This window comes from Talpa occidentalis, unplaced genomic scaffold (assembly GCF_014898055.3).
Source record: "Talpa occidentalis isolate TD23 unplaced genomic scaffold, MPIMG_talOcc4v2.1 talOcc4.14, whole genome shotgun sequence".
NCBI classification, from domain to species: domain Eukaryota; kingdom Metazoa; phylum Chordata; class Mammalia; order Eulipotyphla; family Talpidae; genus Talpa; species Talpa occidentalis.
This window is the reverse complement of record NW_023601433.1, coordinates 2,186,099-2,253,109: the sequence shown is the minus strand read 5'-3', so window position 1 is coordinate 2,253,109 and position 67,011 is coordinate 2,186,099. Positions and strand designations below refer to the sequence as shown.

At 69.5% G+C, this 67,011-nt stretch overlaps 2 protein-coding genes across 4 annotated transcripts; both read right to left on the bottom strand.

Annotated features, from left to right (window-relative positions):
• Positions 1–10,154: 10,154 nt before the first annotated feature.
• Positions 10,155–21,001, bottom strand: ABHD17C (abhydrolase domain containing 17C, depalmitoylase). Its single transcript, XM_037511432.1, has 3 exons — positions 20,403–21,001; positions 12,215–12,394; positions 10,155–10,947 (listed from the first exon to the last, which is right to left on the bottom strand). The coding sequence occupies exons 1-3, from the start codon at positions 20,999–21,001 to the stop codon at positions 10,728–10,730; spliced, it is 999 nt and encodes a 332-aa protein (XP_037367329.1). The 3' UTR covers positions 10,155–10,727.
• Positions 21,002–28,235: 7,234 nt separating this feature from the next.
• ARNT2 (aryl hydrocarbon receptor nuclear translocator 2) lies at positions 28,236–52,868 on the bottom strand. 3 transcript variants are annotated; one of them, XM_037509988.2, is made up of 18 exons: positions 52,756–52,868; positions 51,145–51,192; positions 49,668–49,881; positions 47,947–48,160; positions 39,021–39,123; positions 38,601–38,666; positions 38,324–38,409; positions 37,166–37,242; positions 36,959–37,093; positions 36,607–36,681; positions 34,682–34,833; positions 34,275–34,347; positions 33,737–33,860; positions 33,198–33,297; positions 32,287–32,425; positions 31,694–31,859; positions 31,205–31,341; positions 28,236–30,901 (listed from the first exon to the last, which is right to left on the bottom strand). In XM_037509988.2, the coding sequence occupies exons 1-18, from the start codon at positions 52,866–52,868 to the stop codon at positions 30,803–30,805; spliced, it is 2,121 nt and encodes a 706-aa protein (XP_037365885.1). In that variant the 3' UTR covers positions 28,236–30,802. The 3 variants fall into 3 exon arrangements, with proteins under 3 accessions (XP_037365885.1, XP_037365886.1, XP_037365887.1); XM_037509989.2 differs by having other exon boundaries at positions 33,737–33,863; positions 52,756–52,865; XM_037509990.2 differs by having other exon boundaries at positions 31,694–31,844; positions 33,737–33,863; positions 52,756–52,865.
• Positions 52,869–67,011: the final 14,143 nt, after the last annotated feature.

The window sequence follows — 67,011 nt, the reverse complement described above, 5'->3', positions numbered from 1 at the left end:
GTGCTGGCCTGGGCGGGCTCCTGGGGAGGACACCACTGAGGGTGGCCCTCCCCCAGCCCGGAGGGCGAGAGCCCTGCAGAGGAGGAGGCCGGGGCCGAGCTGGACCCGGGGCCAGACATACCGACCGGCTACCCAGCCGTCCCTCCCGCCCCTCGGGTCCCCCCCGACCCCAGGCAGCGCCCCTGGGGGAGGACAGACGGGGCTCAGGAGGCCCCTGTACTCGCTAGCAGCTCAGCCCACCCCACAGCCCCGCGGCGCCCGCAGAACCAGCGTCCATGGTGCAGGTGCTCGGTGAGCCAGGGCCTGCCTCTGCCCAGCCCTGGCCGCGGCACAGCGGGTTCCCACGGGTCAGGGCGCTCCGGCCTACACGGCCATGGGGCAGACACAGAGACCCCGGTGCCGGGAGACGCCACCCCAAGGCGCGGAGGTCGCCGCCCCCAACACCCCTGCCCCTACACTGCCCGCCGCAGGGGGCGGGGTCACCCCTGCCCAGTAGGTGGGGGGCTTCTCCCAGCACCACGCTGAAAGCACCTCCTCCACCACCCTGGGTGGAAACGCTTTGCTCTGCTGAGGACGGGACTGCGCTCAGCCCCCGGGGGTGTGTCAGAGGCCAGCAGGGCCAGGCTGGGCGGGAAACTTCCCTCTCCTAGGCCTGGCTGGGGCACGTGTGCCCCCACTCCAGCCCCACGCAAGAAATGTTGCCCCAATGTGAAGATCCTGGAGACAAGCTATTTCGTTTCCCTACCAGCTGTTAACAGGACCTGGACAACCTTGGGGCGTGGCCGAGCTGAGCGTGGAGCCAGCGCCTAGGGCCACAGCCCAGCACGCCTGCGTCGGCCTCGCCCAGCGCCCTCTCACCACAGCACAAGTTGTAGACACAAAAACAGCAACACCCAGAAGTCAGCAGCCACATAAGCCCCGAGTGACGCAGACCATTGCCAGGTCTGCCCTTGGGGCCCAGCGTCCTCCAGCCACAGCCACCCTGGGGGTTGTGCGGCCACCACCCACCGTCCAATCCCAAGGGACAGGCCAGGACCCCCTGTCCTGGCAGTCACCGCAAAGGCACGGCCAGGCTCTGTCCTCAAGCCCCTCAGAGAGGCCCACACTTCACGAGCAGAATGACCCCTGCTGACTGGAACTCTGGCCCAGGGAAGGCCGTGGCCCACCTGTGGGGGCGTGGGGGGGGCTGAGATTGGGGTGGCAGTGCCAGGGGCTGGGGCACACCCTCACTCCCACAGGAAGCCCTGGGGCGTCTGCACATCCCGGCTGGAGCAGCACAGGCCTGGCCCAGCACTCCAGGTCAGGCCTGGCTGATTCACACAGGCCACAGCAGCCACCCAGGCAGAGCCAAGCTTCCACAGCTGGGAGGAAGCCTGCTTCCGGCCGGGGTGCCCGGGGGGGGCCACCCTGTCTCCTGCAGCAGGGAGGGGGACACCCAGCCAGGAGGGAGCCAGGCTGAGCCTTAGGGGTGCGCCCTGCCCAGGCGGACATGTGTGTCAGGCTCACAGGACAAAGCAAATGCACCTCCGCACACCGACACCCCAACAGCCCCAACTTCCCAATAGCCAGGGCTGCGGGGCTGAGAGCAGGACCTCGGGGAGGCAGGGGCAGTGGGGGCAGCGTGGGCCCTGCAGGTCAGCAAGTTTTTGGAGCCAGCTCTCGGAAAGGAGGCTCAGGGCCAGCGGAGCAGATGGCCGTACAGTGAAAGGGACTCACATGGGCAGTGTCCCTGCCCACCCCCCTTGCCTCCTGCCTCCCTAACAGGACCGGGGTAAGAACAGGCGCCAAAGTCTCCCAGGTTGCCACGGGCCGCACACTGGGCGCATGAGGGCGGCCTGGACATCCAGGGCGTGGGCTGAGGCCCCAGAGCTGGGCCCCCCGGGAGGGTTCCCACGGCCCACGCATCTCCCCTGAGCTCGGCCAAGCACGTGCTGCCAGCCCCCAGAATGCGGGCCTCAGAGGCTCGCTGGCTGCACCCCTCCTGCCTCCTTCCCCGCCAGGAGCCACTTGCCACGGGCTGCCTGCCCAGCGCCCCGGACACCAGAGCCCAGCCACCCGCAGCCGCCCTCCCCACCCAGCGCCTCGCCAGTCGGGTCCCTACCTTGCACGGGTGGCAAGGGAGCTGGGGCTGCAGGCCTGCCAGGGCCGGGGCAGAGGAGCCACGGCAGGCTCCGGCACCTGCGGTCGCCCTTAATCACACTCTCGTCAGCTGCAGGCCGCTGAGGTTGCCTTTGACCTACGAGGGGAAGCAACAGGGGGTCTGTGAAGGCTCCATGGGGCACTGGCAGAAACACATGCTTAGATCACGCCTGCCCAGGACCGGCGGGGCAAGCTCCATCTCCGACTTCAGGGCCTGGGCCCAGGCTGCGGGCTCTCCAGGCTGGGACCAGGCGGGGACAGGCGCGCGGGAGCAGGGTGCGACCAGGCCTCAGGCTGAGCCAGGTTCCCCTCAGAGGAGGCGCTGCTGCAGGTGCCCGCCCCGCAGAGTCCCAGCCCCTGCGCCCCCCAGGCGCCCCCCGTCCCCTCCCACAGCAGCAACAGGGCCGAGAGGCCGCTGCCCACACACTCTGGAGAGCCTCACCGGCAAGGCCAGGAGCCCTGGGAAGCCGCCTCCTTGGGGAGAAGGTCGGGCTGGACGGCTGGTCCTGGCGGCGGCTGTGACGGTTTGGAGACGGCTGCGATCTTTCTTCCAGTGGTGCAGGCGGGAGGGCAGGCGGCTGATTTGTTTGACAGAAAAACTCGTTTCTTTTTGAATGAGACACACTTCAGCACATCCGTCGGTCCATCCACGGCCCGGGGAAGGTGGGCAGCACGGGCACCGTGGAGCCGCAAGCCTTCGGAGAGCCCAGCACGTGCCAGGGCGCCCGCTGCTGTCTCCAGAGCCGCCTCTGCGGCGCCAGCCTCGCGTCCAGCCGCGAAACTCTCAGGAGCAGCTGCCCCGCGGCCGCCCCGTCACAGGAGACAGCCCACGCGTGGCGACTGCACAGAAAATAAAAACAGACGCTGGTTTTACCGTCCTTGCACCTACGCCAGTGACAGCCAGCGCAGGCCTGGACTTCCTACCCGTGGAAAACAAAGGCGAGGCACGCTTGTGCGGGGATGGGAGACGCGGCTCCTGGGACGGGTGAACCCCGCAGGGCCTCTGCCCCCTTCCCAGGCGGCCAGCTTGAAAACTCATCAGAGCAGCCTTGCCTGTGGGGGCTCATGCACCCTGGAGAGAACCGCTGGGGCCGGAAACCGCACGGCCGCCTTGGCGAGCGGTTCCAAACATGTTCTCTAGAAACCGCTCTTCCTCCCCGGGCTGTGACCGGGACTGTGGGGCCCGTGTCCCCTCCAGCACCACATGCATGAAATGACTTTTTACACGGCCATGCCCGGCACAGAAAGCTGTTTGAGCGGGGCCCCTGGCTAGGTCCGGGGTTATCTGTCTGTCCTGGCGAGATTCCAGGGGCGCTGCCCTTCCACGGCCCCCCAGGCCTGGCGCTGCCGAGCAGCCCCCACACCACAGGCGACGCCTGCTGACACAGCGGCCTCGGCGGACCCTGGACTCGCTCACAGACCGCAGCTCCCTCCTCCCGCGAAGGGCTCAGGCGCCGGGCCAGGGCGCGAGGGCGCGCGGGAGCGCGGGGCCTCTGCCGAGCGCCCCGGGACAGCGCGGCTCGCGGACGCGCGGGCTCCGGCGGAGGAAGCGCCTGGGAGCTGTCCATGGTGGCGCCGCGCCGGGGCACGCAGAGCCCGGCCCCCCGCACGCGGGCGCGCCCCGATGGCTCTCCAGACCGCGGGAGCGCAGAGCCGCGCTGCAGGCGCACCGTCTCCGGCCGGCGTGGGCTGCAGCCAGCGCGGGCTCACACATCAGAAGGGCGGCTGGAGGGGGAGTTCTCACCTGGGGGCAGCGCTGGCCGCGCGGAGCAGGACTCAGGACCTCAAGCCCGCCACGGGGGCGCGGGACCCCACACGATGCTCGCCCCGGGCGGGGTCCCGAGCGCCGGGCGTCTCTTCCGCTGAGCAGCTCCGGCCCCGCGCTCCTTCTCCAGCAAGTCGGAGGCTTGGCCTGGCCCGGGCCGCGGGGTGCCCGGCCCTGCCTTTCCTTGCAGCCTAACGGACCCTCTTGGAGCCGACGTCCCTTGACAGGCATCCTATTTGGAATCTGCCTAAATGCCCGCGGGGCCCCTCGGGTCATCTAACAAGCTGTCGCCTCCAACCGGTGCCAGGCCAGCCCGCTGCGCGGGGACCGAGTGTCCGACGGGACGGGAGCGGGAGGCAGCGGGAGGGAGGCGCGCTGAGCGGCGGCGGGTGCAGACCTGTTGCCAGGCACAGCCCACTGGCGCCCCGCGCGCCCGGGTAGGCTGCGCCTGCCCCAGCAGCCCCCGGCAGCGCGGCGGGCGCGGGCACAAGCGTGCGCTGCTCGGGGCGGGGGTGCAGGACGCAGGGCGCTCCCTCCCCTGCCCACACCCTCCGGGGGCACCAGCCCTCGGGCACCTGCTCCTCGCAAAGGCGCTCAGAAAAATCCCTGAGAGGACCCGGACGGGGGCGTTCGCCCGCGCACAGCGCCCACAGACAACGGGGGGAGGGCGGAGCGCGCGCGAGCGGACAGACAGACGGACAGACAGACAGAGCCGGCGCGGCGCTCGCGGCGCGGGCGGACGCGTCGGACCCCGGCCCCCGCCCGAGGCGGGAGCAGCCGCGCAGCCCGGCCCGGCCTCTTACCTCCGGCGGCAGGTGAGCCGCGCAGCCCCTCGCGGCCGGGGGCGCGGCCGGGCCGCGGGGGCGGGCGGGGCTGGCGGGGCGCCGGGCTGGAACGCCGGGTTCGGCCGCCGGCCTGCGCTCCGCCCGCGCGCTGCGCTGCGCTCCGCTCGGCTCCCGGCCCTGCGCTCCCGGCCCTGCGCTCCCTCGCGCGCTCCCCGGCGCCTCCCGCGCGGCGGCCTTTATAGCGGCGCGGCTGGGCGGGCGCTGCGGCGCTGGCTCCGCCCCGGCCCGGCCCGGCCCGCCCCGCCGCGGCACCCCCTCCCCTCCCCGGGCCGGCGGCGGGACCCTGGCGGGCTCTGGCGGCCGCGCGCGGAGGCGCAGAAGACGGCGCCGGGCGCAACCTGCGGGGCACGCGGCCCTGGCGCCCCGCGGGCGCTCCTCGGGGGCCTGGGGTCGCGGGGCGGGCCCGGCCGGGAGGAGGGGCCATCCCAGAGGGGCGGCCCTGCGGCGCCCCGGTGGCCGCGAGGCGGGGTCGGGGCTCTGAAGCCTCGCTCTTGCAGGAGTTCTCCAGAGGAGCCGGCTGTGGCCAGGGAAGCCCTTCGGGGGGGAATGCGGCTTTGCCCTGAAGCCCGAGGCAGACCTGCACTGGAGCCCGCGGACGGGGGTCTCCCGGGGGGTCCTCACCCGCGGGGGGCGACCCCCCATCTCCCAGCCAGAGCACTCCTGGAATGTCCCCCACCCCTGGGGCCCGACCCTGCCCGCTGCCCATCTGGCTCCCGGCGCTGCGACCCCAGGGCCGGGCATCCAGGCCAAGCAACTTTCAGACGGAAGCATACGGGTCTGCGCTGCCCCCTGGCTGGCACAGACGGCTGGGGTTGCCCACCCGAGCAGGGAGCCCCACCCCGCTCCAGGGCTCCTGGGGGCTCATCTGGGCCCCTCTGGGGCGTCTTGGGAGGGAGGAGCAGGCCCCGGGGCAGGCCTCCGTCCCAGCCTCTCCTTTCCAGCAAGATGAGGGTCCCACTCCTCAGGCGGTGATTCTGTGCCTTTCCGTCCTTGGGCCAGACCCACAGATGCTTGGGGGTCGCCAAGCACGTGGCCCAAGCGGAGGACGGGCGCCGTGAGCTCCCGGCCATGGGGTCCTGGCGGGTCAATGGGGAGGAGAGCTGGGGCCCAAGGGGTGTGAGCTCAGCAAGGGGCCTGTGCCGGGGGGTTCGGGGCACAGGGAGATGTGTTGGGGCTCACCCTGTCGTGTGCGACCGTCACCAGAACCCAGCGGCCTCGAGGCGGAGCCGGCAGGAGCAGGGACGTGCCTTCCCTCCGGCTCCACCGCCCTGTAGTGGCAGGTGCGCCCCAGAGCCCTTTATGTAACTGTGAACTTCCTGGATCGTGGAATGGACCAATCAGGGGCGAGCTATGAGCTGATTGGTGCTAAATAGTCCTATCAGCCACAGGATTGAGAAATGGTCCAATCAGACTTGTGGGTGGGGCTGGAAGAGACTATAAGCCAGGGTCCCGCGGGAGCAGAAAGGCATGGCCAGTGCCCAAAGAAGGGCGATGCCAGCCTCCGAAGGAAGACGGGGAAGCCTCCGCTCCTGGCCTCCGAAGAAAGCAGACAGGGAGCAGCAGCAGCCGCCCTCCGAGGGAAAGGCGCCGGAGGCCTCTGCAGGGACGGGGTCTCGTCCTGTCTCTCCACCCCCGAAGGGAGCCCCGAGCCCGGCCTGGCGCCCCAAAGAGCTGTTTGTTGCTGGCGTCGCCCAACGGCGCACGCAGAGCTGGGACACGGGGTGTCTTTTGACACCGCCTCTGGGGGCCCAGCAGTGACCATCACACCGGCCAGTGCTGTCCAGACGCCTGGTGGCCGGCGGTGGTCAGCGCTGACACCGTCTGGGCGAGCTCGTTGTGCCCTGTTTGTAAGATGAGCCCGGGTGGTTCCTGGAGCCCGGGGTCTCTCGCAGCTGTGCACGGGGCAGACCCACGGACGGGGTCCTGTCCATCAGGCACGGTCTTTTTTGGGCTCCAGCCAGGGCTCCTACTGTGGGCGCTCTGCTGCCACAGCCCTTGGTTTCCATTCTTGGCCTTTTGGCCTTTGGGGCTTTTTGGTGGCTCCTGTCTCAGAGCCGGGCAGTTGGGTGGCCGCTCCATCCTCCCATCCGGCCTCCTGCCCTGTCGCCCTGCCCACCCGCTTCACAGCGTCCCTTGTCAAGCGTCACAGTGTTCCTTGTCACAGCGTCTGACCCGAGCTGAGATGAGCAGCGAGGGGTTCACAGAGGCTTGGTGTCTGAAGCCAGGCTTGGCCAGATTCAGGGGGCTCCTGAGCCCCAGCGCTCCCTGATGGGCAGGGCCCGGAGGGTCCTTGCAGACAATCGCTGGCACTGTGGAGCACTGGTGGACTTACGGCCTCACCTTGTGCTCCTCAACCCACAGTCTTGCTGTTGTGAGTGCAGCTGCAGGAGCTGGCTAGCCTTGGCCTTCTGGTTTCTGGGTGACGGGAGATGGCAGGACACCCCCAGAAAGCTTGCCCTGGCTCTGGGCATTTGCCTCCAGCCCTCCTTCCTGGGTGTGGCACGGCGCCCCAGCACAAGGGTCCGGCTTGCTCACTCCTGGTCAGGGCTGCCCCGAGGGTGAGGGTCACCTGCTGACCTGCCGTGGCAGCTGGCCTGGTGAAGTTCCACAGGCGGGTCCAGGCCACCAGTCCTGGCTTTCCCAGGAAACCCAAAGAAGAGGGGGGAGCAGGGAGAGACGGGGTGCAGGGTGGGCCTGGAAGAGGAACACGCAGGCCGTAGGCTTCCAGACTTCCCGCAAACCCTGCCAAAAAACAGGCCTCAGGATCGAAGGAGAGGCCAAGGAGAGGCCTAGGATCGCGGACATGTGGACTCTGGCCAGCAGGGGGCGCCAGGGGCACCCTCTGGCTGCAGCTGGGTGGACTCGAGGCCTTTCATTTTCTGGTGAGCGGACAGCCCCTCCGGACTCAGAACAGGGAGTCAGAACACAAGCCAACCTCTCAGGCACTCCCGAAGGGCGTCCATATCTCCCCTCTCCAACCCTGCCCAGGGGCAGGACTCCCGCGCCCGCGCTTTGTGCTGGGGGCGCCGCCCCAACCTGAAAGCCTCATGTGTTCCCTCGCGCGTGTTTGAAAATTCAGAAAGTGGACGGTGCAAGGAATCGCTTCGATGCAAACGGGCGTCTGTAGGTACAGGAGCCGGAAGGTCAAGGAGAAGACGAAGGAATCGCCTTCAGGCAAGGGCCTCGCCAGTTGAGGCCAGCGTGGAGCCCAGGTCCTCCACGGCGGGCAGCGCCCACAGCCCGCCCACGCTCGTCCCTGCTCTCTCCGGACCCAGACTGGACCCCAGGGCCCGCTTCTCCAGCCGCTGGGCCTGAGGGCGGGATGCCAGGAGGAGGGCGCGGCCGCCTAGCCATGAAAGCGGATGCTCCGCAGCAGCCCCTGGAAGCAGAGCCCAGTGGCTCATAAACATTTGGAAAGAGGCTCAACTTTGCATATGAACCAAGAAATGCCAACTCATCTTGTGCGCAGCCCCTAGCAGATGGGCAAAGGCCCAAGAGTGTGGGGGCGGCCCCCCATGGGGGGCGAGGGGAAGGCTCTGGGGCCGTGGGGGGGAGCGGGCGTAGTGCCCAGGCCTCTGGGAGGGTGAGGGGCACGGGCCCCGGGGGGCGGGGGCGTCCGGGCCGCATACTTGGCTGGTGAGACTGCCAGGCCCCGCGCCAGGACCAGGGACTTGCCGGCGAGTCTGACTCAGCAGCGGCTCTTCCAGGAACCAGCGCGTGGGGAGACCCGGACCGATCCCGCCTTCCCAGCGCTGAGGAGTTGGGGACAGCCTAAGCGCGGGTGGGGCGGGCGGGTTGCCGCCTCCTGGGGTACTCGGCAGCTGTTTTCAGAAGAGCAAGGCCGCCCCAGCGCCAGGAGGAAAGGCGGCGCCCAGATGGGCAGAGAGGGGGCTGGGCCTGGGGGCGCACCTCGGCCTGGCCAGGCTGAGGGTGACTGGCTGGGGCGGGGGGAATGGGACCCGGAGCAGGAGACCTTCCCTTGGAGCTTTGGGTTTCTTTCATTTCCGCACCCCGTGAATTTACTCCCCAGGGTCCAGCTGGGCAGGGAGTGTGGGGGCGCCTTCTCCCTGCATGCTCACGTGCCCGGCCACCTCTGCACTGACCCACCTTCTCGGGTGCTGAGGAGAGCATGGCCCCCCTTGGGAAGCCTGCAGCCTGTGGACAGAAAGTGCGGCGCACCCCTAAACAAGGAGTCTCCAGTCAGTGGCCACCTTGCAGCACCAGGGCCTGCTTGCTGCCCTGAACCCCTCGACCAGCCTGAGCACGTGCTGGCCAGCCTGCAGGCCTCGCCAGGACTCCGGCCAGCGCTGGAAGCAGCTGTCCCGGGTGGGGCGCTCAGCCTGCAGGAAGAGGAGCGGAGAGGCCGCTGTCCAGCCGCTCTCAAGAGGCCTCCGCAGGGTGGGCCTGCTCTCCGCACGGCCTCTCCCCTCCCGGCCCTCCGGGCCCCAGCCTGGGCTCGGCCCTATGAGTTTCATTTATTGGGCTCGTTTCTCCACAGGAGGGTCGCCCCACCCCAAGCCCACCTTAGAAACAGAAGACCCTACAGTGGGCCTTGCCGACGGGTGTGTGGCTGCTTGGGGTGTCCCCACATGCCCCCCACAGGAAGGCTGTCCCCACCTCAGCTTCCGCCAAGGGGTCAGAAAAGAGCAGAGGCTGGAAACTGGGAGCTGCTCAGTGAGCTGTGCCCCACACGCGCTCAGAACTGGCGGCTGAAGGGCTCCTGGTACCCCAACCCCAGGACCATGTCTTACACGGCCGCAGCCGCCCCAGCACGGGGCAGAGGGGGCATCGCTCACAGCAACTGGCAGGTCACAAACGGGTCTGGGAGGGAACAGGGGGGACGGTGGCTGGAGGTGCGTCCTCCCGGCTGGGGCAGCCCCTGGAGCGCCCGACCCCATAGCCCAGGCTTCTGCCCGCACCGCCACCCACAGGGGACCTGGGGAACCAGGGGGCCAGCACCCCTGGGCCTCGCTCCCTTCAGGGGCTGTAAAGGGAGGAACAAGCCCTTTGGGGGTTCCCGGAGACAGGCTCAGCTCTGCTCGCCACCCCCTGGCCGCAGTGGGCAGTTGGCCGTGGCCCTCCCCTGGCTGGATGCTGCCAGGCCGCTCTCCCCGCTGCAGCCTGGACCTCGGGCAGGGTAGGCCGCGGGCCCGGCTGCTCCTTAAACCAGCCAGAGCGCCGCCTGCGCCGGGCCGTCTCCTTGGCGGCGAGGAGGAAGGACGCACACACCTCGGTCCATGCATCTTTATTCCCGCCGGCCGCAGGCGCCCACACAACAGCTGAGGCTGGAAACGTGAGAGAAACCGGTGAGTGAACCAGGGCCACGGCCCGCCCGCCCGCGCAGGGCAGGGCCACCATCCGCCCGGCCCGCCGCAGGCCTGGCAGGCCCCGGGCGCCGCGCGAAGCCGGCAGGGAGCGGCCGTCACAGACCTCCGAAGCACACACTGGCCTTTTCTGTGTCTTGGAAATGTTATAAAATTTTTTAATAGCAAAACATAGGAATAGAAACATATTAACAAAATGTATTCGGTTTTCGTTACAAACCAGGAGTTGGGGTTCACTGCTGGACCCCGGCAAAAGGAAGCGCCCGCTGGGGCCTGCGCCAGGCGCCCTGCACACGGGCAGATGGGGCTGTGCCCGGCCCTCGGCCAGCCCCACAGTCAAAGTATCAAAACTCTGTTGGCTCGTAATAAATTTACACTTAAAAAAAACCCGGTTTCCTGTTCAGAATGTTCCAGTAGAAGTTGCCAGCGGAGGCGGCTGTTGGTGACCTGGGGTGGCGGGAGACGGGCGTGGCGCGCGGAGGAGAGAGCCGTCCAGTGCGCTCGGCGGGCGGGCGGCGACCTCAGGGCCGAAGCACTGCGCCCCGGAGGAGGAGGAGGGCCAAGGGGCACCCCAAGTGGCAGGGGCGCCCCGGCTTGTGGGCTTGCCCAGCGCAGGCACGGAGGCCGCGGGCGGGGCTGGCGCCGGGCACGTGCTCAGGCGCTGGGCAGCTCGTGGGCGATGAACTGCTTCAGCCTCTCCAGGTACTGCGCGTACAGCTCGACGTCGTTGTGCCCGGCGCCCTCCACCCAGAGCGGCTCCACGGCGCGCGGGCAGCGCTCGTACATGGCCAGGCCGTGCGAGAAGTCGATGACCTCGTCCTCCGTGCCGTGGATGACGAGCACCGGGGAGGTGACTTTGGAGATCTTGTCAATGCTGGAAGACAGGGGAAAGGCCTGGTTCGGGGTGGCGCGGGCCCACCCCCGCGGCCCACAGGGCTCCCCTCGTTTCCCGGAGACAGTCCCCTGGGGTCGTCCGGCCCTGCGGGAGCAGCACAGGCAGCCGGGCAGCCGAGCACCCGCCCCAGACGCAAGCCCCACACGGGCACCAGGGACTCCCGTCAGAACCGGGGGCCCACGATCCCACTTTCTCAGCGCCCCGTTCCCGCCGAGCCCTTCCTCTGGCCCAGGGGCCCAGTAGGTGCTGAGCACACGCAGGGGCTGTGACAGTGTGGCCCGGCCAGTGCAGGCCCCGGAGCCGTGCGGAGAGCAGGCCCACCCTGCGCAGGCCTCTTGAGAGCCAGCTGGACAGCGGCCTCTCCGCTCCTCTTCCTGCAGGCTGAGCGCCCCACCCGGGACAGCTGCTTCCAGCGCTGGCTGGAGCCCTGGAGAGGCCTGCAGGCCGCCAGAGCCCATCCCTCGACCGCCGTCATGCCCAGGTGGACACCGGTGGCCACTGCTCACCAAGGGGAGCCTGTCTGCAGGGGTGGGGACCCCAGGCCCCTCCACAGGCCTGAGGCTGAGCCTCCCTGGAGGAGGCCGGCAGGCGGCCACAGAGGCGACCGTCCCCCAGCAGACGAGCCTAAGGCTGTCCAGGCACCGCCCCCCATGGCGTCCTGTTGCCAGGGCAACCCCGGCTCCATTTCTGGCAGGCACCCACCTCCCACGCCCAGTCCAGTACGGGCCCCACCCACCCACCCACCCGGCACCCCAGCCGGATCTCACGCCCGACGGCCTGGAGCCGGCCTGGCAGAGGACACCGCGGGCCCCCGGTCTCGGGCCAAGCAGCTGTGGAAGGATTTTGCAGCCCCAGCAGCGTGCGGGAGCCGAGGCCAACTCCAGTCACTCTGCTAGAAGTGCATCCTCAACCCGGGCTTGAAGACAGAAAAACAGGCGGGACGCCCTCAAGCAGGCCGCTGACCCCGGTCTCTGCACACCCCTGCTGCCCTGCCCGCGGCTGACGCGCCTCTGAGGCGGGCGAGGACGGGGGGCTCAGGTGGGTGCTGCTGCGAAGATGGGCGCGGGGCACGTCCCTCGCCTACCCTGCCCTGGAGGGGCGCAGACGCCAGGGCTGGGGTGAGCCGGGGAATGGCCCGAGGCCCCTCCTTCCACCCACACCCCGCCCAGTGGCCCGACCCCAGTGCCAGCCAGGGCCTCGCGTGCCGCCTGCTCCCCGCGGAGCGCACGCAGGCGGGCGGGCTCACCTGGGGAAGGCGTCGAAGCAGTAGGTCTTCCGCGTGTCCGGGAACGCCACGCGCAGGCCCGACGTGAGCGGCGAGTGCAGGATGACGGCAGCGCACTCGTAGCGCGAGGCCAGGTCCACAGTGGGCACAGTCCCGATGCTCTGGCCGTACAGGATGATGTTCTCGGGGCTCACGCCGTACCTGCGACAGCGCAGGGTCAGGGGCTGCACACCCCGCCCGCCAGGCCCCACCTCCGGGAGGAGCCTGCCCACCCGCCTGCTCAGCACCCCCCATGTCTGCACCCCGTCTCTGCCCTGAGCCCGGGAGGCCGCCCTCCGCACCGCAGGAAGAACCCCCAGAAATTCCATGGTCAGGCTTGGGTCTTTTTCCTTGTCCCTGCCTCTACTTTGCTTCCAGAACCTTCCACGTGCCTCTTCATCCCTTTTGAAAGTAACAAACCCACAGCATGGGATACAGGGAGGAGGGAGGAGGGGGGAAGAGGGAGGGGGCGCAGCTGCCGCTCATCCCGACAGCAGTGGACACAACGCCCAGGCCAGGCCCCGCCAGAAGGGGACCAGGCAGGGATGGGGGCCAGTGTCACGCTTCGCCTTCCAGGGGCTCTCGAGCCACCCTGCTCCCCACCTCCCACCTCCGTCTGGCTCCTGCCCTGAGCGAGGGGCGCTGCTGGGAGGCCCGCCCTGGGGTACTCTCCTAAGATCTCCGAGCAAGGTTTTCAAGCATGAAGATGCTGAAAGCTTTAGAGGAAAGCAGCGTGCCTTCTGGAGGGGTCCAGCTGGGCCACGCCGCAGCCTCTGAGGCCAGCCCACCCCCCCTCAGGGAGGATGTGGAGGGGAGACCCCAGAGCCCAGCGCCGGGGCCCCAGAAGCACGAGAGAGCTGGGAGCACTGGTGAAGGGGCCGGGGAACTGCAGGCAGCAGGCGGCCGGGCCCAGGGCGCAGGGTGGAGGGGGAGCAGGGCAGCTGGGCTGCAGGGAAGCAGGGAGCTACGGCCACTCTCCCAGGGCCCCTGAACATGACCTCCCCCAGCCCAGGCGCAGAAAGCGCCCCAGGAGCCGGGTGGAGCACACGCACCAGGGAGGCTCTCGGGACGTGGCCTTTCTGACCCTCCATCCCGGGCCCCCGGGGACGTAAGAGCTGGAGAAACAGGCAGGCTGCGGCTGGGCGGCCCTGACCGACCGGGCAGCGCCGGGCTGCCCCCAGCGGGCAGGGACTCTGGCTGGGGCTGGGCTGCTGCCCGCCCCGAGGGGACAGTTCCCACGTGCACCGCCGGCCTGCCCTGCTCCTGCCTCAACTCCCGGCCCCGGCCCCGCCCCAGCAGAACTCAAGGAACCCAAAGCTGGATGCTGCCCTGGCCCGGCCCGCCCCCAGCCACGGCCACCATCTCCCAATCGCAGCCTCCTGCCCCCACCATGCCAGCCAACACCCCTGGCGCAGCATTAGAATTCACCCCAAATCTGACACCTCTTCACACCCCTGCGGCCACCCTCTGGCCCAAGCCACCCCACCCCCCAGCTGCAGGGGGTGCGCCCCTTCCCTCCCTGGTGCCAGGGCCCCACGCACGGCACCAGAGGGTCCTGCGGGACCCCAGGTCAAACCACACCTTTCTCTTCCCAGAGCCTCTGAGGCCCGCGTCCGTGCTGTGGGTCAGCATCTCCAAGGGCCAGGGAGCCCTGGACACCCCGCCCCCGCCCCGGCCTCTCAGCGGACGGGGCCGTTTGTGTCTGTTCTGCAAGAACGCCTGCTCCACACCTGTGCTACTGAGCAGGCCGGAGACCCCTGCACAGTGGTGTCCGGGAGGGCTGGTCACCGGGTGCCCTGCATGGCTCCCCGGAGGGAGCCGCAGCCCAAGAGGGCAGGCAGCCTGCAGGCCAGTGCTGAGTGCCCACACCCAAGCATCCAGCGTCACGTGCGCCCCCTGAAGCAGGGCCTCCCCTGGCCCCTCAGGGGCTCCTCCAGCCACCCAGCCCCCACCAGGCCTACACTCCAGGGGGGCTCCCAACTTGCTCACCCAGGTCCCGGGGAGCCGGCCCCAAGGCACGAGGTGTCCAAGGGGCTGTCCGCCCCTGAGCAGGTTCAGCCCTTAGCCACTGCGTGCCAAGCTGTGCTCTGGGTCCCAGTCGGGGAGGAAGGGCTGGGCACACAGGCGAAGCCCCGGCCGGCCCTGGGCAGACCACGGGGGATGGGGGCGGGCAGGGGCTCGGGTGCAAGTCACCAGGGCCGGGCAGCACCGGGCTGCAGGGCCAGCACGAGGGGCCGCGATCAGGCTGCCTGGAGGGCACAGGCTGAGGACCCCTCGGGGGCAGGCGCCTAAGCACTCAGCCCCCCTCTGTGACCACCCTGCAGCCCCACATGCCCAGGCTCCGCTTCCAGGGTGTGCTGGAAGTTTCCATGGGGAAAGTGCATGTGCTGCAGTGAAAGGTCTGGCGGGAACCAGAGTTACTAGGGCGAAAAGGCATCGGGTAGGGAGCCCACCCAAGGGCGAGAACGAGGACCTGCTGACGCCATCAGAAAGCAACTGTTCCTCGTTACCTGCAAGCCCGGTTTCCCTCTGCCCAGCCTATAAAAACCTGCCGTCCCCTGACAATAGGCGCCGCTTCCCCGACCCCCACCTTGGGCCCGCGAGGTTCGCCCGGGAACGCACTAAAGCCCCCGTGTAAACTTCCTCTGTCCCTCGTCTTTCCCTCCTCGTCTTCCCTGCAGAACCTGTCATACAGCTGCCTGGAGACAGGGCTGGGGGGCCACAGCAGGTGGGGGACGGCGCCCAGCAGAGGACAGGCCACTGCCTGGTCTCACTTGGGCTCAGAGAACCACCACCCGGGGCTTATTCAACAAACAGGGGACACCGGCGTGTCTGAGGCCCCGAGGGCCAGAGCGGCCGGCCAGTGGGATTCACCGCAGGGGCAGGTGGGGTGGGCAGCGCAGGTCTGGTCCCCAGGGGGCCTGGGCCACCAGCAAGGCAGCGCTAAGTAACAGACCTGGGCCTGGGGGGTCCCCTGGCGGCAGCGGCAGCAGGATCTGAGGCAGGGGTGGCGCCTGCTCTCTCCCTCAGTTGCAGGAATCTGCTTCTGTCCCCCTCGAGGCGGCACAGGGTGCCAGGCAGCCCGTCTGGGTGTCCCAAGCAGGCGCCACCGCCGCTCTCTAGCCCCCCAACTTGATGCCTCCTGACTGGACCATTTTCAATTCTAAGCGACTGATTGGGCCACTTTAGCACCAACCACCCCCTCTGGTGCTGACATTCATCCAACGGGCTGGCGAGCACAAAGGTTCCTCCAGCTCACACCTCATTGTGCATTCCCGACCCGGGTGCCAGGGATAGAAAGGCAGCCCCCCGCCACAGGCCCCGGGGCCAGGCAGGGGCGACTCTGGGCAGCCAGTGGGACAGCAGCTCTGGCTCCCTCTCAGGGGCAAGGCTGCCTGCAGGTGGCAAAGGCGGGAAACGGCCACGTCTTTCCGACACGCGCACCCCTTAGCGGTGGGAAAATGCCAGCCTTGCCCGCGGTGCACGCTGCGCCCGGCTTCAGAACGAGTGGCAGCGAGTCATCAAGCGTCACTGTGAGCAGGCCAGGCCGGCCACAGCCTCCGTGCGCTCACAGTGACGGGCGCGCGGCCCCTCCGCCCGCCTGCTGAGATAAACGGCGCGGACCGCACGAAGCCTCTGGGTGACGGGAGTGGCCAGAACCCACCGGGACGGGGCCCGGAGCACCCGGGCATGTGTGAGTCTGGGGCAAGCAGGCGACTGCGGCCACCCGCAGACAAGCCCCCCCGGCGCCCCAAATCTGCGTCCACACCGGCGGCGGCTCACACGTCCCGAGGCCGCCACGGCCAGCACGGCCAGCCCTGGGGACGTGCGTGACCACCAGCCTCTGTGGACTCAACCCACAGGCAGATCCCCGGGCCGGGTTTGTCTCCCCCCTTCATTTTAACCATTGCTAACTGTCCCGGCAGCCGGCGCAGGGAGGGTGCTCCAGCCCCACCGTTCCCACCGGGGGCCGGGTCGGGGGCCGGCCCATGCGGCAGGTAACCCACAGCTCCCGCCGGAGCGGCCTCTGCCCCGCCACACGTCCTGGAAACAGAAGCCTCCGGTTTCAGGTGGCGCCCGGGCCCTTCACACTCAAGGTCATCAGCAGGGGCGTCGCCAAGCAGCCGGCACGCAGAGCCCGCGGCCGGGAGGTGGGACGCTCGTCCTGAGGGCCCGGCCCCCCCCATCGGAGAAGGGGGCTCCATGCGGGAGGTCACCCTTCTATGAAGCACCGCCAGGGTGCCCCTGCTGGGGAGCGGGGGTCTGCCTCTTCTGCCCCGATGAGACAACAAAGAACCCTGGATTTTTCCAGAACACAGCTTGCTTCAAGAGCCGGACACACGCTCACCACACAGCTGCACGCGTGGTCCGGAGCCCGCTGCCCCCCGAGACGCCGCCAGGCCGTGGGCGCTGGACCAAAGGGGCTGCCATGGATGGGCGCTTGCGGTACCCGGGCCCGCCTGGGCCCACCTTTTGTTTTTATTATTATTTTTTTGCTGATTAAAGGGCAGATCATCAGGAAAAGAAGAGAGAGAAGGCACCTGCACGGCCACGGGTGCGGCGCGCTGCCGGCCCACCTGGGAACCAGCTGGTCCCGGCGACGGGCCGGGGGCGACACGTTTCCCAAGTTCCAGGCCCCAAGTTCATGTAACTCTGTTGAAGAAACCCTGTCAGATGCACTGAGACGTCTGGGCCTCGCCGCAGCCCTGCCCAAGCCCTCCCTACCCTGACGGTGCCCCCTCCCAGGCATGTGGGGTGCCAGCCCCCCAGGAGCCCACCTCATGCCGACTCCGCCTCTGGGCGGCAGAGCCCCACGCCCCTGCAGTGACCACGGGTGGTGACGGGCGCGGCTGCCTCCCAAGGCCCTCCTCTCGGGCCCCAGGGCTGCGTCACTTGGCACGAGGGGCTGGCCGCTGGCCGTGGGGCTCACCTCAGGGGCCGGGGGATGGACTAAAAGTTCCTCTTTCCACATACCCCAACCCCCCTCCAGGGCCACCCCAAACAGTCATCTTATAAACTGGCCGAGAGACACCTTATCGGACTCCACATGTGGGCACGCCCCGGCTCTGGGGCTCTGGGGTGCTGGATGGTGAGCCGCCCCTGTGGGGCTGGCCAGGTAAGCCTGGGAACACAGGTGAGCACCTGAGAACCGACCAGACTGTGCCCAGTCTCGACGTCTCAACCCACTGCAGGGTTTCATGTGGAAGCAGCAGCCTGGCCGGCAGCGGAGGGAACCCGCCTGGGGCAACACACCAGGCATCTGCCTCTCCCACCCAGGCCGTGCCCCGCATGTGCCTCCTCACCCTCCTGGCTCACTCAGGGGCGAGGCTTCTGGAAGGGCCCACGGCCCCTCCCGTGCTGCCGCAGAGGACTAGGCGGGTCATGGACAGCCCCAGGCCAGACACCAGCAGCCCCCCCACCGCTGGGTTACCTGGCTGAGTCACACCTGTCCACAGCGGCCCACTCCCTCTGAAGCGGGGCAGGGGCTGGCTGGGGAGGCTGCCCCGGGCAGTGGGTCACGGCCTCTTGCATGAGGCCACTTCCCATGGGGCTGCGCTGTCATGGCAGCGTCCCTCCCCAGGCACTTCCAGGTGAGTCCAGCTGGCTGCCCTTAGGCTTTCTCAGGCCCCTGTCCACTCCTGGGGCCCCAAGGCCGAGGCAGGGTGGGCTCTGGGTGGGACTGGGCGGCCGGCCTGAGGGCGGAGTCTCCGGGAGGGATTTGGCCCTTTAGAGGCAGCCCAGCGCGTCCCCTGCCCCTCACCTGAGAGTCCAGAAGAGCAGCCACCTGTGGCCAGGCTCCAGGGAGGGCTGTCCCCCACGTGGGCCCCCAAACCGTGCTGCGTGTGGGCCCAGACCCCGCCTGCTCTCCAGGCCGCCCACCTGCCCGCCACTTTGCCTGTCCAGCCCTGTGGACCCTGGTGGCTCCCGCCCTAGGGTCACCTTCGGGGTGCCCACCCGGGGCCCTATTCAAGGATTCGGCCAGTCGGGCCCTGTGCACTGGAGCTGGCCAGACTGGGGGAGGGAAGCTGCACCCCTTTTCTGGCTGTGGGGGCTCCTGAGAACATGGAGCTTGCAGGTAAAAGTCCATTCAACTCCTACAGAGGAAGCCAGCTTGGGAAAGCGGGGCCCACCCCCAGCACTTTTGGGGTGCCCCTTGCCCAATTCCAGAGCAGACATTGAGCGAGGCCTCAGATCTGATGGACGTGGAGGCCTGTGCGGCCCTTGATACGCTGGGAACATGGGCTCTGGGCTCTGCACCCTCCCCACACAGCAAAGGGTGCGTGCCAGGGTCACACAGTGCGAGAGGGCCGGGGTACACAGCTCAGGCACTGCCTCCCCCAAGAGACAGACCAGGTGAGCGCCCCCATGTCGTGGCCGCGGGGTGCCCGGGACAGCAGAGAGAAAGTGCTCCAAGGAGACGTGGACTGGGCTGGAAGGTGTCTCCTCAGCCACCGGCAGTGGGGAACAGTAGGGATGTGCACAGTGGGAACACGCACCGTGGGGAGCAGTGGGGACACGCACAGTGGGGAGCAATGGGGAGCAGTGGGGACACGCACAGTGGTACAGGCGGGCAGCGCCCCAGGGTGCAGAGGCTGACGCGGGGAGCAGAGACTGCGGGAAGCAGGCAGCTCAGACCCGGGCGCTCTGTCGTTAGGACCCCACCGCAGACGGGCGGAGGCGCCGGTCGGGCTGAGGGGAAGCAAACGTGGTGACTCGCAGTCGAAGATCTTTCTGTTTCTTTTGTTCAATTAAATGAATAAGTAGACACAGAACGTGGCTGCCTCGTGCCTTGCCCAGAGAGCTCTGGGGAAGCAGCCGCCTCCCCGCAGACCCAGGGTGCAGGCCCTGGGCCCCCAGACCCGGGGTGCTCCGCTGGGCACCCCCCAGCGATGGGCTTCTCGCTGTGGGGGTCACCGCCACAAGCTGAGCCGAGTCGGACCCAAGGTCCTGCCCAGGAGGCTCCCATGGGCCCTACGGCCCTTGGCGAAGCCCAGCCCACGTGCCGCGGTGCCCGTCCAGAAGGCGTCCTGCACAAAGCCCAGAGGCGCGGGCCGGGCGAGGTGGGCCTCGGGGTCATGGAGACTGGCCTCAGGCCAAGACGGCGTCCCTAACGGAACCGAACGTGAGGCGGGTCTCCGAGAGCCAGGTCGGCCTCCTGCTCCTGGTAGCAGAAGCCCCGCATTCGGCACACAGGGGCCCGGGGGCGGCCAGGGGGCGAGGGCGTCCTGGGGAAGCTGCCCAGGGAGGGCGACGCGGGCCAGCAGCGAGCCCAGTGCCCGGGCTGTGACACGCGCATGTGAAGCTCCTTCCCGGAGCAGGTGGCGGTGAGCGACTTGTGGATTCTGACCCGGTAGCTGCACCGGAGATGCTGTCGTCTGCCCGACCCGTCACGGACTCCGCCCCTCAAAGGACAGCCGGGCCCCAGGAGGGCACCCGCCAGCCCGCCCCGTGCCCAGACTGGGGCGGGCAGGGGCACGTCCATTGGCGCCGGCCGCTCACGGAGCGCAGCCCGCCCCATGGTCTAAAGAGAATTCTGCCCAGGGTGGGTGTCCGGGCGCCTGGCCGGTGTCCGGCGGGCGTCTCCCCTCAACTCCACCATGCGAGGCAGGTGGGGAAGCCTCGGACACAGAACGGGCGGAGCCGCGGGGGCCTGTGCCACCACTGCCCGCCTCCCGTCGGATAAGACATCTCCAGCCTGCCTCTCCTGCCAGGTCGGGCCTGGAGCCACGACCCCAACGCCGCCCTTGCGGAGGCTTCCCAGCCCGCCCGTGGGCGCCACTTCAAGGTCAGGAGGACCCTCCCGCTGCGACTGAGGTCCGAGCTCGCCGGCCTGGCTGAGGCGCCCGGCGCACCCATCACGGACTTCAGCCAAGGTGTCGCCGGCCTTCGGGGCCAACACGCTGCCCGGCCCCTGCTCTGCCAGGGCCGCCCCGCGAGGCCAGCGGCCCCGTGCACCGAGAGGCCCTGGGGTCTCCGCACAGGCCCCAGGGAGGGCCAGGGACCGCTCCTCACCCAAGGTCACCCCGCCCGCGGACCTGGCCGCAGCCGCCCGAGGTCCCGGCGGCCCGGCGGCGCCTCCGGCCCCCCCCCCGAGGCCCCCCTCCAGCGGCCGGAGCCGCCCGCCCGCCCGGCCCGGCCGGAGGAGCGCGCGGGCGCGCGGGCGGCTCACCGGGTGCGCAGCGCCTGCCAGGCGGCGTCGATGTCGGCGTAGAGGTTCTTCTCGGAGGGCCGGCCCGAGCTCGCGCCGTAGCCCGAGTAGTCGTAGGAGAAGACGTTGCAGTTGATGCGCGAGCCCAGGCCGAGGTAGAAGCTGCACATCTGGCCCAGGTCCACGGCGTTGCCGTGCGAGAAGAGCAGCGTGTAGCGGCCGGCGGGCGCGCAGCGCACGAACATGCAGCCGAGGCGGTTGCGGCGCGCCGTGCGCGAGAAGAAGACCTCCACGGCGTCCAGCTCGCGCTGCGAGTACTGCCAGTCGGCGCGCGCGCTCAGGCGCAGGCTGCAGGCGCCCGGCGCGGGGCCCTCCTCGGCGGGCGGCGCGGCGCTCGGGGCGCCCGGGGCGCTCGCGGCCGGGCCGGGGCGCGGGGCGGGCGCGGGCGCGCCGGGGGCGCCGGGGGCGCCGGGGGGCTCGGGCGCCAGCACGGCGTAGGTGGGCTCGGGCGGCAGGAAGGCCAGCTTGGCGGCGATGCGGCTCGGGCAGGGCGGGCAGCAGAAGAGCCAGCACAGCTCGCCCAGCGAGAAGCCGCTCATCCTGGGGCCGGGCTCGGGCATCGGGGCGGCGGGGGGCCCGCGCCGCCGCCCGGGGGCGGGCGCGGGCGCGGCGGGGCGCGGGGGGCGCGGGCGGGCGGGCGGGCGGGCGGCGGCTCGGCAGGCCCCGGGCCCGGGAGGCGCCGGCCCGGCCCGCGCGGCACACAAAGCGCTGGAGCGCGCCCCCGCCGCTTCCGGAGCGCGCGCGCCCGCCCGCCCGGCCCGCGCGGGGCGGCCCTGGGGCGGGGCGCCCCCGCCCCTCCCCACCCCACCCCGCCCCGCCCCGCCCCGCCCCGCGCGGGGCTCACCTGCCGCCGGCCCGCCGCGGTCTCCGGGCGCCTGGGCCGCCGGGGCGCGCGGGTTCCCGGGGGACCTGGAGGGCCCGGGCACCTTCGCCCGCGCGGGAAGTTCTGCGGGACCCGCTGGGGCGCCCGGACCCCGGGATGGAGGAGCACCTGCCGCCGCTCCCCAGAGGGCCTGGGCGGTGGCCGGTGCCCTCCCAGATGGGCTGTGCCCACCCCACCCGCTTCCCTTGCCCAGATCTAAGTTTCCTCTCAGATGGAGGCTCTCGGGGTGGCAGAGCCGGAATAAAGCGGAAACCTGTGGCTCCAGCGGGCTGCGTCTGCGGCCCCCGGCTGCCTGGCCTCCCTGGGCGGGGACCTCGCCCCTGTGCCCACCCCGCTCCCCGCGGGCCAGCCGGGCTGTGCGGGTTGCTGTCTTGCGGCCGGCCTTCCCGGCCCCACAGCACACTTCCCGGGGCACCGCGGTCCCCCACGGCGCCAGCTCTCCGGCTGCCTCAGGCCGGGGGGTAAGAGACTTAATGGGGAGACATTTCTTATCCGGGCTCAAGCCCACCGGCACCTTGGTGTCCACGGACACTCGGCGGCTTTTTCAGAGACAGCCGCTCGCAGACCGTGCCTGCCCCGTTCCCAGGCGCACCCACGCCAGCAGGCAGGGCCGGCTCCACGCACACCCAGAGGGCCTCTGGGGTCCAGGCTTCCCTCTGAGGGGGCTGGGCCACCCTGCCGGGAAAGGAGCAGGCCCTGCTCGGCCTGCCCCGCCACCCACAAATGGGTGGAGAGAAGGTGCCCGCCTGTGTCTCCCCCCAAGGTCAGGCGCTGGGCCCAGGAGCTATTCCTAGTGGGCAGGCCGCAGGCCACCGTGAAGCTGACCCTGACCTTATGGCCCAGCGCAGCCTCCAGCTCTGACTGTGTGTGGGGGTGTCGGTGGGGGTGTGGCCACAAGAGGGGGTGCTCATGGTCAGCACAGTGGCTGCCAGCAGGCACGCTGGCCCAAAGCTGGCATCTGCTGCTCAGAAAGACAAAGTGAGCCCTAGAAGATCACGGCCAGGGGCACCCGGCATGTCCACTGTGGCCTGGAGGGATTTCTGCGAGACACCCCATTTCCATGACAGAAAGGTGTTTCTCTGGGCCTGGGGCAAGCACAACCGCGGGGTATCCCCAGGAGTCGGGCTGAGTGGGCTGAGAACTCAGAGCTCATGCCCCCCGCCCCCAGGCTCCCCTTCTGCCCTGGGCGGCGTGTCCTGGGTGGGAGGGGCAGGCGGTCTCTCGAGGCCACCCCGTGTCCCTCCCCGGCGAGAAGGCACAGGCCCTGGGGCCGCGGGGAGGGTCTGCTCACCCGGGAGCCCGGAGTCCGGCTCTGGGACAGGAATCCAAGCACCTGCTGCCCCACTTCCGTCCTGGGGCCCAGGACAAGGTCGGGTGTTTCCGCCCCCAGCCCCCTACCCTCCGCAGGCTGGCGTTGCGTCCTCCGGCACAGAGGTTAATTGGGTCGGGGGTGAGAGGAGGGGGGCGCGTGAGCACATGGAGAGACGCAGCAATTTGGGGGACCTGGGGAAGGTGCAGAGCCTCCCCGAGCCAGCCTTCCAGTGGTGGGGGTTTCCACGTGTCCTCCAGCTGGACCGACCCCCATTCCATACTAGAGCCTGAGTCTGCCAGGCCCAGAGGCCGTTGCCGCCGGGACACCCCTGGTCCTGGGTGGAGCGCCCAGGGGCTCCTGGGAAGCCCGGCAGAGCCGCCTTTGGCCGTCCCCAGTGACCCCGAGGGGCCCGGGAGCTGGGCTCGAGCCACGGCAGCCCCTTGGCGCCATGAGGGTGAGTCTCGCGCCTGAAGATGGCGGAGAAGACGCAGAGCCCGGCCCTGCGGCCCCATGGAGGCTGCCCCCCACCCTGGTCTGGCGCGGAGTGAGAGGCTTTCCCGGTGTGGGGAAGGGTTTTGCCGACCGACCGGGCCCAGCGCTGCATCAGCCGGCTCGGGGCGCAAGGAGGGCTCTCTCGACTGCCTTCCCAGTAAGCCAAGGAACAGGGGAGCTGCTGCGCCTCCACCCTGCTGCTCCCCCACAGAAAAACGTTCAACGACGACTAAGCCTAAGACTGGTGTCTGCTGGTGCACACGTCTGAGCTGGGCGATGAGGCCGCGGCTGTGATGAGAGCGAGGGGCCCTGGCTGGCGCGGGGCTGGTGCGCTGGGAAAGCGTCGGGGCACCCGCATCCCTTTGTCAGGCTGGGGACTGTCCCCCAGGGCTGCAGGAACTCGGTGCCTGGACTCCTGTGGGGGCTGGAGCCCCTCGCGCACAGGGAACCCGCCGGAGGGGCCGGAAAACACGACAGCCCCCCACCCCGCCCCGTCTCCCTGCACCTGTGCTGGCCTCTCCGGCCACCTCCTCCCGGTTCCTGGCCAGAGGCCCAGCCGGGTCAGAACTGGCCTTGGTCAGCTGCTCAAGGTCAGCGCTGTGCCTGATCGGCACCCAACACCCCTCCCCAAAACAGGCGTGTCCCTGACTGGATGGCACACTCTGGTCATTTCTAATCACTTTTCCTAAGTCAGCAAAGAGGTGAGCGCTAGAGCAGGCTAAGTCAGTCATTTTTAAAGTGGGACGTTCGGGGGCCTCCCTGGTGGCGTAAGAGGATAAGACACAACCTATGAAGCTGTCCGCAGCCACTGCAGCACGAGTTCAATCCCTGGCCAGGGAGCTACCCACCCGCACAGCAGACCTCTCCTGTCTCCCCGCTGCTCCCCTCGGCAGTGGATTTCAGTGGATCTGCCTGTTCTGCTCCCCACTCTGTCTCTGGTGAATCCTCTCATCCCCGCACCTCTGGCCTGTACCCCAGTTCTTGTATGCATAAATAAATAAATTTTTAAAAAAATAAAATAAAGTGGGAATTTGGCACCAATTTTAAGGTGAAATGAGCGATGTCAGCCTAAGGCTCTCAGAGTTCGGGGTGTTTCTGTGCCAAAGCAGCTGGCAGAGCGCGCGCCCGGGGTGAGGCCAGGCGCAGACCCCGCACGATGAGGCCCCGGCACCCGCAGCGACCGCGCCCTCCGTCAGGGCTGACGCCGGCTCGTGCCACAGCTGGTCTCAGCTTAAACCAGAAAGCTCGGTTCTGCTAGAGCAAAACATCAAAGATTTCTTTTTAATGAAACAAAAGGTGACTGAAAAATACAACAGTGTAAAAAAATGTACACCGTTTGAGGAATTCTGCGGACGGCAGAGCTGCGAAGGGAGCCTTGGAGAGGGGCCCACGGCCGCTTTCAGTTTTCTGTCCTGAAACGTGGCGAGGCTCCGGGGGTCGCCGGGGGACTGTCCTGAGGAGGTCGGCAGGGGGACCGTCCTCGGGGGCTCGCCGGGGGTCCTGACGGGCAGGCCACGCCCCTAAAACTTTCACATGCTCCCAATTTCCGTAACAAAAAAATTTACACATTTGTTATCTGCAGGACTTTGAAAAAGAAATTAGGCCGCAATATTTGCTATAAATTCATTGCACTTTCCTGGGGGAAGAGGCCGTGGGCGGGCCCAGGTTTCCAGACGGCGACACTGACGGTTCATTGTAACTCGCTCAGATCCGCTCAGATCCACAGGAAAAGGTCGGCCAGGCCGAGGTTGTGGAAAAGCGAGGACATTGCCAGCTTGTCTCCCGCAGCCGGCTGGGACCAGTGGGAAACATTCCGTGAAGGCAGAGGTGGGTCGGGATGACCGCCCCAGAGGGCCGGAGGGGGTGTCCCCAGCGAGGCCCCGGCCCGAGGCCCGCCCCCCGCTGCGGGTCAGCCGCGCCGGCTGAGTGTGATCGTCTGCGCTGTGAAACCTGGGCATGTCTCACTTTAATAATTAAAAGGAAACCACAAAGTCATTTTAAACCAAACAAAAAAGGGAGGACAGAAAGTGCTTCAGAACAGTGAAGATGTTCTCGATATTTTAAGGGACACACTTAAAAAATGACCATCCCAGAGATAAAGAGATTCTCCATTCACAAGGGAACCAAGCAACGCGAGTCCAGTTGAGTTAAGCAAAGCTCCCGAGACCTGCTGTGCTGTGGGGGTGCAGAGGTGGTCGGACACCCAGCTGGACTCTCCTCTCTTTGGGGACCGTGGTCTGCGCCCCCTTCCTCCTTCCCGGGCCTCCTGAGCCCTGCGCTCCCCCCACGCCCGCCCTCGTCCCATGGGGAGGAAGCAGCCCCCACCTCCGGCTCCTGGACCCACCTCTTGCTCCCCACCCCCGCCCCCGGCCCTGGCCGCAGTGTCCCCAGGGCTCTCCTCCGTCCCCCCTTCTGGGCTCCTTGCCCTTTCCCTCCTCGCTGGGACTGCGGGACGCTGGCCCTGGCCCTGGCGTATGGGCAGTTAGCGCCATCCAGGGGCTGTGCACCCCCACCCCGGTCATCCCTCTCTGTGCCGCGCTGGCCGGACCTTTGTCAGGCGCCTGCGCTGGGCCTGGCCTCGTCCCCCCGACGGTGCCTTGGGTCTGCAGAAGACAAGACTGCAGGCTCAGAGGCTCGCCCAGGACCTTGGCGGGGACAGGGCGGTCTGCGGTGGAGTCCCCGAGGTGCCACCGCAGGAACCCACTTCCCCGGAGCCCCCTGAGTCAGGGGCAGCCCCCTGGGAGGCGGCCCCGGGGTCCGGAGGACAGCAGAAGGCAGAGACCTCCAGAAAGCAGGGCCCGGGCAGCCTGGCGGAGCGGCCGGGGCTGCTCCTGGCTTCCTCCTTCAAGCCCCACTTACGGTCGTGCCGGCTTAACCTGCAGATGAGCTTGCAGCTGCTCCAGGCCGCTGTCGAAAGGCAGGTGTCACGGGCACAGGTCAGTGCCTGCTTGTAGGCGCTGAGCCACTCAGAGGGGCTGGCCCTGCCCTCAGGGGCGCCCAGCAGGCAGGCGCGGATCGGTGAGGTGAGGACGCCGGCCACACAGAGGGTCCCACCGGCCGGGGTGGGCAGCCGCCGGCCTGGGTCTCGGGGCGGCTCCGTCCCAGAGGGAACAGTCACTCTCCTCCCCCTAAGTGCCCCGCCTGCCCCCAAGGCGGCCAGAGCCCCCTGTTGGGCTGATGCCGGGCAGGCCCCCCCCCAAGTGATCCCTCCAGGCCGGGGTCACCGGTCCCAGCTACTCAGCCGCAGCCTCGTCCTCCCTTCTCAGGGCTGGGAGGGGGCATGACACACAGGCTGCACCGGGAAAGGACCCACACCCCGGCCCGGGCACTGGGGGCAGCCGGCGCCACTGGATGGGCAGAACGGGCAGAGGCACGCAGGGCACGCCCGAGCGGGGGAGCAGCGCGCCGCGCCCTGGAGAGCTGGAGAGGGAGCGCTGCGGGGGGAGGCGGCTTCTGAGCAGCACCGGGTACGAGCCGGCATGACAGGCGGTGCGGCGGCCACCCGGGCAGGGGTTCGGCTCAGGAGGGAGAGAGAGACCTTGCACAGGCAGCGGCACAGGGACGCAGGGGCCAGAGAGACCGGTGCTCCCGTGGCCGCACCACGCGCGGGTCTCAGTGCACACCCAACCTGCCGTGACCCCCGAGCCCAGCCGGCTCTCCAGGCACAGGGCGGGGGTTGGGGGGGTGCAGGTAGAGGTTGCCGTGGGGGGCCGGAGGAGGCGCCTCAGCGGCTCCGGGGTCCGTGGCCTCACCGGCATGGCTCCTGGCTGGGACATTTCACGGGCGCTGGCTCGGACACGAGGCTGAGTTCCAGGAAGATGACTTGGTGCCTTGGCACAAACCCAGAAGCGCAGTGTGGACGGGGCACGTGTGAGGGCCCGGAGCCCACGGGGGGTCCCACTGGTTTGACGCCCCCAAGCGGGCCACCCTAGGAGTTTGGGGGTGAGTCATTGATGTGGCCTTGGGGTGGCAAGAGGATGCTGGTGGGGAAGAAAGTGCAGGGGAGAAACAGGCTGAGCGTGCCCAGGAGACGCCCGGGGGGTGCTGTGAGAGAAGGGGGCGGAAGAGCTCAGGGGACATCTGGGGTCCGAAGGGACACGGCCCCATGACAAGCCCCCGGGGCAGGCTCAGGGAGAAGGGCAGGCAGAGGAGCCAGGGTGGCGGCAGAGGGGTCCTGCTTGCGGGAAGCGGGTCATTGCTGTCATGCCAGAGTACCCGGGGCCACACAGCGGGGGGCTGCAGCTGTGACTGGGTGTGGACCATGAAGCCTGTGCCCCAACAGCCCTGCACCCATCTGCACCCCCTAAACCACTCTGCACCCCTCACCCCCTCTGCACCCCCTACCTGTGTGGTCTGGCAGGCGCTCGGAGCGCGTCCGGATGGCAAAGGGGCCTCTCAACAGACCAGCGCCCGCGCCTGCTCCCAGCACAGAGAGTGGACTGGGGGGTGGGGAGGCTGGTGTGGAGCGGGGGGGGCGGGCCTCGGAGGGGCGGGCCTGGACACGTGTCGCTCCTACTGCAGTGACACTTCCTTGACCAAAGTGCAGGCACGGTTTGATGTTAAATGGGGCGGGCAGACGGGCAAAGGAGGGTCCTGGAGCCCTGAGTGGCTTTCGGACCTTTAACGACCTTCCCACACCACCTGCAGCGAGGCGGCCGGGCGGGGGCAGGGGCTGGGGCGGGTGGCAGCCGGCAGGCCTCCAGCCCCCGTGAGCCCCGACGCTCTCGTGGTCTCTGCGCTGCTCCTCCACAGGCCTCTGCATGAGCCCACGCCGCAGCGCACACGGCAAGTCCAGAGTCATCCTTGAGCTGAGCGTGTCCAGGTGCGTGTGAGTGAGTGTGAGCCTCTGCACGCCCCCCCTTCCCGGGCCCTGCGCGACACTTGGCTTCCGGGGGCCCAGGGTCTTAACCCGAAGCCAGGGCAGTGGCCACATGGCACAGATGTGCAGAGACGAACAGTGTTTACAAAGCGCCTTCCAGAGAGTCCTGCCTAAGAGGCCGGGTCCCTCGGCCACCCGCGCCTGGGCCGCGCTTGGCAAGGGGGTGGGGGAGGGGCGGGGCTGGCCAGGGGAGGGGGGCGGGGTCCACACCACACCACACCACACCCCGCGGCGGAGGCTCCCACAGCGCTGGGCACAGAGCCGGCCAGGCTGTCCGTCTAGAGCGGAGTTTTTATTGCGAGGACGACTTAGAAGGCAGTCACATTAGTTACACACGTACACGACCGACTTAGTGACCGTTAGTCACAGAGGACATTCAAGAGACACGGACGGCGACTGCACAGTACAGCTCACACCCACAGGACGACACTCAGAGGGGAGAGGCCCAGCGTTGGCTTGTCCCGGCCACCGCCAGGCCCTCCGCCGGGAGGGACGCTGGCGACACAGCGGCCAGGGCCTCCTCCGGCGCAGCCAGCCGCCGCGGCCCTGGCCCACTCGGGATGGAGTGAGCGTGGCCCGCGATGGAGCCGGTGGGTCCACAGCCGGGCGTGGTCCGGGCCCGTCCCGGCTGCCACGGCGCCTCTCCCGGCCTGTGACCAGCATGGGCCTGTCGGGGACCGGCCAGCTCACGGGACAGGCGCGCCCTGCAGGGGTGGCAGTGAAGGGCAGGCAGGGCCACGGGTCGTGTGCTTGGCGACCAGCTACTTCTCAACAAAGCCTTAGGGGTGTGTGTGGAGGCCCCCAGACACTGGGTGCTCCCGCCCGTTCCTGCCCAAGCCTCCAGTGGCCACTGCCCGGGCAGGGGGCCGGCCCTGCTTGTGCTGAGGCCCCTGCAGGCAGGTGAGGCCAGACGAGTGAGGCCAACATGTCCCACCTCTCCCTGCCACGCAGCTCGGCTGGGCTCTGTGGGGGCAGAACCGGAACCTGGCGGCTGTAGCCGAGCCAGCCAAGGGGTCTGCTGGCATCTGCTCCTGGGACAGGGGCCGCGCGGGGGCCACTCCAGACTGCACAGAGCCCCTCCCCCCAGGGCTTCCTTCCTACTGGCCGCCTCAGTGTCCTCTGTGCCCCCAGCTCTTCTCACTCCTGCAGCACGAGTCCCCGGGGCCCCGGTCCAGAGCGAGGCCAGGGCCACCACCCACATGGCCCCCTCCTGCCCGGAGCGGGGCGGGCCCGGCTCCTCACCCTGGACTCTGGTTGACGAGGGCACCATGGAGAGAGCGGCAGAGAAGGACCCTTCCCACCCCCGCCCCGAAGTGGCCTGCCCCGCGGGCTCAGCGCCTCCGCGGGAGGGTTAGGGGCGCAGCTGACACCCTCCACCGGACAGAGAGCAGACAGGACCCACGAGCTCACAGCCCGAGGCCACACACAGTGCCTTGTCGTGTCACTTGGAACGACTCTTGGGTCCCAGAGCCCCCTCCGCTTTCATGGCAATGAGCGGGCCCCTTGGGGGGCAGCGGGGAAGGGAGACCCATGCCGCCCACAAGCGGGGCTCCAGCCGCCCTCGCAGCCTGAGGCCATCACACGCTGGCAGCACAGGAGGGGGCAGCAGGACCAGGCTCTGGACCCCTGGCGGCCAGGCAGGCAGGCACCCCTTGTGCAGCTTCCAGAAACTCAGGGCACCCCCTGCCTGCCTCTGGGCCTGCTCAGCACCCACGTGGCCTGGAACCACCCTCCTCTGCTAGCCACAGAGCCCCAGGGAGGGGCTTCCTGAGCCAGGGCCTGAGGGTCCTAGAGGGATTCTGGGGAGACACTCGAATTTCGGGGGGCCCTCCACTGGCCCTGAGGCTCTGTGGGGCATCTCCTCAGTCCAGGAGGAGCTGACGTGCAGGAAAAGAGGAGAGGAGACGAGGCTGAGGGTGCAGCCAGAGCAAGGGGGACCCTCAGCTCCTCTCCTCCAATCTGAGCGCCAGTCCACAAGTAGAAGCTTCCAGAAAGGAGGCCAAGCGAGGAACTGGGAGGCAGAACCAGAGCTGGCACCAGAACCCTGCACTCTGCTGCTCCCCAGCGGCTTGGCAGGGAGGGACGTGGAGTCCTGTCTCCAACGTAGGGTTTGCCCTACACCGTCTCCAGTTGGGGAGCAGAGGCGGTTCCTGGGGGGTGCCCACCTGGCCCGGGCACCCCATCCATCCAGCCTCCTCCAGGGCCGAGGTCTCTGGGACCTGAGGGTGCCTCCGGGGCTCTGACTCAGGGGTTCTGGCGAGACCCCACCGGGCCTGGGCTCAGCCCGGAGGGCAGGAGGGGCTGCTCCCGCGGGGTGCCTGGGGGACGGCAGGCGGCTTTGGGCGGGGGGCCCTGGGTGCGCACCAGAGCCCGGACCAAAGGCCCCAGCTGTGAAGGCGAGGGTCGCGCCAGCCGACGGAGCTGCAGCCAGGGACCGCTGCTGCCCGGGTCGTGCCTGGCCCGGGGCTCCTGCCCGGCGATGGGCTCCTGCCCGGCGATGGGCCCGCGCACCGTCAGGACGGCAGGGACAGGGCTGTGTGCTGAGACCCCCCGGGCCCAGGCCGGGGTGCGGAGAGGGAGGGGAGGACAGGTCCCTGGGCGCACCTCAGTGTCACAGGCGATGGGGCTGCAGGGGACCCACAGCGGCTCCGGGCCACGGTCAAGCGCCGACGCCGGCTGTGGAGGCTGAGCCTCAGTGCGGGGGCTGGGGAGAGGTTGGGGGCAGCGGCTGGCAGGGCCCATCCGGGCGCGTGGGTGGCCTGCGGGTGGCGCCACCGGGGCCTCCCTCTGCCCAGCTACTCAGAGAACGGCGGGAACATTCCCAGGTCGGCAAAGTCCTCGATGTTGTAGTTGCCCGTCCCCTGGGTGGGGTCCCCCGACATGGGCAGCATGTCCTGCGAGGGAAGGGGTAGGGCGCCAGGCTCATCTCTGGCTCCAGCACCCAGCCCACCTCCTCTACCCGCCCCCCGTCTTCCCAGGGGGCACCGGCTTGCAGCCCAGCTCCGTGGCCACCTGCAGGGTCCGGGACCCCTGAGACCCAGCAGTCACCCGCAGGGCCACCCCCTCAGGGCAGCAGCCTGGGGCACGGGTGGGCGGGGCCCCACTGGACGGGGCCTTTGCCCCAGCAGAGGTGGGCGGGGTGGGGGTGCAGGGCGGCCGGGAAGGACGCAGACGCGAGGGGCCGGGCGTGCGCCCACCTGGAACACCTCGGTCTGGCCGGGCTGCGGGTGCGGGTGCTGGTCGCCGCTCTGCTGCCCGTGGTGCTGGCTCTGCCACTGCGACCAGACCTCCGAGGGCCGCCCCTGGAACTGCCCGCTGCTCTGTCCGCTCTCAGCTGGAAGTCGACATGCATGCAGGCCTGGAGACGGGGACCCCAGGACCACGCCCCGGGACCCCCTGCTCTCTGCCCGACATCAGCCAGGCCGTCACGGGGGGTTCTCTGTGTGTCTGCTCACAGGTGCCCACCCCGCCCGGCCGGCCAGAGAGCAGGGCCGCCCGCACCCACCCTGCCCCCCGCTACACAGAACCCACCCCAGGCCCCACCCGCCTGCCCTGTCCCTCCTTCCTGGGGCTGACTGCGCTGTCCCAGCCTCTCCACCCGGACGCCGCCTCCCTGAAGCCCGCAGAGTGCAGAGTCCAGGGTCAGAGGGGCCGAGGCCGCCACCCCTCCCCTCCATCCCCCCTACCGAACCCTGGCGTCCGGTTGGCCAGACTGGAGTAGGCGCTTCCGCTGGGCGAGGACGTGGCGGGGCTGGACAGGGGGCTGTAGGAAGAGGGGTCGGCCGGGTAGGTGTGGCTCGTTCCGATTCCAAAGGGGGACGACTGGGTCTTGCTGGACTGAGAGGGGATTTGCTGCATCAGGATGAGGCAGAGACGGCGTCCACGGCAGGTCTCCACCCCTGCCAGCCTGCCCCGCCACCCTCTGCCCCCGGCTGCATGCCCCGCCCCTGCCCAGGCTGGGGGACCTGGGTCCAGCCTCCTGGCCACGCTGACCACCAGCCCTCCACCCCGGGGGCACCCATCCACAGTGGCCAGTAGGAGCTAGCGAGCCTGGGCTGGGGTCCCCAGCATTCCCGGACAGGTACACGGAGGCCAGCAGGGGGCGGTCTCTGGCCCTTCCTGCCCAGACCCTGGCAAAGACGTTGGCAGAGCAGGCATGGCCGACCAGGACCCAGGGGTTGTCAGGAGCAGGCCCAGCTTGGGGTGTTGGCCTGTCCTCAGCTTCAGGACCCCAGACGGCTCGGCCCCAGGAGCCCGGGAGGCCCGCGCTGACCCGTACCTGACCCGGGAAGGGCGGCCGGCTCCCTGTCCAGGCCACCTGGCTCTGGCTCAGCTGCCGCGAGATCTGGGACATGTTCTGGCCGGTGGACGAGGACGCGGGGATGTCGCTCACGCCGGGCACGTGCACCACAGAGGAGCTGGGGAGGAGCGGACCGCGGGCTGGCCCAGATGCAGAGGCCCCAGGGGCCAGCCGCCGCGAGAGCCTGACCGCTGCTCGGGCATGGTGGCCACCAGCCACCAGCCGTAACCTTCGGGAGCGGCTCAGGGGCACCGCCGTCGCGGCCTGCTGTCCCCAGATGGCCCGCCGTGGCCGGGTCCCCGGGATGCCATCTAGCAAAGCCGCCCGAGCCAGGCTGAGCTGCGGCCCCGGGGCTGTGCACGCGCGGCCGAGGGCCCTCTCCCGCGCGGCCCGGCTCTCAGCAGGGACAGTGTGGCAAGGCCATCCTCCTGGGTACCCGGGGCACATTTTCTGCTGAGTGGGGCTTCGGTGGGGTCACGGGAGTCTGCATCCCCAGGGCTGCCACTGCTGGCTCAGGGACCCACGGGGCCTTTTATGCCAAGAACCCAGCCTCGGGAAGGCGGTGCCCTCCTGGGCCCGTAGCGCCCTTTCAACAGACTCAGGTTTGACAATCAAGTCCTCCTGTCCTCCCTGGATGTGGCCGCTGCTTTCGGGGGCCACAGGGGCAGGTCCTGCTGCTCCGTGCGGTGCCCCAGCAGGGGCCAGCTCCCGCCCTTCTCCAGGGGCCCAACAGCCGGCTTTCTAGCCGCCGCCCAGGCCCATCCATGGCCACTGCGAGGAGCAGGCTGAGTGGAGGCGCCACAGACCCTCGCTAGCCAGGCCGCAGGCGGATGCCCACACTGCCCACACAGGGCAGCCAGAGCTGGGCCCGCCCGCCCGCCCGCTCCTACCTGAAGGCCTTCCCCGAGTGCCCCGCCGGGAACGGGCTGCCCTGGGAGTAGAGCTGCTGGGTCCCCGCAGCTGAGGCTGAGCTCATCATCTTTTTCTCAGCTGGGGAAGCAGAGCGGAGTCCACTGGCTGCCTGGATCTCAAATGCTTCCCGCCCTTGGCCCACCCCCATCCCGCCCGAGGGAGACAAGGACCAAGGACCTCAGGTTGTCCCCCGGGCCTTGCAGCCCAGCGACCCCCGAGAGGCTGCTCTGGCTTGGGGGGCAGGCACCCGAGCTTAGGCCTACACTCCCATAGCCCCGGCTGGCACTGCCAGGACACCCACCCTCTGCTCCCCACCCCTGCCCTGGGCGCCCAGTCTCAGCCAGGGTGAGGGGGGCAGGCGTCCAAGTGCCCTTGGCTCGGCTCTGCGGTCCATGCCCAGGTGCCTAGTGGTGGTGCGAAAGCCACTCTTCCTGCCAGCTCCCCAGAGGGCAGCTGTCCACGGCACTGGCAGTGGCCACAACCTCTATCCCTGCCTGTCTGGGGCCTGCAGACTTACACGCGCCCATCCCTGCGAACATCTCAGCAAAGCGGGGGTCCCTTTCCTGGGAAAAGATGGCGTCTGCCTTTTCCACGGACTTGCCGGCCTCGTGGACACCTGCCGGCAGGTTGGGCACGGGCACCTGCTGGCACACAAAGACAGGACTGCGCTGTGAGCCCGACATGCTCCCCAGTGCCACACCGCCTCACGCGGGCCACTGCATCTTTTCTAGGTGCGCCAGCCAGGAAGGGGCGGGCGGGCCTGGGCTGGCGATCAAGGCGGGCAGCTGCATGCTCGGGGAGGGGTCGCCAGCTTCCTCTGAAGGCCGGCAGGAGCGGACTTAGGAAAGAGGCCAGATACCACCACGCTTGCCTCTTCTCTGCCCAGTGGCTCCCGGAAGCCGCAGAGACGAGGGAGTAGGGGGAGGGCTCGGAGGACGATGGCGAGGTCCACGGTGAGGAGGGGGGCCGAGTCCGCAGCCCCCCGCCGGGCCAGGCTCCCCACGGCCAGAGCGCCTGCCGCACTGTTCCGGGCGGGCCGGGGCAGGGGCACTCACCTGGGACAGGTCGTAGGCCGGCAGCCCATCCCGCTGGTGCACCTCCAGCTCCGCCTGCTGCTGCTGCAGCTGCCTGGGGACAGATGGGCGTGAGCGTCGCCCCCCACCCACCCGTAGCTCGGGTCTCATCTGTGGGGTTATCCTAGGCCCCAAGTCAGGACTCCAGGACCCATGTCCTGAACCGAGCCTGGGACAGTGAGGAGTGAAGATGCCCCCGCAGCCTGCCTGGCCCGACCCAGACCATCCACACGCGAGCTTTCCTTTACGTGCACAGAAGGGCCGCCCTGAAGGCATCTTAAGGGAAACTCGGGCACATGGGGGGCGGGTGTGGGGGCACGGGGCACAGCGGTGGCTATCTGGCCTCTGCGGGGGGGTGCGGGGCGGCGCGAGCCTCACGGGCAGCCTACTTGACGTTGGTGTTGGTGCAGATGATGTACTCAATCTCGTCCGAGTAGGGGTTCTGGAAGGTGAAGCTGCTGGAGCGGAGCAGCACCCACTCCCGGGTCTTGGTGCGGAAGCGGTACATGACGGACAGCACCTGGCCCTTCAGCTTCACCACCTGCGGCGGGGGCGGGGTGTCCGACAGGGGCGTGGGCGGGTGGCGCTGGAGGGTGCCGGGGCTGGGACCCGGCTGGCCAGGACTGTGAGGACCCGGCCGCCGGGGGCCCGCACCCGTGTGGGTACAGCCTGGCGTCTAGTGCGCCCCAGGGGCCGGGGAGGCAGCTGTGCAGCCACAACCATCACCCGAGCCTCTGAGGAACAAGTGCACTGCCTGGTGGGGACACACGGCGGGAAGCCTGACGGGAAGGAGGTCCCTGCACGCTGCCCCGGGCTCTCGGCAGACGTGGCCACACGCGCAGAATCAGCGGAGGCAGCCGCAGCGGGGCCTGAGGCCGGAGGCAGGGGTGGGGTCGGGCCTGGCACAGCCTCCCCAGGACAGCAGTGAGACAGGAGCATCCTCCCCAGGGCCACAGGGCCACCTCCCGCAGCCAATGGACACCCACGCTGTCCTTCAGGCTCCTCCCTGGCTGCTGGGGCAGGGGCTCCGCCCTGCAATGCCCAAGGGGCCGGCTCAGCCCCAAGTCAACCTGACCCTCGAGGCGCACCACCCTGCAGAGCCACGGAAGGGGGCAGACCCCACGGGCGCTTCAGGATGGGGCAGGGGCAAGAGTGAGGCAGGGTGTGTGTGTGCGTGCGTGTGTGTGTGTGTGCGTGTGTGTGTGTGTGTGTCCCTGGGGAGCTGGGTGAGGCGGGAGGAGGAGGGAGCGAGAGTCAGTGCCCACAGGGAACAGTGAGGGGGGCCTGGGTCCGCGGTGGGGCCACTCCTGGCTACGCTCCCCCAGCCAGGCGCGGTGGGGGTGGGGGTGTGGAGCTGCCGTGAGGGCCGCCCCAGCCCAGGCCAGGTGTTCGGGGAGGAGGGGACGAGCAGATGCTGCCCAGCGGTCAGGAGGGCAGGGCAACGACATGTGGCACAGGGAAGCCCGGAGGGTCGAGGCCTGGACGGGTGTGCCCTGCTCCCATGTGCTGGGCAGCTCCAGGGCCCTCGCTGCGCCCCCGGGGCCTCAGGCAGGAGCCTGCCCTGTGGCCTCAGAGGGTCTCCCAGAAGCCAGGTGCCTGCACTCCACCTGGCTCCCTGACGCGAGGTCAAACTCCCGCCTCGGCTGCCGTGCAGAGGCTGCCCAGAGCCGGCGCACAGTGGGCACTTGGGAAGCAGCAGAGGGGGCGGCACAGGATGCCAGGCGGCCTCCTCTCAGGCCCCCAGGTCTGCCCTCCTTCGCCCTCCCCACCAAGCAGCGCGCAGCCCGTGCCCGCCCCTCTCCAACACCCCCGCCCCGCCGAGCAGGCCCCCGTCCTCTCCCCCTAGACTGGCCCCTGTTGCCCGGCCCGCCACCCTCGCTGCGAGGCCCAGCTGAGAAGTGCACTGGCCCGCCATGGGCCACGTCACGCCTGCCTCCTCCCATGGTGCAAGCTTCCCACCAGGGCCTGCTCCCGGGCCCTGGGGCTGGCACCTCAGCCACGGACATTCTCTCTCTCTGCTCACGCATCAAGACCCACCACCGGCTCTTCCCAAGGCTGGCTGCCCGCACCCCAGGGGGGACCTCCACCCTCTGCCACGACATTTCTTCTCCCACTGCGCACGGGAGTCACAGCCTGACGGGTCTGCCCGGGGCTGGCTGTGAGCTGGGGGCACTGCCGGGTCCACAGGCGTGGGTCTGCACCCACCCAGGGTCTGCCAGGCCCCATCCAGTCAGGGCAGGCCCAGCCCTGACAGTCCAAGCCCCACCTTCAGGCCACGCCCAGTCCCGCAGGCCACACCCCCTGCCCACCGCACCTGCTGGAAGCTCTCCCGCAGGTGGCTCTGATCCTCTGAGTGGCAGAATTCCAGAATGTCCTTCCCGAGAAGGTCCTGTGGACAGAGACGCGCTCAGAGCCCAGCCTCCCCTCCCCCGGCCAGCGCTCTCACCGCGCAGGGCGCACCGTCAGGGGTGGGGTTCCCTGACCCTCCAGGAGGCACGCCCCGACGGCACTCTGCCAGCCCTTTCCGCGGGACGCCCCATCCTAGTCTCGCGAAGTGCCTGTGACCACGCAGTGGCACTCCTGGCCTGGGTCGGTCAGGCAGCCGCGGGCCCAAGCCCCTGCGCACCTGGCTGCGGAGACGCGGGCTAAAGTGGCCGGGAACCCACCTGGGGCTGGTAGCCGATCACACTGATGCACCGCGGGTCCACGAAGGTGATGACACCGTCCGAGCTGTGCCGTGAGAGGAATTCCGTGGGGACGGCCATGGAGCTCATGTCCATGCACACGGGGGAGCTGGTCACCTGCGCGGGGCACAGTTGAGCATGGGCAGAGACAGGCAGGCAGGCGCCACGGACCACCAGCCCCGAGCCTACCTGCAGCCTCCCGATGGCCACCAGGCAGTACTTGCTGCCCTGCCCCACGTCCGCGTCCTCTTCCGGGATGGTCATTCCTGAAAGGAGGGGCGTGGTCAGGAGAGGGGCCGAGGCGCTGGGCCCCAGGTCACGAGAGCGTCGGGGGTGATGCAGGGGCACAGGAGGGGCTGCTGTCCACCCGCCTGTGCACACATGTGGCTGTGGAGGGATTCCAGTGAGAAGCCCAACGGGTCGTCCAGTGACGGAAATGGTTTACTCGTCCTTTGACGAAGAATCAGACAAAGACCGCTGGTCAACAGCAGAAGCGAAAACCACCCAAAACACATGCGCAACCCGGCAAAGCTGGCTCCCCGCACGGGCCACCAGCCTGGGGGCAGGGCTCTGGGCCAGGAAGGGCAAGCGGGGTCGGCCACTCCAAGGACCAGCGCTGCGGCCAGGGCTGCCAACCGCCCACAGAGCCCTGGGCCCGGTGTCCCCTGGCTGGGCCCGCAGCTGCTTAGGGACACAGCGCCCCATTTGAGCCCCAACGGCCAGCCCGTGCCCTGCACACTGCCCCCTCCAGGGGAATGCTTTCCCACAGGTCCAGCCTCTGGCTCCAGTGATTGACTGACCAGTGCAGACAGCCAGGGGTGCAGGCAACAGAGTGGGGACCCCGCTCAGCGCCCATTGTCTTGACTGCCCGGCGGGCCCCAGCCTGGCTGTTTCTCCTGCCCTCCATCCCAGCACCACTCAGAGGGGCCGGCCTGGCTCCTCCCATCGCCCGGCTTACGTCCAGTGTCTGCAGTGTCCCGACCGCAGCAGTGCCCTGGAGGACGCCTCAGCGCCATGCGCCTCCTGGGAAGTGCCTCCCAGACGCCGAAGGCCCCACCAGACGAGGCCTCCAGGCGCCTGAGAGCGCCGCGTCTCAGATGGGTGCCCGCTCTCCCCGGGGGGTCCAGCCACTCCCTTCAGCCGCCCTTGGCCCACCGGCAGCCTCTGCCTTCTCAGCGCTGGGGGCTGGGCGCCTCGCCATGTCCTGCCTTTGCAACCTTCCCCCTACCCAGCCCCCCCACCCTCCCACGGAGACCTTGGTCTCCACAGCCAGACATTTCCAGGGCAAAAAGTCATCAGTCTGGGACGGGGTGCCCAGGGCGGGACCAGGAGCCTGTGGCTGCTTACCCGCGGGGGGCCAGGCCTTGATGTACCCCGTGCAGTGGACCACGGCGTACTGGGCCTCGCCTTCCTTCACAGGGCCAAGACCATTCCTGGAGAGACACGCATGTGTGTTTGCCTCCAGCCCGGCCAGGGGGACCGGGGCACGAGGTCACAGCACCCCGGGCATCTGAGCTAGGGGTTCTCGGTGCTCCTGGGGTCCCGCCTCCCCGCTCTGTGGTCTGAAGACCCTGCGCCTGCCCTCAGCAGCCCAGCCCGCAGCCACAGACCCTCTCGCACCGACCTGAAGCGCTTCCTCATGGTGGAGATCCGGTTCAGCGGGAGGTGGTCCAGCGGGGCGTTCCCACACCTGTGGACGGGGCTGGTGAGCAAACAGCGGGGCAGGCCTGCGGGGGTGCAGGCTATGGGGCGGGGCCCCCCCTGGCAGGAGAGCTGCCCCCACAGGGAGCCTGGCTTTGCTGCAGGGCTCAGGCGGAGGGCTCGGGAGCAGGACCCAGCCCCAGGCCGCTGGGGGAATGGGGGGCGAGGTGGGGGGAGGGCGTCCAGCAGACCCGGCTTCCTGAGGCTGAGGCCCAGCCTGGGCAGCGCCGGCCTCTGGGGGCTTCTGGAGGGGCCCGCCTGGGCAGGACACCCCTCCCGCATGTGCAGGGCCGGGGCCGGCAGACGGAAGGGTCACCCACACCCCGCGCTCCCGGCCGCAGACCTCATCCTGCAGATGAAGGACCTCCGGGAGCCCATGCACATGCGCATGGACGACTGCTGGCCCTCCTTCTTGACCGTGCCGGTCTTCAGGTCCAGGATCCGGCCTGGGGGACAAGCGCCACGTCAGCCACGGCCGCGGAGCACCGGGGTGTCGGGGCTCCCCACAGCCTCAGCAGGAGGTGAGACCCACACCGCCCAGGCCCGCCTCCCCAGGCCCAACCGCGGCTCTGCTGGGCCGGGACCCTCCTAGAGTCACGGGGAGCTGCTGCCCCCTCTCTCCCGCGAGGACCCCCATCTCCTCACAGCCCCTCCCCCGCCGGCCGAGGCTCAGCCGCCTCCACTTTGGGAGAAAGGCCGCGGCCCCGAAGGCTCCAGTGGCTCATGGTCAACAAGGCACAGAACTGGACACCCCGTCCCCCGTTTCAGGTGTCGCCAGCCTCAGGCGGCGCCGGCCCTCACGCCGAGTCCTCGGGTTGGGGGCGTCGCGGGAGCACCGGGCGCGGGCACAGGCCAGCTCCCGCGAGGGCCGCCTCCCGCGGACACGACGCCCGCCCCAGGGCTCCTGGAGGCCGCCCAGGCCCTGCCCAGGCCCTGCCGCAGCCCTGCTCCTCCTCCCGCCTCGAACACGACGGCGCCCGCCAGGCCCGGTGGGCCACGGCTGCTCACAAGAAGCTCCACGCTGAGCCGCGGCCGGCGCGGGCCGCTCCCCCGACCCCGTCCGAGCTCCAGCGCGGAGGCGCCAGTTGCCCACGTGCTGGTGGGACTCGGGGCCCTTCCGCGTGGGGACAGCTGCCCGCCCGCGCCCCACCAGCCGCTGGCCTCCGCCACCCCTCGCTGTGTCTTCCACGCCCGGAGCTGCTGGCACCCTGACGGCTGCAGTGCTGCGGGGGGCGGAGCCCCGAGACTTGCCTTCCCCACACCGGCCTCGCCTGGGCAGCGCTGCCCTGGACTGGCGCATCCCCGCTGCCTGCGGCCGCCACAACACACCCTGCGCGGCCTGCGCGGTCCCAGCTCCCGCCCGCGCTCTCCGCAGCCCCTGCACTCGCCCCGAGAGCCGGGCAGCCGGCTCCCGGGCACCACCTCGGTCAGTGGTGGCTCTTACTGAGTCAGAGGCTTTGGCTGGGCAGGGCACAGAGGGGCTCCCCGGCGCAGCAGGTACGGCCAACTGCCCCCGGGGAACAGGGCCCTCTGGTCCCTGCGCAGGCCCGGGGCAGGGCGGAGCAGGCAGCCGGAGAGACAGGACTGCTGCCCGCCAGTACAGGGACCCGCTCAGCCGCCAGAGCTGCCCGCCACCTCTGCCACTGCCCCTCCACCGAGCCCGGCACCCTGGCCACTGCCCAGGCTGGGCCCTCCGCCCGTGGTGACTGCCCAGGACGATGCAGTTGGCCACTCAGAGGCCTCCACAGGCAAACGCGCCTGTTCCCAGTTCCCTTTTCTGTAGGAATCTGGTCAGTGGCTTCGGCCTGGTGGCCTATTTACACCCTGTCTCCACGGAAGCGGCGAATGCAGAATCCAGCGACACCCCACGGGCAGGATCCCCTAGAGGCCCCCCCTTAATGCCTCACCTGACCCCTCTCCGTGGCCTGTCCCCAAACACCCCAGGCAGCGCCACGTCCAGAGCCGGCCCACAGAGGCTACAGGAGCAGCAGGGGCTCCCCAGGAGGGGACCTGCACAGGGGTCCAGCCGACATGGGGGGTGGCGGGCGGGGTGGGTCAGTGGGGGCAGCGGGATTGGGGGGCTCCCAGCACTCAGTGCACAATGCATGGGCAGACGCCCCCAGGTCCCTCCTCAGCCTCCTGGTGGTCCCAAGGAATCCAGCCACAGGCCTTGAGCAGGCCCCTGGGTCCACCCGTGGCTGCAGGGGCAGAAGGATGAGAGGGGTCCAGCCCCCTCAGCGGGACCCCATGAGGGCGGCCGGGCAGGGGTGAGGCGGACCTGCGCTGAGGGGCTGGGCTGCCCAGGCCAGTACCAGCCTGGGAAGGGTCAGAGTCGGGCAATTCTCTCTGGGTGTTTGCCGACCGCTTTTCCGGATTTCCTCCTGGCACGGTGGTGCCTCCCAACGACCTGGCTGTGTCTGGGGTGGGGCAGGGCGGGAGTCCTGGGCCTCTGAAGCGCGGGAGCAGCCGCTGCTCAGTGGGTAGGGAACTGGGGTTCTGGGGTGGGGGCTAGAGGGCTTGTGGGGAGGGCGCTCTGGGGCCAGGGGGCTGGGGAGTCGGGGGCTGGGGGCTGGGGGCGAGCACGGGCCCAGGAGCAGGACAGCCGAGCAGTGCAGGAGTGGAGCCCGCAGGCGGCTTGGGCCTCCCCGGTGTCTGGGGGTGCGCTCTGCAGACCCTCCCGGGCACTGTGGCCACAGGGGGGCTTTCGGTCACCGGCACCCAGCCTCCAGGGTCGCCTGGGAGCCCGCAGGTCAGGTTTCCACGTGGGAACGATGTGAATTGGGGCCTTCGGAGCAGAGCCTGTGGGTGAGCAGCGGCAGCTGATGACCCTCAGAGACAGGCCTGCCCGGCCGGGGAGGACCCCACTGGCAGGATGGGCGGCTGGCGTGGGGCCATGGTCTCCCTCCAGGCCAGGGACCGCCTTCAGGCAGCAGGACAGGCCTAGGGCCCCATCCCCTGCTGTCCTGACTGAGGAAGCTACGCTGGGGTCAGCGCGAGGACGCCGTGGACGGCAGCCACACAAGGCTGTGGGCCCGACTGGGCTGCGGGGGACAGGGGCGGAGCGGGGCCCAGAATGAAGGTGCCGTCTGCCCGCAGCCTGCGGGCCTGCCCCGGCCGAGCCTGCCACCGCGAAGCCACCCGCGGCGCCAAGGAGCTGGCGGCACAGAGGGGCCCACCTGCACCGAGGCTGCTGGACGGGCCGCGACAGCGCCGGCGGTCCCACACTCGCGCCACACACGGGAGGGACCACGGAGCTGCCACAGCGGCCTCAGCTGCCCCAGGGCCGCCCCTCACCCCCCCTCCTGGTCTGTGGCAGAGGCAGAGGCTTCCTCCTGCTTTGCGTGAGCGGAGTGTGGCTTAAAGCACCACATTCCTTTGGAGCATCACGCTCCAAAAATGCCAGAAATGCAGGCCTGAGGCTTCGCGTGACACTGCCGTGCCCGCCCGTGGGGAGGCCAGCCAGGGGAGGCCCGCCCCACATAACACACACAACACACACGACACACACGAGGGCGGCAGCTTCGGGCCACACCTCCTGCAAGTGCTAATGAAGTGATAAAAACACAGAAGTGGCAGGCAAAGCCTGCTCTGCGAGGGTGTGGGGGGGGTGGGGGGGAGTGGGGGGGCCTCCAGTGGGGGTGGGGGGTGGTTAGGGAGGGTCCCACATGGGGCACAGGAAGCCAGAGTGGGAAGGTGCAGGCACCCCTGATGGGAGCTTCAAGTGCGAGTGGGGAAGCCAGGCCAGCAGCCCTCTCCACTCGGGACACGGTGGCTGCTCGGGCCCCGGCCATGGCTGCAGTTTGCGGTCTGCACCCAGGGCCAGCACAGGGCGCCTCCAGTCCACGGCCCCCAAAAACCAAGTTCCAAGGAGACACACGCAGCCGAGGCACGCGGAGGGCTGGGGAGGCTCGGCCACCAGGCGCCGCTCAGCAGGGGCTCATGTGGACAAAGGACAGACGCTGCGCGGGAGGCCCACCCAAAAGACGTGTCTAGACTCCAGCGGCCGAGGCCCCAGGGGAGGCGCTCCCGGGAGCACTCGGCCCCGCAGCAGCCAGAGCCACCACTCGCTCACTTCACACCGGGTGGCGTCAGCTGGGCCGCGAGGTTGCCCAGGCCTGTGAAAGTCGCCACAGGGAGACTGGAGAGGAAAAGCCACAGCTTCCCTCAACAGGTGCCGCCAGGCAGCCAGCAGGACCCACCACTCCGAATAGAAGCTCTGCACGGGGCTGAGACAGGAGATCGCGGGGCCGCCAGAGCAAGGACGAGCCGCCTGCCCTCCTGCCTGGGGACGCCACAGGCCGCGATGATCAGGCAGGAACCCCACGCCCATGTCCTCCCCGACGGCCTCGGGACGCTTCCCACACAGCCAGCCGCAGCAGGGCGGGCGGAGCGGGTGGGCTCAGAGCCAGAGGCCCGGTCCATGGAGCCCCCATCCACAGCCTTGGCTCTGGAGGAGCTGGCAAGCTGACTGGAGGGCTGCGTGGAAACCCAGGCCCCGAGAGCTGGAGTCCCGTGGCAAAGAGAACAGGCGCAGGGGCAGCCCTGGCCCCGCTGAGGCGTGGGGCCCCGCCAGCAGATGGCCACCTGCACGGAGGCACAGCTCACCCAGCGCTGGGCCAGTGGGTGTCCGCGCCCCTGCGCTCAGCCCGTGAGTGCACCCCGCTCTGCTCCACTCCAAGCAGGGCCGCCTCCCCGCAGCACCGGACGGGCGTGAGAGGACGCATCTGCCCAGCCGGGCGCCTACGGAGGCCCACACCTGCCCTACAGGGCCCGCCGGCTCCTCACGCCTCCCCGCCAGGGGCCGGTGCCCAGCCCCTGCCCCAACCCCAGCCCCGCAGACCCCTCAGAAAGGCGCCCCTGCCCAGCCCCCATCGAAAAGAGGCCAGGTCCTCGCTGCCATGGCCAAGCCCCCTCCCCCAACACGCCCGCCCCCTGCGATCGTCCGGGGCTGCATCCATCGCCTCGTCCACAGCTCCACCAGGACGGCGTGTCTGTCCCACCCGCCCACGGCGCCCACTTCACCCACCCTAGTGTGGATGGAACACACCCGCCGCCCCCATCAGGAGCTGGTGGGCTCATGGCACCAAGGGGGACGTGGCCAGCTGGCTCTGTCCCAGGCTCCCCCGAAGCTGAGGGGCCCCGTGGGCCAGCCTGAGGGCAGCAGTCCCGGCTCCTCCACCTACAGGGCTGCGGGGGGCGGGTGGAGACCATCCTGGGCCTGGGCCTGTCTCCTCCCACGAACCCGCCTCATCGTACTGCTCCCTCCTTGCGTGGGGGCCGCGTGGGCCACTAGCCCAGGCGCCAGCACCACACTTGCGCCGTCTGGGGCCCGGAGAGCCTGCTGCGCCCGGGGCGGGGTCGGGACCCTGCTGCAGGCCCACACGCTCCATCACGCTGGGCCACAGGTGGATTTGCACACGTGCGTGCAGGCGCCCGGTCCCCACAGCCACGTGCCACCGCGTGCCGGGGCCCGGCCGAGCACCGCACTGCCCCACGGCGGGAGGAGTGAGCCCGGCCAGCTGATGCAGTGTGCCCGGGGCAGGCGTGCAGCGCGTGGGGGCTGGTCCCGGGGCAGGTGTGTGTGTGGGGGGCTGCTCACGGGGTGGCTGTGTGGGGATGGGGCGGGGGGCTGCTCCTGGGGGCGGAGGGCCCCCCCCCCCACACAGGGCTGTCAGGGGCCTGGTCCTCAGCTCCCGCCCTCTGCTCAAGGTGGCCACAGCGGGGTGTGTGGCTGGGGGACTGCGGGGGGTGGGGGGAGGGCGGGGTGGGGCTTGGGCCCCCGGTGGGAGTGACACAAGGCCCCGCAAAAACAGCTGTGCAGACATTTCCCCGAACCGGCTTCTGGGAAAGGTGACAACGGGGTGAGGAGCGCGGCCGCCGCCTGAGTCACCGTCTCAGCCGCCTGCCTCGTGTCAGTGAATCTGAAGGAAACTATTTTAATTTTCTTGGCCACGCTGAGGTTTTGCAACCCTGTTATTTTTAGCCAGAGCTTGCAACGTGGGCTCACGTGAGCACGTCAGCGAGACTAAATCGGGCCCACAGGAAACGGTGATTTGTCTCCTTTAGGCCAACACCGGCATCCGGCCCCCCCCAGCTTCCCCACACAGGCCAGGGGCCCTTGCTCGGGACCCCGGGCCACGGCGGCCAAGCGCTTGGTCTCTCCTAGCCGGCAAGGTGCGGGCTGACGGGGCGGCGGCTCCCGGCCCGTCCCGCTCGGGCTTCCGCAGTGTCTCGGGCTGGGCCTTGGGCTGGCGCAGGCCCACGCGTGGCCATGGTGGGCACAGACGGACGGCGAGCTCCACAAACAGGGGGGACCCGGGAGAAAGGCCTAGAGCCCGGCTTCGGGGCTTCAAAGGGCCTGTGAGCTGGCGGTGGGGCCGACGCCTCTGCTCGGGCCCGCGGGGGCGCGCCTGGCCCCCCCAGTGCTCCAGCGCCCCCGCCACACACAGCCTGAGAGGGCGGCCGGGTGCCGCAGGTGAGTGTCACACCAGGGGCTGCGCTCACAGGATCCGCCGGAACTCCCAGCCAGGGTCAAGCTCTGCAGCTGACCCCGCTGACGCCGTGGGGTGGACACTGACCTCGGTGCCCCTGGACAGAAGGGCGGCCTCTCCCGCCTACCGGGACCGGCTCTGCCCTGAGTGGGGGAGACAGAAAGCAGGGGCGGGGGGCTCTGCTCCACCTCCCTGGCGAGCTCTGCGAGAAGACACCAGTGGCCTCTCATGGCCCACCCAGGCTGGGTCCCTGGATCCCCAGCACTGGGATCACTGCTCTGGGGAGCAGCACCCCTGGGCCCCACCGCCTCTGCTGGCTGGTGCCCTCAGTTCTCTCCCAGCCCTCCCTCGGGCCTGGCCCCCCGCCGCCATGTGTCTGTGCCTGGTGCCCGCCACACTGTGGACCCGGGCATGGGGCTGCAGCCTGGCCCCACCCCACGCAGCCCAGCCTGTCGGCAAAGTGAGCCGCGTGGGAGGCCCTGGGTGGGCAGGCAGGTGGGTGGGCAGGGGGATGGGGGTGGGGGGGCGTAAACAAAACAAGGATCGAGGGCGCCACCTGCATCCCACCCTGAGCCAGGGCACTGCCCACGCGGGCAGGAGGGACATGCCAGCCTTGGGTAAAGGGCAAAACTGCCCAAAGCCAAAGGCCGCCTGTCTGCCCTGGCGACAGGCCCAGAACCCGAGATCTTCAGGGGAACGACACGGATGCGGGCGCGTCTGCTGGCCCGACCCCCACGGGCTCAGCACAACCGGCCCCATGGACGAGCAGGAGAAGTGGCCACATGCTGGGCACTGTTGACCCCAGCAGGCCACCCGCCAGGCCCGGCCAACACTGACAGAGGGGCCGGCACAGCCTGCCCGGGCCCTGGGAAGTCCACCCTGCTCTGCCCCCAGCACCCTGGCCCTCACTGGAGCCCTGCCTGGGTTTCGCTGAGCACCCCCACACTGCAAGAACGCCAGCGGGGCCATGAGCGCAGGTCAGGGAACAGGCTCGGGGACTCTGTCCAGACCGACCACGGCCTCCCGTGGGGGCAGCAAGCTTGCCCTGAGCAGGGCAGCACAGGAAGCGCCGGCTGTGCAAATATTTGACCAGGAGCAGCAGCGGCGCCAGGGGGCCACGCCTGGCTGTGTGGGCGACTCTGCCGGCTCCTGCTCAGCGCCTGCCCCCACCTTGACCCCCCGGGGCTGCAACTGCAAAGGGCCCATCCGGTAAACAGGCTGCACTCTGGCCACAGAGGCGCTGTCTCCATTTCAAAGGGCAGGACCCCAGTAAAGGGGCCACTGCTGACTCAGCAGAGGCTGCATTTTTTTTTTTTTTTTTTTTGACCACATTAGCATGACGCAGCAGGAAACCAGGCCGGTGCGGGCTCGGGCAGACCCCCCCACCCCCAAAGCAACCCGGCGCCCCTCAGGCCGCAGGATGCCAGCGCCCTTGCAAGCTCGAGCACAAGCACGGCACCTGGCTCAGCTGGAGTCCGCCCCCACGGCCCCCATGCCCCCGTACTGCGTCTGCCCCCGCGGGACCCCCCCTGCGACCTCCGCGCCCGCCCCGCACAGCACAGCAGCGTTTGGCCCCATGCCCCCCACGCCCCTTCCCCACCCCTCTCCCCGAGGTGGGGTGTAGCTCTCAGGCAGATGTCCCCAGGGGACCTGGCAGCTTCACAAGGTCTGAAGCCTAAGCTGGCAGGTGCATGTGTGTCCGTGCACATGTGTGTGCACGTGTGTGGTACATGTGTGTGCCTGTGGACTCCCAGGTGGCTCAGAGCCGCTCACTGGACGGCAGAGCTCCTTCTCCTGCCAGAAGCGGCGCCCAGCAACGCCCCCAACCCATCCACACAAGCCCTTCCGGGGGTGCAGCCGGCGCAGGCTGTGCAGACCGGGAGCATCTTGGGAAGGTGCCCCGAGCCAGGCCCTGTTGGCTCCCCCTCCCGCCCCCCACCATTCTTAAGAGGGGGACAGATTCTCCACAGCGCCTCGGGACAGGCATCCTGGAGGTGGTGGGGAGGAGAGAAGGGCGGGGTCAGAGGCCCTTCCCGCACCTGCCCTGGTCCCACCTCCTCAGCACCCTCAGACCCCAGGCTTCCTGGGGGGACGGGACAGGCTGGCCTGCACGGACGTTGCACAGGAGATGTGTTCCAGCTCCATCTGTCACCATCTCTCGGGGGGCCTGCGCAAGCCGCTCACCGCCCCTCACCGCCCTCTGCACAGGCCCTGCCTGCCGTGGGATCCCCAGCCCGGGGTTAGTCCTCGGGTGCCTGCCCACCCACCTCACACTGACGGCCAGCCCACGCCCTGTAGGCTCCCATGGCCAGGACACGCCCTGGGCCAGGCCCCGCCAGGCACCCTGTTCTGCAGCCCTCACCTGCCTGAACCCCCAGGGCCAGAAGCCAGACACCAACCACGCCCAGCCCGGTCCGGCCCTTCTATGCAGGCTGCCCGCTGCGGGCAGGAGCACTTTCCCTGCAAACGCCCGGGCTTCCCAGCCTTGTGCAGGAAGTTCTAGGAGAAGGGGTGTTTCCCAGAGCTGCCTGTCCCCACGCGGCCCCACCAGGAGCTTCTCATCAAGCAGCTGAGGGCCAGGTGGCAAATGCCCGGAGGCCACACAGCCAGGACCTGAGGTGTGAACCTGGTTACAGGCGTGGGTCTGGGGGTGCAGCAGCGCCTCCTGGTGGCTGAGTTCCCAATTGCAGGTAAAATACAGGGACAAGGAAGCATCAAAAATGAAGGGTGTCCGGAGCCGGGCCTTGGCCACGCCCACCCCTCTCCAGGCGCACTGACCTGTCATGGAGTTCTCTGAGGTGCACAGCTGCTCCCGCAGCTTCTCCACGTCGTCGGGGTGCACCTGCTCGTACAGGGTGCTCCCGAACCACTCCGACTGCGGCTGGTTCAGCACGGGAGTGACCGAGTCCGACACGTAGATGACGCGCCCCGTCTCGGCTGCCACCACAAACAGAAACCCATCGGCCGCCTCCAGGATGAGGTGCTTCAGCTCCTGGGGAGCAAAGGCCAGAGTGGGGACAACGCCATGCCTCGGCCCCCGCCGGTGCCTTCACTTGTGTTTTCAGCTGCCCCAATACCCAGAGCGCTGAAATCTTGTTTGCCTGAGCTGGCACGGAACGTGCCATCCCCAGGACAGCCACTCCAGGCGCTGGGCCCTGTCCCTCCCACCCTCCCTGGGGACGCAGGTGAGGGCTGGTGTGGTGGGGCTGTGCCGAGGGTGGGTGTGCAGGGCAGGTGCCAGGAGCTTCGCAGAATGGCCAGCAGAGGAGCCGGCACCGCCTCCCCACCCCGCTCTCCACACTGGCAGCGACTCTCCCCCCGGCTCCGACACTTTCTAGGCACCACACAGGAGACGCCTGTGTCCGCGCCTGCCGGAGCCCCCTGCCCGACAGCCTGCGTCGCGCCTCCTCCATAGGGAGCAGGGCCCGAGCCACGTCTGCAAGGCGGAGGCAGGAGGCCCGGCCGGTCCCAGCGGCCTCGCGCTGCCGGGAGGGAAGAGGCTGTGGGATCCAGGACGGGCAGGGGCCGTCCCCGAAGGGCATGCGGGAGGCACCACGGAGTCGAGAACAGGTGCTCCTCCCTGCAGGCCCAGACGGCGAGAGGGGCCTCGGGGCAGCGGCCACAGACCTGGGCCCTGGGGTGAAATGTGGCCTGAGAGGGCCGGCCTCAGGCCAGCTGCCCTCGGGACAGACGACGCCCCGCGACACCCAGCCTCAGCCCCGCTCCCACCCTCCCCACATGGCCCAGGCAGCCAGTGCAGGAAGGCGACAGGAAGCCCCAGGGCACGGTTGCCCGTGGTGGAGACGGCTGGCAGAGGGGCCGTGGGCGCAGAGGCGGGGCAGGGGTGGGGGCAGGAGGGCACATGCCTGTCAGGCCTTGCGGGGCCACTGGCTGAGGCGGCATCTTTGCTCTCAGTCCTGGGAGACCGTTGAGGGCAGGGTGAGTTTCTGGAACTTGGGGGTTGTGGCTCCGGCAGGAGCCCATGGGACGCCCCACCTGGGTTTTGTCTCTAGGAGCGGCCCGGCCTACAGTCCACTCCGGCACTCGGGGGGCTGGGCCAGGCGTGGGCCCTGCCACGGGGCTCTGCACACGCAGCCCTGCCCACTTGGTGCTCAGCAGGGAGGCTCCGCGGCTACATGAGGCCCCGGGGGTCTGGGGTCAGGCCAGGCACACGGTGGGGTGGGGGGCAGCACTGCAGCTGCCAGGACCCGCGCGAGTCGCCGGGCGGCCATCAGCCTCCTCTCCCCACACCGTAGACACTCAGGCCCTCGTGGGTGGTGCCAGACACTGACCAGCCAGCCCTGCTGGGATGGGAAGGAAGACGCCCGGACCCCTGGGTGAGTGCGCGCCTGGCACGGGCAGCCCTACCTGCCCTGGCCCTCCTGGTCACCAGCTCCTTGCGCCGACACCTCAGGGCTCATGCCAGCCCCCCTCCTGCCCACGGCAGGACAGTCAGGGTGCTCCCGCCCCAGCCACCCCCAGGCCAGCACCCACAGTACCTGCTCAGTGAGGAAGGAAGGCTTGTAGGCGCCGTCCGTGGATTTGTTGCCGGTGCCCCGCATGGACTTCATGTGTGACACGGCCATGCGCAGGATGGTCAGCTTGTCGGGCTTGCGGGCCAGTGCGCTGCAGGTGGGCACCATGTCCGACAGCTCCGTGATGTACTGGGTCATCTTGTTCCTCCGGCGCCGCTCGATCTCACTGTGGTTCTCTCTTCCCAAGCACCGGCGGGGGCGGCCAGGGTCAGACGGGACTCTGACCCCGCGACCCTGACCCCACAATCCCGCGACCCCGAGCGTCGGCCCGTCCCCCTGGAGTCCCCTCATCCCCTGCCGCTCCCACCTGCCCAGGAGCTGCTGAGTAGCAGCCGCCTGTCCTCCTGGGGGCCTCTGGCCCCCCACTGTCCCCCATCTCTTCTCTGGCTGCCTCCCAGAACTGCGCACGGAGACCCTGGGCTCTGGGCACTCAAGGTGACCCTTGGCCGCCGCCTCCTCGTCGGAGCAGAGGCTCAGTGGTCAGCTGCGGGTGGGCTGGGCGGGCAGTTCCCGGGGGCCCTGTGTGTGCGTGTGTGTGGCGGGGGGGGGGGCACGCGTGCGCGGGTGTCTGTGAGCGACAGCTGAGTGGATGGTGCTGCGCGTGGACCGGCCAGGTGGTGCGGCAGCTCCTCATCTCTGCACTGTCCCCACCAGCCGCTGGGGGCCTGGGACTGAGCTGAGGGCCAGGTGGGCCTGGGCAGGGGTCAGCGTCCCAGGGTGGGCGGTATGAGGCCTGCGCGGGCCCATGAGGGAGCGAGAGGGCGGGTCCCTCCTGGCCTCGGTGCAGGGAGGGGCCTCCGAGCCCTGCGGGGGGTCGGGCCGAGGCCGGAATCAGGGCCCGCCCTGGAAAGCCTCTCTCCCAGCACAGATACCGTCCACACTGCGCGGGAGGGGACGCCAGGACAGGGCGCTGAGGCGACGGGGTGTCCAGCAGGTGGGACAGCGGGGCCCACACCAGCCGCCAGGCCCTTGTCTGCACCCCCACGGCCCGAGCCCTCAAACAAAATGACACGGAGCCGGGCCGGGCTGGCCGGGCACTCATGTGGGCACCGCAGAGAAAGGACGCCCTGGCCAGGCGGTGGCCCTTGCCTGAACAGGACCCTGAACCTCCCCACCAGCTGGGCCACCGTGAGCTGAGGGTGCCAACCGCCCGGCCCCGGGCTCTGCCCCCAGCGTCACTGCCAGGCCCCTGTGCTGCCTGCTGCGGTCTGTTTCTCTGAACCCAAGTCCCGGCCAGGCCCTGAGAGGATGTGCTGACACCACGCCCCGTCGAGCCAGAGGCCGCAGGCACGTGAGCACCGCCTGGCGCGGCCTGACTCACGGCCGAGTCGCCAGACAAGCCGCCAGCAGGGCCCAGGGAGCAGTCACCACACTGCGGTGTCCCCGCCCGGTCCACTCCGACAAGGCATCGCTGCCCCTAAGGGCCGGGGAGTGGACTCACCTGGAGAATTTGCTGGGGCCTTCGCCATCCTCGTCATCGAAGTCCATCCTGAAAAGTCAAGGGCATGGTCAGCTGGTCTGTCGTGGGAGCAGCTGGGCAGGGCCCGCCTGGGCCGAGCACCAGGCACGAACGCCCAGCAGCGGGGCGAGGACACCCAGCGGGGGGAGCTTGGTGTGAGCCCCAGCCCAGGGGCCTCCTCTCAGGGCCCCACGCGCTGGCCTGCGGGCAGTGGCACCGGGCACCTGGCTAGCTGCAGGGCCTGGGGTGCAGGGTTGGGGGAGATGTGGTCAGCCGGGGCTGACTCCTCACGTTGGCCTGTGAGCCCAAATGGATCTCCGGCTCATGGCAAGGAGATGGGGAGGGCCTGGCGGCCCTCGCTCACCGACACCCCAAGTCCCTCATCCAGGGAGCCCAGCCCTGTGCCTGGAGCTCCATGCAGATGTGGGGGGCAACAACGCCCGGCGCCCCAGTGTGCCAGCATTGGGGCTCCTGCCCGGGGGGGCGGGGGCCCTTGAGGGAGGGCATCTCGGGGCCCCTGCACCCCATTTTGCTCTGGGTGGGCTTGGAGGAGGCGGGGAGCAGCCCCGTGGAGCCAGGCAGAGGGGCACCCTGCAGTGAGGGGCCGGGCTCGAGGCGGGGAAGGGGAAGGCGCAGCTGGAGCAGCGGCTGTGCCCGAGGGGCCGGGGGCAAAGCACAGCCTCTGGGCTCGAGGCCGCTTGGGCCGGGGCTGGGCCCGGGCCGGGAGGAGCTCCCTGCCTCGGCTTTGCTCCGAGCTTAGTGTGGCCAGTTGCAAGCAAGGGTTTGGCCCGCACTGCCCTGGAGCCCCGAGCCCACGGGCTGAGCCACCGGCCAGAAGAGCAAGAAGGACAGAAAAGCAGCGACCAAAAAATGCCAGCTGGGGGCAGTTACAGGCCAGACCCCACACAGGGCACCCGCGGCCTCGGCGCCGCCCCCCACGGCAGCCACAGAGCCCAGCGCGGGCAGCGAAGTCGGGCGCGGGGCCACGCTGCCCCCCAGTGGCCAACCGGGGCGGTGCGGGCCGGCGAGCAGCCGGGAGGGTGGGCAGCGGGCACGACAGCGGGCTCCTGCCTTGGAAGCCGCCGCCACAGCCCGGGCAGCGCGGCCCGGGACCCGGCCCAGGCAGGAGACAGCGCGGCAGAGCAGCAGGGCCGGCCAGGGGCTGTTCCCGTGCTGCGGCCAGACCCGGTCCCGCTCCCGCCCGCAGATGGCAGAGGCACCAGGGCCTCGCGGTGGGCAGCCATGCCCCCCAACCCCCCCCCGCTCCCCTCGGACTCCGCCCGCCCCGGCGCCAAGGCTCCAGCCGCCTCTGCCAGGGGCCAGCGCTCCCCGCTCAGGCCGCCACCAGCCCGGGAGCCACCCCGGCTGCCCCAGGGCGGCGTCAGGCTGCGACAGCCGCAGGGCTGGAGGCCTCTCCGGGAGCAAGAGCCACAGGACCACACACAGGCGCACGCCGGCCCCGGCGGGCCCCAGGCCTGAAACCAGGGCAGAGCCAAGGCCGGGGTCCGCCCAGCCCAGGGACGCAGGAGCCACCCTGTGGCGGAAGTCGGGGCGCCCGGCACGCGGGAGCCAGCCCGGGCAGCGGTCACTCACCCAGAGCGTCGCTTCCCTCCGCGAGCGGGCAGGGCCCCGGCCATCCGCACCTGTCCCGGGGCCGCCATGGGGGCGACGGGCAGCGTCACGGACCCGGGAATTTCTGCAGCCATTTCTGGAATTCGGCAAAGAGAAGAGGTCATGTCAGGCCGGAGCAAGGCACCAGGGCACTGCCTGCCCCTGCCCTGCGGCCTCCACTCAGTCGGCGCCGGGAGATGGGGCAGCTGTCCCGGGCCCCCTGGAGGAGGCAGCATGTGCAGGGCCCGGGGCACCGTCTCTGCCACCAGCAGCGGCCACTCGGGTGCGGTGAGCGGCCCCCGGGCAGCGCTGCCCATGCGTCAAGCTCAAAGGCTCTCCCCGCGCTACCGCGGGACTCAGCCCCCCGAGACCAGCCAGCGCCCCTGCCGTGCCCACGATGGGCAGCAAGGCCAGAGACGCAGCAGGGCGCCTTCCCTGAGCACACCCCTAAAGCACAGCGACCGCCGGGCCCTGGATGCCTGCATGTGGCACCCCAGAGGCTCCTCCTTCCACGTCCACAGGTTTGGAACCGGGACCGGCAGATGGACCCACTCAGGCCCTCCTGCAGCCAGCCCAGGGCCCCACCCAGGCGCCACAGGACCCCGCCCAGAGGTGGGAAGGACAAGGCTGCCAGCGGGGCGAGGCCCTGGCGAACAACCCACCACAGGCCGACCCCTGACACAGAGGCCGGAGAATGTCTGGTTTTCTCTCCGGTTTATCTTAGCGTTTGGTCGAGGTAGAACATACCATCCTGGGATTCGCTCGCGCTGAGCCATAAGCCAACCCTCAGGGATGCCCAGGCCCCCGCAGTTTCTGCCGGGCCCTCCCAGGGCAGAGGGGCCTGTCGCGCCCGCCATGGCCCGGGCCACCCTCGCAGCCCCGAGTGCCTGGACACCCTCGGATGTGGCGCTCCTGCCATTTCACCCAACTCCTTGATTCAAATACCCTTCGCCGATCTGTCTAAATTTTCAAAGATTAAAATTCTATGGACTGTGGGCCTCCCCGGTGGCGCAGCGGTTGAGCGCTGGGTTGTGAAGCTGCCCGCAGCCTCTGCAGTGCCGGTTCGATCCCCGGCTGCTCCCCGGCCACCGGGCGAGGGTCCCGCATGGCGCGCAGACCTCTCCTGCCGCCCGCTGCTCCCCTCAGCAGTGTCCTTCGGTCCTTCTGCCTGCTCTGCTCCCCGCTCTGGCTCTGGTGAATTCTCTTACCCTCCCGCGCTTCTGACTGTACCCAGTGCTTGTATAAGTAAATAAAAAATAAATAAATCTTTAAAAAAAAAATTCTATGGACTGTAAGTAACACTATTCTCTCATTTCCAATCGGTGACCGATTCAGTCTTCGTGTGCTGCTCACTGGCCAGACCTTCTGGAACGTGTCCAGTCAGAGACCTACAGCGGGTGTCAGAGACCTGGGCCCGCAGCAAACCTCGGCTGGGCGCCTCCTGGGGGAGCCGTGGCCTCCTGAGAGCCACCGCCATGGGCAGCTGGGAAGTCAAGGATGAGACACATGGCCGAGCACAGCCCACACCCGGTGGGCAGCACGTGCCGGGCCAGCAGGACCCAGGCCTGGCAGGCACGCCTTGGCATCGTCTGAGTCAAAGAAGGGATTCCAGTGAGCACCTCTGTTCCTGGGGCACCGGCTCAGCCAGGGCTGTGCCTCAGACCATCCCCCAGGCGCACAGGGGTGTGCCCCGGGCCGGAACTGCAGCAGGCAGGACCCCTCCCTTGGCAGCAGGGTGATGGGCAGAGGGGCACTGCGGCTGGACTACAGCACCTCTGTACCCACACTGCCTCCCCTTCCACCTGCTGGCAGCCCACCGTGCACAGGGAGGGGTGGCAGGCAAGCCTGAGGGCACCCACACCCTCTCCCAGGGCTTCACACTCGCCGCACGCACAATGACACCTGCATGTGCCCGCACGCCCACACCCCACGCGGTGCTCACCCACGCGTGCACATGTCCTCGATGCCCCCGACACGTGCAGCTTCCTGCTGCCACCACCCACCTGGGCAGGCACAGTTGCCCCCCACGGCTCCGGGACCCACTGCCCATGGGACCTTCAGAGGTGGCCCAGGCCGGCAAGGGCCCCGCACTCTGGACAAGCCACCCCCGGAGACTGGAGGACGCAGGCCGTGTTCCACCCTGCAGGGGAGAGGCTGGACAGACCAGAGCCTCGCCGCCCGATCACCCACATGCCATGGAGGGCGCTCGGCCGCCCGGGAGCTCTGCCTGCACCAACTCCCTGCTCCCTCAGGCCTCCTGCACTCCCAGCCTCCTTCGCCTGGTTCCCACGGCAGCTGTCCCGCCACGGGGTCGCCCCTGTGACGGCGGAGTCGTCCTCGGCACACCCCGTCTCCAGGGCCCAGGGCCTTTGCACACGCTCTGCCCCCATCACTGAGCCTCCCTCCAACCACTGGAGAGTCTACACTAGTGCCGCCTTCTCCAGAAGCCCGTCCCCGGCCTGGGTCTGCGCCATGGCGGTTAGTCCCCAGGAAGACCCCGCAGGTCACCGCCAGGCAGCCGAGATGGTGCAGGCAGGGAGCCTCCGAGGCGGCCTTCTGCCAGAAGGGACAATGCCTGGACAGTGCTGCTGCCAGACCTCAGCCCCTGCCCCACACCAGGACGCCGGGGGCAGGAGAGAGATCCAGCCCCGCACCCACCCTCGCGCTGGACATGCCCGGAGGACGAGAGCCCCGCCTGCTGGCTGGGACGGTGCCTGCCGGGGCGCCCTCGTCCTCGCCGGGCTGTGAGGAAGGCTATTCCCAACATGGGGCGCAGCGGGGAATGACGGGGCCCTGGCCCTGCGGGCTCCATGGAGCAAGGGACTGCACTGTGGGCACCAGAAGGGCCCAGAAGGCCCCCAGAGGTGGCTGTGGACGCGCTGGGAGTGAAGGGGTGAAAAGGCGCCCCCACACAAGCTCTGTGTGCCCCCGAGTGCCCGAGACCCCACCAAGGGGGCTTGCCCACCGCCAGTTACTGGGCCCCAGCCCCCCACTGCACCCCAAAAATCCAGGGCCAGCCCTGCACCCTCACCCCCCCGCTCGGGAGCCCTAGCATGCTCGGCTAATGCCAGATGGACCCGTGAGGCGGCGGCCGGAGCGGGGGCTCGAGGCTGCCAGGGTGTCACCAAGGTCGGGGAGCTGCGCCGGGACCCAGAGAGCTGACGGGGCGGCACCGCTCACGCCAGGCCCGAGGCCGGCCAACTGCGGCCCCGAGTGGCTGCCCCGACCCAGGCCCGGGCGTCTCAGCTGGAAGCGGGGGGCACCAGGCACCCCACCTTCACAGAGATGAGAAGCTTCTCCTCTTCGCCGGGGGAGGGGCCGGCCCAGCTCCTCGGTGCCGCTCAAACAAATGGACGCCGGCCGGTCTGGGCAGGGGAGGCGGCGGCAAAGCCCGGCAGATGTCGCCCGCCCCAGGAGCCCACCCCTGCGCCCGCCCCCGGCCCTGCACCTGCCCCAGCCCTGCGCCCACCAGAGGACACCCTTGCGCCCGCCCAGCCCTGCGCCCACCGGAGGACGCGCCTGTGCCCGCCCCCGGCCCTGCGCCCACCCCCGCCCCGCGCCCACTGGAGGACGCCCTGTGCCCGCCCCAGCCCTGCGCCCACCCCCGCCCCGCGCCCACTGGAGGACGCCCTGTGCCCGCCCCAGCCCTGCGCCCACCCCCGGCCCTGGGCATGGAGGAGGAGCCGGCCAGAGACCGGCCTCTGGATTCTGCTCAGGGCTGCGTCCAGGCTGCTGGCCCTGCCTGGGCCGTGACTCAGTGTGAGGCCGCCAGCGCGTCTCCCATGGTGGCCGCGTTAACTTGGGCCGGGCCGGGGCGCGGCATCCAGGCTGTCACCCAGCACCCGGGAGGGGCTCCCGCCCGGCTCTGGGCCGCTGCCCTTGGCCGGGCACCTCCCTCAAGGCCAGCGGGCAGGGGTCTGGCAGCAAGGCAGTGGGCACCCCAGCAGCCAGACACACTCCCCCACCCACCTGCCCCCACCTGGGCCGGCTCCTCCTGGACCCCTCACCCATGGGCACCGACCCCGCCTCTGTGCCAGGGCCCCCCGCTCTGTGCCGGGGCCCTGCTCTGTGTGCTCCCCTACGTGACGTGCAGCCAGCGCCAGGCTGAGCCCCTCACCTGCTCAGCGGAGCTGCCCCTCTGCTCCAGACCACTGAGTGCCACCCTTCAGCACGGGGCCCCCCGAACCTGGCCCCGGGGCGCAGCCTGTCCCCCTCCCCTGTGTGGCCGGGAGTTGCTGACAAGTTAATCCTCCAGGACGGTCCCCAGCCTCCCTCAGTCACCCGAGGAGGTTGCGTGACCCTGACTGTCTCCCGCACGGCCTCCGAGGGCCGCGGCAGGCCCGGAGCAGCCGCCCCTCAGGTCCTCGGGGCCAGCTCCCCGGGTCGGGGCGGCGGACCCCAGCCACTGCCTGGAAGGACCCTTCACGCGGCTGCCGGCTGTGCCGCCCGGGCGCCTCTGCTGGGAAGCGGCCGCCCCTCGGCGCCCACCCGTGTGTGGGTGCCCAGAGCTGGGGTGTTCTCGGAGCTCCGGGCCCTGCAGCGGTGCAGCCCCCCCGGCCAGCACCGGGCGCCGAGACCGCCCTGCAAGGCCACCCCCGGCGCGAGCTGCGGAGCCAGAGGCCCGCGCGCAGGCAGACGCCCAGGGCGGAGCCCCGTTGTTAAGAACCGGGGCGCAGTCACGGGGTCTGGCCCCCGGAAAGGGCCCAGATTCTCCCCCTGCAGGCGAGCGCGGAGCCGCCCAGGGCGCGGGCGGGCGGCGCAGGTGCCGGCCTCCCCCTCGCCGGGCGCCGGCCTGTCTCCGCCGGGGCATCGCGGACCCCAGGGCGACGGGGGGGGGCGCCCCCCGCGCGGCCGGGGTGACAGTGCCGGCCCCCACCCGGCCCCCACCCGGCCCCCACCCGGGCCGCGCTCGCGCTACTCACCCGGGGGTTGGCGGCCGCCGGCGTTGCCATCTTGCTCGGCGGCCGGCGCGGGCGCGGGGGGCGGGCGCGGGGGGCGGGCGCAGCCGGCGGGGCGCGGGGGGCGGGGGGGGGGGGCGGGGGCGCAGCCGGCGGGGCGCGGGGGGCGGGGCGCGGGGGCGCAGCCGGCGGGCGCGGGGCGCGGGGCGCGGGCGGGAGCCGGCGCGGGCCGCGCGCACACAAAGGCGGCTCCTGCGCCCGCGCCGCCCCTCGCGCCTCCCCCGGGCCGGCCTTTGTCACGCGGCGGGGGCGCCGGGTCCGGCCGCGGCACCGCGAGACTTGGGGCCTCGCGCCGGACCCCCGGGGCCGCCCCGCGCCCGCGCAGGTGCCGCCCCGCCCCGCCGGGGACCCGGCGCCCCGCGCGCCCCGGCCGGCGCGTCACGGCGCTGTCCAGGCCGAGCCGGGAGGGGACGCGCATTAGGATGCAGGGGGCGGCGGTCCCGGAGCCGGGACAAAGGGCCGCGCTGCCTGGCCCGAGAGACTCCAGCGGGGCGCCCTCCCCGCGCCGCCCCTCCAGCCGGCAGCCCGCGGGGACAGGCAGCGCTGGGTGTGGCAGGGCCGGCCTCGCCCGGCCCGGGACTGTCGCTGCGCATCCCGGGCTGGTGCCGGGAAGCGTCCCGCCGGGCGGCCTCATCTGCGGGCCGGGGCCCAGACGCCCTGAGGGGCCCAGACGCCGGCCCGCCATCCGCTCCCAGGCAGAGCCGGCTAGTGGCACAGAAAGGTTGCCGGGAGGGCCCCCCAGAGGAGGAGGCAGGATGGAGACCCCAGAATAAAAGTATGTTTGCAAAATCAACACGTCTCGCAGCCACTGGACAAGGCGGGGGACAAGCAGCCGCGCACAGACCGCGGTGCAGGGGACCGTCCTCGGCCCCGCTGACCCGGCGCGCCCGGCGGCTTAGACGACACCAGTGCCGGCCCCGACAGCGCTGGGCTCGTGTCCTGGGCGCCAGAGAGCAATCTGCGCTCCGGGAAGCCACCTTGGGGACCTGCGGTCAGGCTGAAGGAGTGCGGCCCAGCTAGGGGGTGACCAGGGTAACCCAGCCGAAAGAAGGGGGCCTTTCAGTGAAGACAGGGGGGCTGGGCACGGGGCGACACCCCACAGGGTCAGCCATGTGGCCAGGAGGCCCCTCTGCCTTCAGGGGCACCAGATGCCCCGCCCCTGGTGCGCGGGAGCAGCCTCTGCCACGCCAGCAGGTGAGCGCAGAGGAGTGTGTCCCGCCCACCTCCCGCCCCCCGTGGAGCAAGAGCAAGCGGGTCCTCGTCCCACTTGAACTCGAGCCTCCACATGGGGCCACTTTGTATTGTCTCCAAGCAAACACATTTCTAATAATCTCACCGGGAAATAAAAGCAGAGCAAGTGTGGCCTGTCCCCAGCACCCCCGCCCAGCACGCACCCCCACCAGCCCGCGCCCACCCAGTGCACACCCATCCAGCGCGCGCCTCGACACACAGCTGTCTGCAGCGCTTCCTTCTCTGCGGCCTTCACGCCTCAGTTTTCTAAACTTACCTGCAGAAACCTTCACTCCTTCCTTTTACACCTGAGCACCCCCATGTCCAGGCAGGCCCCCAGACGGTCACTTCAACCTAGGCCAGTGGAGGCCCTGCAGACTCCCAGAACTCGCCACCCCTCCACCGCCGGAAGAGGGAAAATGGGGTTCCACCCAGAACTGGGGTCCCCCTGAGTGTCACGTCCTGTGGCAGAGCACTGGCCCTGGTCACTTGGGGCCCTCCACCAGGCCCAGGCCCCTGCACTGGGGACGCAGACCCCGGCCTCTGCCCAGCAGCCCCGGGCCGCCCAGCCGTCGCGTGTGTGGGAGGGTGTGCCTGTCTCACCTGTGCTCCCCTGGATGGCTCCCCAGCCCCAAAAGGGGGGGTCCCCTCTGACCCCCACCCAGTGGCCGCCCGGGGCCGATGCAGGCGGCAGCTGCTCTCCATGTCTGCCTTTTAGTAGGGGCCCTTTGGCCTCCGCCCGGGCCGCCCCTGGGGGTGGGGGCGTGGCCAACCCCAGTTCAGCTCAGTGTTTGCAGATGAGAAAGCTGAGGCTCCAGGTGGGGAGGTGACCTCCCCAAGGTCACAAAGCTCAATCAAGATCACGCCAGATCAGATTGGAACGGGGCGGGTGCTGGGCTTGGTGGAGGGGGGAGGCAGGGGGCCTTACCTGGGGACCGTCTCCGTGTTAAACAGGTGAATACCCAGGGCGTGGGCTGCGGCTGCCACCCCCCAGAAGACAGCCTGAGCGGAGGGGAGTCTGGCGCCCGTGCTGCACCTCGCAGGCTTGGAGGCCACTGGGCCGTGGTGGCTGGACTCTGGCGGCTCCAGCTCCGGTGTCACTCAGCCTTCACTTTAGCCTGGAGCTAAATTCCGAGGGTGGCATTGAACTTGTAGCTGAGATTTGCATGAGAAAAATAAACAAACACAGACCCCCGCCCCGGCATGGCACGTGACCCTGGGCAAGGCTCCAGGAAGGCCCTGGCCGGTCAGCCCCGAGCAAGCCCGGCCGGGACGCTGGGGCCCTGGGACCGTGAGCCGCGTCTCCTCCGGACTGAGCTCAACATACAGGCGCAAAGAGACCTGCAGCAGGCCCGAGCGGTGGGGGGGGGGGGGGAGACGCTGCAGGGGTGGGGGCTGCGCTGCCCTGCGACCCCCTCCCCCCCACCATACCCTCTTGTGCCAGCTGAGGCCAAGCCGGGCAGCTGAGGCCGTGAAAGGCGCTGTGGGCAGGGCTGCTGGGCCCAGGCGGCTGGCATGAGCACCCACGGCATCTTCTGCTCCGTCCAGCCTCCCTTCCAGATGGCAGGGGCCAGCAGAGAGGCCAGGCCTCTGTGGGAGTCGGCTGGGGGCAGGTGAGGGCCGCCCCCATGTCGGGGCTCCCACGCCCCACCCCTTCCTCACTGGAAGGAAAGGCTGCCGCGCTCTCACCCTGGCCTGCCTCCCCCGCCCGACCCCGGTCCCCACCCACAGAAGCCCCCTGCCATCAGAACCCCAGGTCACAGGGTGCTGGGTGGCGCTGAGCTTTATGCCAAGGGCAGAGTCACCTGCTGGCGCGGCTCCCGCTGCCCCATCCGCCAGCCCGCCGGCCTCTCTCTGTGAGGAGCTGGAGGGCCCCCAAGGCTGGAGGGGCAGCCACAGGCGTCTGCTGGAGTCCGAAGTCAGCGGGACCAGGGTGGCCAATCCCTGCCTTGAGGGACAGGAGGGTCCCCGAGCTGCCCGCGGGGGGAGCAGGTGGTGGGTCCCGACAGTCCAGGGTGCGCAGGGAGCAGCAGAGGCCCCAGGCAGGAGCAGTGGCTTCTGGCCAGTTGGGGTGCAGGGGTGTGGCATGGAGGCGGGGGGGGGGCACCCAGAGCAGCTCCTCCCCTGTGCCCACACATTCTTACTTCCCAGGTGCTCTGACCCCTCGTTGTACCGCCGGGGCATGCAGGGCCTGCCGCCACTGCGGAGAGAAGTCGCGCAAGCAAGGACATGCAGAGCCCCTGGACCCCCACAGCTGTGTCAGTCACAGTGGCTCCTCCGCACCCCAGGCCCCTCGAGCCTCCTCTCCAGGGTCTCCCCTGCGGGCCTGGGGAAGAAGCCCTGGTTGCAGCCCCGGCTTGGGCAGGCTAGAGTGGCGCTGCTGAGAGGGGGTCTGTGCAGATCGGGGAGACAGGCGGGGAGCAAGCAGACCCCGAGGAGAGCGCTCAGGGTTAGGGCGACCACGCCTTGACGTCTCAGCACCACACCAGCCCCTGGGCCGCAGCAGAGGGACAAGCGCGTGCCCAGGGAGCGGGGCTGCAGCGGGTCCTGCCCGGAAGGGCTCTAGGCCCCGCGTCGCTGCCATCCTGGCCACAGCCCACTGCCCGTGTCCGTCACCACGCCCAGCCTGCACCCACTGTGCACACCTGCCCTGCACACATGTGTGTGTGCACACCTGCACACACCCGGCACACACATGCATGCACACAGATGCACATGCCCTACCACACTCCTGCACATGCACACAGCAGGCGCACTCTGACTCCGGGAGCGTTGCCAGGGTAGGCAGTGGGCGGGCAGCCGCGGGAGCTCAGGACGAGGGGTAGCGGGCCGGTCCCGCGGCCTGGGGCTGGCAGGCTCTGCCGCGGCTGCAGAAAACCAGCCAGACCCCAGCCCAGGGACAGGCCGTCCCTGGGGGGACTGCGGGGCCATATGGGCAGGAAGTGATTTTAAACGACTGAAATGTCCGATTTGCATAGCTGCTCCTGCTCGCAGCTGCACCCGTGGGTGTCACGGGAACATCTGAGTGCCGGTGACTGGCGGGGGCAGCCTGCTGGGGCCTGGCGCTGAGAGGAGCCATCAAACCACCATTTTATTTCTGGGCTGAGAATGTGGGTGACATTTGACCAGGGGATGCTGCGAACACACACAGGCCTGAGGGCAGGAGGCCCTGCCCTGCCCAGTACCCACCATCCCCCACCCCTGCCCCCAACACCCGTAGCCCAGGGTAAGGAGGCCGGGACTTACCGGGCCTCCCCGAGGACCTGCCCCCTCTCTGCCGGCGAGGTCCTCTCCCCTCTGGGCCTTGGTGTTTCCTTTCCGAGGGTGGTCGCCTACCCCTGCGCACCCCTTGTCTGCAGAGGCCTGCGATGCTGTAAGACCCCCTGTAGATTTTTGTATTAAAAGGGGTCTTGGGCCTCCCCAGTGGTGCAGCGGTTGCGCGCTGGGTTGCGAAGCTGCCCGCAGCCTCTGCGGCGCCCGTTCGATCCCCGGCTGCTCCCCGGCCCCCGGAGGAGGGTCCCACATGGCGCTCAGACCTCTCCTGCCGCCCGCTGCTCCCCTCAGCAGTGTACTTCTGTCCTTCTGCCTGCTCTGCTCCCCGCTCTGGCTCTGGTGAATCCTCTCACCCTCCCGCGCTTCTGACTGTACCCAGTGCATGTATAGATAAATAAATAAATAAATATATAAATCTTTAAAAAAAAAAAGTGGGTCCCACTTTGGCCGCCCCCTAAGCGCAGGGCCAGTGGCCAGCAGCCTCCCCGCCCGCGCGGCCATTCTGGTCGCCAGCCGCCTCCGTGGCCCCAACCACAGGCATGGCAAACGCCTTTTCTGCTTTGTCACTTAATTTCTAATTCTCTTTACGGTGCCTTTTTCCACAAGGAAACCCACCGCGACCCTTACCGCCCTGGCTGCGGGCGCGGCATCCGGATCAGCTTCCAGCGAGCAGCGCTGACCGCCTGGGCGCGGCACTGCCCCGGCAGGAGTGGGAGCGGAGTAAAGGGGCTGCATCTCCCGGGGCCCGCGCCATGGAGGGCTGTCCCCAAGCCCAGGACCCCGGAGGCTGCCCACCACGCACCAGAGCTCACGGACCCCGGCCCCACCCAAATGGGCAGTGACCTGGGAGGCCCTTCCCAGAAGAAGCCCAGGGGGCTGCTGAGGCCCGGCCTGGGCCAGTGAGGCAGGTGCCTGCCTGGTGGGGGGAAGGTCCATGCACACGGGGCCACGCCGTGACCCGCACTTCTCCATGGGGTGCACCTCCGTGCAAGCGGTCAGGGGCGCCCCCACCGTGGTCACTGCCCCGCCCAGCCCCTGACCCTCCGCCCGGCGCCTCCTCACTGGACAGGGAGGTGGGCTGCGGAGGGAGACAAGGCAACCCAGCCTCCTGCTCTGGCCACGCCGCCATCCCTCTGGCCACTGCGTCCTAAAGATGCCACCAAACCGCCCCGGCGCCACCCTGGGCCCCCGGCGGTGATGAGGCCCGTGAGGGCTAGGGGGGACCAAAGGGCTCCCCTGGGGTCCGAGCCGGTCCTGCTTCCTCGGCGACCTTTCGCCTGCTGTTCCTGTCCTTCCACAGACCCAGGACCTGGGAGACAGGCGGAAAGGGACGCCGCCCTGCTGAGCCAGGGCACGGGGGTGTCAGAGCCACGGATGAGGGGCCGTTCGGTGTCACGGCGCTGGCTGCCCCCCAGCACCCAGCGGGGCAAGCGCCCCCAGCAGAGAGAAGACTTTGACAAATAGCCGCGGGTCGCTGTGGGCGAGATGGGGTCTCGGTGGGCGCTGCGGGCGCAGGGGCGCTCCGGTCCACAGTCACTGCGGCCACCGCAGGGGCGCTTCCCCCCCCACCCCACCCCCACCCCGGCCGCCCAGCGCGCACTCCCCCCGCGCGCAGTCTCTGCAGCGCCCACAAGGCAGCAAAACTGCAGGCGCGACTTCAGGGCGCTGGTCTCCTGCCCCCGCCCCGCGGCCTCCGGCACCTGGGCTGGCCCGGCTCCGCAGACGCGGGGGATGCTGGGGGGGTTTATCTCCGCACGGGAAGGATCTGGATCTGGGGGGTGCTTCTGGGGAGCAGTCTCGCGCCCCAGATGGGCCGGGCCCTCCTGCTGCCCGCGCTCATCTGGGGCCCAAGTTCTCCGCGTTTCCGCTTGAACAGCGTCCAGGCCCTCGCCTTTAAAATGCCCGGGCGCCGCGGCTCTGCTCAGAGCCCCCTCGCTGCGGCTGGCCCGGGCTCGCCCGCCGCCGCCGCGGGGCGCAGACTCAGCCGCAGCCGGGCAGCCGCCAGCGCGCCGGGCCTGGGCTGGGGACTCTGCGCCCGCGCCCCGCACCGGGAAGTGCCCCGCAGCAGGCAGCCGCCCCCGGCACTGGACGGGCTGGGCTGGGGCCCCGCGAGCTCACGGGACAGGCCTCTCCAGGTAAGGACCGCAGCGCGCCCGGGGCCGCCGCCACTGCTGCTGCCACCGCCTGGGCGCCTGGGGGCGGAGCACGGCTGCGGGGACCCCTGCCCGAGGATAGGAATGCCCTGGGGTCGGCCGCGCCCCGCCACCCCACCACCGGGGGACCAGCCTGGCCCACCAACTCGCTGGGCGCACTGTGCCCCGGAGCTCCTGGCAGTGGGGAGGCCAGACCTCGGCCTGGGGGTGGGGGACGCTGCAGCAGCCCCCCCAGGGCTTTGCCACTGGGGGACCATCGCCAGGGCAGGATGGGGGCACCCTGAGCCTCCGGGCCCCTGTGCATGGGGGGCTTGTGGAGCGAGAGCAGAATGGAATCAAAGTTAGAAATCCCCAGTGGAGTCCAGCGCTTGAAACCCGGTCATGTCTGCCCCCGGTGCCTGGAAGGAGGTCACCATCGTGGACTTCGGGGAAAGTTCTGCTGGGGTCAGCTTCCTGGAGCGCCAGGTCTCAGCTGGCCCTTGTCCTGATCTGGGTGAAAAGCCCAACACGGTGTCCCCACGCCCGGGTGGGGACAGTGGCCCTGGGGAGGGTTGGGTGTACTGGGGCACTAGACTTGATAATGAGGTTTCCCTGGCCTGCAGGGTAAGTTCTGGAAGAGGAAAGCCTCTCGCCAGCTGCTCCCAAGGTCAGTGTGGTTTGGACTCAGAATGCAGCTCAGGGGGCCTGGCCCTCCCGGGAGAGGGTCCCTGCGGCCACCGCGGCGCGACTTTTCAAGAGATTTCTCGGTCCCTGTGTGCGTCCCCCTGGGCCTCCAGACCTGCCAGGGAGGACCTGGCGTCCACAGGGCCCTGGGCTCTTTCCATGAACGTGTGTCCAGAGGGTCCGGGGCCTCTGCCCGGTGGGGGAGGAGGGGGGGGCCCTATGCTGTCCTCCTGCCTTGGCTCAGGACAGTGACGCAGGAGACCGAGCACCTCCCTTAGAGGCGACCCAGAAAGGGGCTCAGACAGCAGTTCCTGGAGGCCTCGGCCCTAGATGAACGGCCTCGTTTCTCCAGGAAAGGGGGGAGGGCGACTGTCTTCATCCTGCGTCCCAGCCCGTGTCCCCCGGCCACGGACACCCTCCCTGAACCACGCGGGTAGCAGACCCTGACAATGTGTCTCTGACCGCAAACAAGTCTGGAAAATTATAGCAAATTCTCACCATTCCATGTCTGAGATGTAAATTCAAAACACACGAAGCGCAGGTGGAATGAGGCTTACAGACGGCGGGGCACGCCAGCACCCCGAGGCCTGGCCCCGACGTGGGCCCTGTCCCGCTCACGCCCCGCCGCCCGGCTACCTGGCGCACGCGGGGCCTGCAGACGCCTGCAGGCCCAGGGCTGTCCTGTGGCTTCCGTGGAAAGCAGAACGGTGTCCAGGAAAATGCCTGGAGTGGCCCTATCAGCCACTGAGGCAGTTGAGCCCTGGGCAAGTGCCAACGCTGGCTCCTGGCTGTCCTGGCCAGGCCGCGGGGCCTGGCCCGCTCTCTGGACGCTGTCCACGTGGTGACAGTGTCAACTGCTGAAGTTCACGGTAAAACATTACGGGGGACATTTCGGATACGCAGATGGCTGGGACGACCACCCTGCCCGGGTTCCTCTGACCCCTCCCAGAGACCGGGCCAGATGCCCCCGGGGAGAGGGTTCCCAGGGTCGGCCAGTGTAGACGCGCCCTCCCATGCCCTCTCCCCACGCCCTGCTCAGGGTGCGGTCCCACAGGGACTCCACGGAGGGGCCCCTCAGGGCTGGGGCTTTCCAGGACAGGGTGTCCAGGGTCCACCCGCCACTGGTGTCCTCAAACCTCCCGGTGGGTGCCGCCAGCACAGGTCCAGCTGGATGACCACCCTGAGTCAGTTCTCTGGGGTACGGAGGCCTGCAAGACGGCATGCACCTGGGCAGTCTGTGTTTCAGCAGCACCGAGTCTGCCGTGAGATGCCCATGAGTTGCTCAGAGTGGTCAGAACTTCTAGAAGGACCACCTGGGTGGCTCTGGCGAGGTGCAGACTCAGAGGCCTGGCCCTGGCCCGGCAGACAGGGATGCAGCAAGCAGGCGGGAGCAGCTGCCCTGGGGACTCTGGGACACTCACCTGCTCAGCCGGGCAGCAGTGCCCACACCACGACCCCTGAGGCCTGGGCCACCAATGCCAGCACCCCACGGGCGTCACGGGGCTTCTCAAGACGCCTGCTCTCCTCTGGAGTCATGACACAGTTGGTGCCAGCGGGCGGTAGTAACCGGCCCTGCCCCGCCGGCCTGGAGGACATGGCAGCAGGACAGGCAGCAGGGCCGCCTGCAAGGTGTGCCAGTCCAGAGGCTCCAGCTTTAGCTGCACACGAGGAGACGCGTCTATCCACCTTGTGTCCGAGGCCTTCCTGGCCCCACAGAGGGTGGACTTGGGCCAAGGGACAGGAGCTGCTCCAGAGGGAGGGCATGGCGGTGTCCGCCCTGTCCCTGGACACAGCCAGGAGCACTTCCCTCTACCATTCGTGCTTGCTCTGAAGCACCCGTCTGCTCCGTTGGCTGCAGGGACACTGGACACAGCTGCCTGGCCCAGGATGCGCTGTCCTGCCAGTAGCTGCGCGTCCTCTGCTCGCGCGTCTCCATGTGCGCCTGTTTGCATAATGGGGCT

Bases quoted from the DNA above. Each gene is read 5' to 3' on its own strand.
- ABHD17C (XM_037511432.1), bottom strand. From the start codon at position 21,001: ATGCCCGAGCCCGGCCCCAGGATGAGCGGCTTCTCGCTGGGCGAGCTG. The intron at 12,395-20,402 runs GTGAGCCGCCCG...GCGCTGTCGCAG, and splicing joins TGGCAGGCGCTGCGCACCCG to GTACGGCGTGAGCCCCGAGA. The intron at 10,948-12,214 runs GTGAGCCCGCCC...CCTGTCTTCCAG, and splicing joins TGCTTCGACGCCTTCCCCAG to CATTGACAAGATCTCCAAAG.
- ARNT2 (XM_037509988.2), bottom strand. From the start codon at position 52,868: ATGGCTGCAGAAATTCCCGGGTCCGTGACGCTGCCCGTCGCCCCCATG. The intron at 34,834-36,606 runs GTGCGGTGGGCA...CCCCCGCCGCAG, and splicing joins TGCGGGAGAGCTTCCAGCAG to GTGGTGAAGCTGAAGGGCCA. The intron at 31,860-32,286 runs GTACGGGTCAGC...ATCCTGATGCAG, and splicing joins GGCCGCCCTTCCCGGGTCAG to CAAATCCCCTCTCAGTCCAG.